General features: G+C 36.7%; 1 long non-coding RNA gene and 1 pseudogene across 1 annotated transcript; one reads left to right on the top strand and one right to left on the bottom strand.

The window, feature by feature from the left end:
- The first annotated feature begins 12,721 nt into the window (after positions 1 to 12,721).
- Positions 12,722 to 14,789, top strand: LOC117073063 (annotated as a pseudogene).
- Positions 14,790 to 29,291: 14,502 nt separating this feature from the next.
- LOC117073062 lies at positions 29,292 to 57,439 on the bottom strand. Its single transcript, XR_004433092.1, has 4 exons — positions 57,428 to 57,439; positions 55,668 to 55,671; positions 54,555 to 54,560; positions 29,292 to 29,420 (listed from the first exon to the last, which is right to left on the bottom strand). It is a non-coding gene; the product is annotated as an uncharacterized LOC117073062 (long non-coding RNA).
- Between the last annotated feature and the right edge of the window lie 14,650 nt (positions 57,440 to 72,089).

Genomic DNA, 72,089 nt, shown 5'->3' with positions numbered 1-72,089 from the left:
ACAGAGTTTAGAGGAAGGGAAAAACTTGAATGATTTAAGTTTTAAAAACTCTTTGTTCTGAAAACTGTGAGTCAGTAGGCTTGTGGTTAATACTAATGAAAGAGTCTGAATTGCATTATGAAAAGGGTGATTTATTCCCACACAGAGAAAGGTACACTGATTAATATGAGTTCATATGTAATTACTCAGAATAAACTTTGCCAAAACCCCCTAGTTTTGTCATTTACAAGGTTTTGGTTGGCATAGCACAGACAGTGTATCATGTGTTTAGCTAATCATTTAGTCTTTCAGTACATACTTAAAGGCAAAATAGAGATATGCAGGCAACACAGTTTTAGAAATGAGCAAATTGTGAGCTTGTTATGCAAATGTAACAAATGGTTCCTACATAGAAGTTGAGCAAATAATTGGCACTTTGTGTTTAAAATATATTAGTAATTTAAGACATAGAGGCGTACTTATAAAACTAATCAACATCCATCTAGTCACACAATCTGAATTAATTAGAATTCAGAAAAGTCTCTGATATGGTTTGATTATATCTCTACCCAAATCTCATCTTGAATCGTAGCTTCCATAATTCCCACGTGTTGTGGGAGGGACCCAAGTAGGAGATAATTGAATCATTGGGGCAGTTTCTTCCCTACTGTTTTCATGGTCGTGAATAAGTCTCACGAAATGTTTTTTTATAAGGGGTTTCCCCTTTTGCTTGACTCTCATTGTCTCTTCCCTGCCACAATGTAAGACGTGCCTTTCACCTTCTGCCATGATTGTGAGGACTCCCCAGCCACGTGGAACTGTGAGTCCTTAAACCCTTTTTTCTTTATAAATTATCCAGTCTTGGGTATGTCTTAATCAACAGTGTGAACATGGACTAATATAGTAAACTGGTACCAGGTAGTGGGGCACTGCTGTCAAGATATCCAAAAACATGGAAGTGACTTTGTAACTGGGTAACAGCAGAGGTTGAAAGAGTTTGGAGGGCTCATAAGAAGACAGAAAAATGTAGGAAACTTTCGAAATTCCTAGAGACTTGTTGAATGGATTGAACAAAATGCTGATAATAATATAGACAATGAAATGCAGGCTGAGGTGGTTTCAGGTGGAAATGAGGAACTTGTTGGGAACTGGAGTAAAGGTGACTCTTGCTATGCTTTAGCAAAGAGATTGGTGGTATTTTGCCCCTGCCCTAGAGATCTGTAGAACTTTGAACTTGAGAGAGATGATTTAGGGTATCTGGCGGAAGAAATTTCTAAGCAGCAAAGCATTCAAAAGATAACTTCGGTGCTGTCAAAAGCATTCAATTTTGAAAAAGAAACAGAGCATAAAAGTTTGGGAAATTTGCAGCCTCTTGATATGATAGAAGATAAAAACCCATTTTCTGAGGAGAAATTCAAGCCCACTGCAGAAATTTGCATAAGTAATGAGAAGTCGCATGTTAATCTTAAGACAATGGGGAAAGTGTCTCCTCAGAGGGCATGTCAGAGACCTTTGCAGCAGCCCCTTCTCTCATAAGCTCAGAGGCCTAGGAGGGAAAAATGGTTTTGTGGGGTGGCCCCAGGGCCCCCTGCTATGTGCAGCTTAGGGACTTGGTGCCCTGTGTCCCAGCCATTCTAGCCACGGCTAAAAGGAGTAAAGGTACAGCTCAGACTGTGGCTAGATTTCGCCTAGATTTCAGAGGCTGTGTGGAAACACCCAGATGTCTAGGAAGAAGTTTGCTGCAGGGGCAGGGCCCTCATGGAAAACATCTTCTTAGAGCAATGCGGAAGGGAAATGTGGGGTTGACACCCCCACAGAGTCCCCACTGGGGCACTACCTAGTGGAGCTGTGAGAAGAGAGCCATGGTCCTCCAGACCCCAGAATGGTAGATCCATTGACAGCTTGTACTGTGCACCTGGAAAAGCTGCAGACACTCAAAGCAGCTGGAAGGGAGGCTGTAAAGCCCCAGGGGCAGAGCTGCCCAGGACCATGGGAACCTACCTCGTATATCAGCATGACCTGGATGTGAAACATGAAATCAAAGGAGATCATTTTGAAGCTTTAAGATTTGACTGCCCCACTAGATTTCAGACTTGCATGGACCCTTTAGCCCCTTCATTTTGGCCAGTTTCTCCCATTTGGAATGGCTATATTTATCCAATGTGTGTACCCTCATTGTATCTAGGAAGTAACTAACATGCTTTCGATTTTACATGCTTATAGGCAGAAGGGACTTGCCTTGTCTCAGATTAGACTTTAGACTGTGGACTTTTGAGTCAATGCTGAAATGAGTTAAGACTTTGGGGGATTGTTGGCAAGGCATGATTTGTATTGAAATGTGAGGACATGAATTTTGGTAGGAACCAGGGTGGAATGATATGGTTTGGTTGTGTCCCCACTCAAATCTCAACTTGAATTTTAGCTCACATAATCTCCATATGTTGTGGGAGGGACCCAGTGTGAGATAATTTAATCATGGGGGCAGTTTTCTCCATACTGTTCTCATGGTAGTTAATAAGTCTCATGAGCTCTGTTGGTTTTTTAAGGGGTTTCTCCTTTTGCTTGGCTGTCATTCTCTCTTGCCTGCTACCATGCAAGAAATGCCTTTCACCTTCAGCCATGATTGTGAGGCCTCTCCAGCCATGTAAAACTGTGAGTCAAATAAGATTATTTTTCTTTATAAATTACCCAGTCTCAGGTATATCTTAACCAGCAGTGTGAAAATGTAGTAATGCAGCCTGTAAAGTGGGAAATACTGGACTGAATTAAATGAGAAAGTCTTTATATGAAACTTCCAGAAAACACAAATCCATACAGATAGAAAGTAGATTGCAGATTCACAAGGGGTGAGAGATGTGGGGAATGGGAACCGACTACCAATTAATGGTTTATTTTTGTAGTGACAAAAATGTCTTGGAAGTAGATAATAGTGATGGTTGCACAACTTTGTCACTATATTAGGTTGGTGCAGGAGCAATTATGGTTTTTGCCATTAAAAGTAATTTGTCTATTCTGGACATTTCACATAAATACTTTATCATTTAATTCAGTCCAGTATTTCCAACTTTAGAGACTGTATTAGTCTGTTTTCACACTGCTGAGTAAGATATACCCAAGACTGGATAATTTATAAAGAAAAAGAGTCTTAATGGAACCAGTTTCACAGTATCACTCTAAATGGCAAAAACTGTAATTACTTTTGCACCAAACTATATTAAAACTATTTATTGTATACTTCAAAAGACAATGATATGGTTTGTGAATCATATGTCAAAAAAATTAAAATGGAATTTATGGTTAATAATCTGTGAATAGAAGAAAAACTTATGAAGAACAGAAGGAAATGAGCACAGTAAGAATTTTTATTTTGCACAGGTGAAATTCTAGTTGCATTCTCATGAACTCATTCATTAGAAAATAAAAGTAGGCATATTATCTTCATTATTATTTAGCATTGCTTTAGATATTCCGACTAAAATATATATTGTAAACATTCTAACATAATGTATAAATTATCTAAATACTGCGAAAGTGAAGACAATGTTATTAATATATGTGGTGTCGATCATTTGATTGCCTATATAGGACACAGAGGATTCAAAATGAAAACAACTAGATTTGAAATAATTCAGTGAGGGGCTGGATAAGAAAGAATTGTTCAAAATAATGATTTCCATATGTATTATCAAGAAACGAATATAACCTACTATGAAACATATAGCTCGTTAACAATAATAATCTAAATTATAAAATACTTAGGAGTTATATCCATGAGATACGTTCAAAGATAAAGATAAAAGTCTCAGAGAGTACATAATTGTAGGAAATTGAATGAAAACAACTTCTAAAGTTACTAGTAGGCATATACAAATATTCAAATATACCAGTACTAAAAGAAATTAAAAAGTAAATAAAAAGTCACTTTGTGACTCCCTCAATGAATAGAGTATAATGAAAGTGACGTTGGGTGATTTTAAAGCTAGGTCAAAAAAGGCAACATGACTTCCACTTGGCTGTGTCTTTTTTGGGATATTTCTCCTTTGAAACCCAGCTACCATGTTGTACAAAGGCCCAGGGATGTGGCAAGGTCACAAGTAAGTGCTGTAACAGACATCCCTAGCTTAGGTTCCTGTCAACAGCTAGCATCTGCTAATAATACGAGAAATTTCAGATGATTTAAGCCTCCATTCTGTAGTTTTTTAATTTTTTAAGGCTACAAGACAAGCACTAGGGTTCCACTAGAGAGAAGGGAAGGTGGGGAGTGTGTTGCCACTGTAGATTTCACAACTAATTCCAGCCTCCACTCTTTAAGCCACTACAGCTAGTTTAAAAGAACAGAGACAAGTTGCTGAGTCTGCAAAATTGCAGAATTATGAGCAAAATAAATGTTGTTAAGTCACTATATTTTGAAGTGGTTTATTACACAGCCATAGTAAATGAAATAACAGCACATGTAAAAAAGAAATTCTTGAGGCAATTTTAAATGAAAATATATAATAATATTTTTATAGCATTTACAGAAAATGACAAGTACATAAGAGTATAAATAATTACATTCCATGTATGCATGCACAAAAATAATCATAAATACCCAGCAGCCATTGTGTGTATGCACAGAAAAACATATTGATAAGTATATATCAAAATGTCAAGAATGGTTATCTTCATATGTTTGGAATATAGGGATGATTTATACTTAATTTTTATGCTTGCTCATCTTGCTTATCTTGCCATATTTTCTAATTTTTCTGCAAGTGGGCATTGACCATTTGTTTACTAGAGACTAAATAAATTTGGACTTAAATTAAAAATCAACCGATGAAGCACAAAATATAGAGGAACCTAGCTCAATAGCTGTTCATGAAAAAGACAGGTGTTTTAGTTGATTGCAAGTTCAAAACCAGCCAACAGCATACTGTAACTGCCAAAATGTTAATACAAACTTAGGTAGCAATTAAAAAATTTAATTGTCGAGAGGACCAGAGGCAGAATTCTACTATATGACACATTGAATAGATCACACTCTGAGGCACCAACTTTCAAGAAGGACAACAACTGAGTTTCTTCCAGGAGGCTGCCCAGGATGGTGGTAAGGTCTGTAATGGAGTTATCAAAAAACAATGAAGACAACAGAGAATTCTGTTGGAAAGGAGAAAATCTAACAGAGAGAGAGAGACATGGAAATGTGGGTTGGTCTTCATCTGCATAATTTCAGAGAGTAAGAGTTAAATGGTAAATGAAAACCTCAAAGAGACAGATTTGGCTTAGCCTAAGACAATACTTTCAATTAAATTGAGCTATTCAACAATTGGTAGAACAGCCACAGAGCATAATTAGTCCTTGTCTCTGGTGTTCTTGAGGTTCCCAAGTGTCAGGATTTTTAGAGAACAATGCGCTTCATGGGCAATTTAGCCAGGTATATTTAAAATCGTGTTCCTGCCAAAATCTACAAAAGTCTTTACGATAGGATCAGAGTCACAACAGTGTACTCTCCGGGTAGTGCTCTGTAAAGTCTCTCTTTAGCATACCTTTCCCTAAGAGCCTGATTTTCAGAATTCCCAGTCTTTGCTAATTAGCACAGATGAGCTAAGATTGGCAGTGGTTTTCTGAAAATTAAAGGCTCACATTTCTGAAGATGATGTGTATCTTAATTAAGTCTCCTCATTAAAACTCCCTAGCTTCGATTGTCAGTGTCTGTCTTTACACAGCACCCAGTAGACTCTTGCCCATTTCTTATGTAGTTTGATTAATGTGGACAGCTTGTCTTAGTTATTTCAGCCCACGAAGTGAATTTTTAGACCTTGTGGTCCAAATGGACTGAATGAAGATCTGCTTCTTATGTATTTCTTTAAAGTGGGCTTCCTGACATACCTGAAACTCTATTTGGATGTTCATGTGGGATTTTATCAAGTTCTTTGAAGGAAAAATATATACTTTTATCTTTTTCTACTAACAGTTATTACAAACTGATTTAAACATAGCATTTGGATGAAAAATGACATCCTCTATGAGTTTTGTTGGGACCCATGTAATCTTCCTATCATGCAAATCCTCACCTCTGGTTATGGCCTCTCTTCAGATGTATCTAGCATGGATGGATTTCAGGTAGGGTTCACATTCACTATGAAATTTCACACTTTACTAAGACTTGGGCACAGAGCTGTAAACCAATGAGAGCTGAGCCAATTGGTCCTGCACCTCTCTTTCCACTTCCTTTTGGTCTTATAAGCAAATAGAATGACTCTAGAGGTGTTATGGAATTAACAACACACTCCCATAAAATATATAGTCCTGTTACTTTGACTTTTGTATATCTTCAAATATCTGGACCAGAAGACAATCTTATGGTATCTAGAAAATGATTAAATTTTATTTTTAAACTGCACCTCAAATAAACTTAGATAATTCTTAACACTATAATTGAATCTAAATCTTATAAAATAATGGGAGAGAAACTGTGTCTAATACTCAGGAGAAAATAAAGATAATAGATATTTAAATGTTTTATTTCTTGGAAACAATGTATATCTAACAAAACAACTTAAAGCATTTGCTGTTGAAATTTAAAACGACAAATTCCCATTTAAAATATATAAGATTCAAAGCAAAGAAAAATAAAAGATATATTATAATATATATATATATATATATATATAATATCTGCCATTTACTGCCAATTGAGGCATAAATCACATTTAAATAAAATTATTTTAAATTAAGGATAATGCATACAGCTAACTTTTGCTACACTAGTTGTGAAAAAAACTCAAATACTTGGCAAATTGGTGAAAGTTTTTTTTTCTTGCAGGAAGATTCACATAATGTTATGTGGGAGAGGAAGACTTGCATTGTTTCCTCTTCGCCCCCTTGAATGAGATCCAGTCAATTGAATTCATCAGTTAATCCCTGCTACAGACTTTTGTTCACATAGTTGGCAACCCCTGAGTGCTATGACTTTTTATTGATTTAGCAGAAAATAAATGTTCATCTTATTGACAGACCTGAATAAGATATGGAAACAAAAATAAGCAACTAAAATCTCCCTAAAAATATAACAAAAATTCACACTTTAGCTTAATAATGTCCAGTATAAAGGATTAGAAAATGAATGCACATTTGGAACATGATGTTCCTTTCACTTTCCACTTTCAAGTAGGAGCATCTATTTAAACACATAGATATTTGAAAATTATATACTCACCTGCATTATGGATTGATCATTAGTTTTGGGAGAATCCAAAGTTAGAGGTCAAATTTGTAGTTATTACTAAGCATAGGTTGAGAAACCATGAACATGTCTTCAGATCCTGTCACCTTTCCACCTTTGCTCTACCCCTAGTCATCATATTCTATGGCAGGTTGTAGCAATGGTTGAACTTTATGGGCTTTGGAGGATGACAACCTGGTTCCAATCTCAGTTCTGTCACTTATCTGCTGTGTGACTTTGGACAAGTTACTCAACACTTTTACATTCCGGATTCTAACACTGCTACCTCATAGTTTGTTGAAGATTTAATAGATGAATGCAAGTAAAGTGCTTAGTGAAAGGCCTGGCACCTAGTGGAGGATTTGATAATCATAGTTATTGTTGCCATTATTACTTTAATAGTGTTGGGTGTACACAAAGGAAAGAAAAAGCAAGAGCAAATCTTGCTCTTTGTGCAGATTTTGCTCTCCATTAGTCTATGTGTGATTGAGCAGGAATTTTCCATGTATTCTGTAGTTGCTATTGTTCATTTTTATACATTTCAGGCTTCTTTTCAAGAGAATAATGTACCAGTTTTGAAGATTCACTACATAAAAGTGGCATCTGTCAGCTATATCCCTAAGAAACTGTTCTAATTTACAGGAAGCAGGTGTTTTACTACAAGAATTTCTTTAGTCAGTGATGCGCAATTTTTTTTCTAGTAAAAATGTTCCAGAGAAACCAATAATTTCTTTCTTCTTAGAAAATAATGTATACATTATATTTTCTTTCTTTTTAAATTTTTTTTGTCTTTATTTTATTTCAATAGTTTTTGCAGTACAGGTGGTTTTTGGTTACATGGATAAGTTCTATAGTAGTGATTTCTGAGATTTCGGTGCACTTGTCACCCAAGCAGTGTACACTGTACCCAATATGTAGTCTTATCCCTGACCCCCTTCCCACTCTCCTCCACTAGTACCCAAAGGCTTTGCATCCTCATGGCCTAACTCCCACTTATAAGTGAGAACACACGATGTTTGGTTTTCCATTCCTGAGTTACTTCACTTAGAATAATCTCCTCCAGCTCCATCCAAGTTGCTGCAAAGGCCATTATTACATTCTGTTTTATGGCTCTGTAGCATTCCATGATGTATACATACCACATTTTCTTTATCCACTTGTTGGTTGATGAGCATTTAGGTTGGTTTCATATGTATGGAATTGCAAATTTTGCTGCTATAAACATGCTTGTTCATGTGGCTTTTTCATGTAATGGCTTCTTTTTCTTTGGGTAGATACCCAGTATTGGTACTGCTGGACTGAATGGCAGTTCTACATTTAGTTCTTTAAGGAATTTCCATACTGTTTTCTATCGTGATTGTACTGATTTACATTCCCACCAGCAGTGTAAATGTATTCCTTTTTCAGCACATCTGTGCCAACATCTATTATCTTTTGATTTTTTAATTATGGTCATTCTTGCAAGAGTAAGGTAGTATCTCATTTTGGTTTTAATTTGCATTTTCTTGATAATTAGTGACACTGAGCAGTTTTTCACATGTTTGTTGACTGTTTGTATATCTTTGCTTGAGAATTGGCTATTCACGTCCTTTGCCCACTTTTTCATGGGGTTATTTGGATTTTTCTTGCTTATCTGTTTAGATTCCTTAATGCCCTTTGGAGAAAGATTTTTTATCTTTTATTTTTTATTATACTTTAAGTTCTAGGGTACATGTGCACAACGTGTGGTTTGTTACATATGTATACATGTGCTATGTTGGTGTGTTGCACCCATTAAGTCATCATTTACATTAGGTATATCTCCTAATGCTATCCCTCCTCACTCCCCCAACCCCACGACAAGCGCCAGTGTGTGATGTTCCCCTTCCTGTGTCCAACTGTTCTCATTGTTCAATTTCCACCTATGAGTGAGAACATGTGGTGTTCGGTTTTCTGTTCTTGTGATAGTTTGCTGAGAATGATGGTTTCCAGCTGCATCCATGTCCCTACAAAGGACATGAACTCATCCTTTTTTATGGCCGCATAGTATTCCATGGTGTATATGTGCCACATTTTCTTAATCCAGTCTGTCATTGATGGACATATGGGTTGGTTCCAAGTCTTTGCTATTGTGAATAGTGCTGCAGTAAACATACGTGTGCATGCATCTCTATAGCAGAATGATTTATAATCCTTTGGGTATATACTCAGTAATGGGATGGCTGGTTTGAAAGGTATTTCTAGTTCTAGATCTGTGAGGAATCACCACACTGTCTTCCACAATGGCTGAACTAGTTTACAGTCCCAGCAACGGTGTAAAAGTGTTCCTATTTCTCCACATCCTCTCCAACACTTGTTGTTTCCTGTTTTTTTAATGATCGCCATTCTAACTGGTGTGAGATAGTATCTCATAGTGGTTTTGATTTGCACTTGGAGAAAGATTAAATAAAGGATTTAGGTTCAATTATAAACTTGTTGATGATATCTATGTGTCCCCAACTTGATAACTCAGCAAGATACTCGAGAGCTTTTAAAAATAAAGATTCTGGCCAGGCGCAGTGGCTCACACCTGTAATCTCGGCACTTTGGGAGGCCGTGGCAGATGGATCACCTGAGGTTAGGAGTTTGAGATCAGCCTGGCCAACTTGGTGAAACCTCATCTCTACTAAAAATACAAAAATTAGCTGGGCGTGGTTGCTGCCACCTGTCATCCCAGCTACTCAGGAGGCTGAGGCGGGAGAATTGCTTGAACCTGGGAGGCAGAGGTTGCAGTGAGAGTGAGAATGCACCATTGCACTCCAGTCTGGGAGACAAGAGTGAAACTCCATCTCAAAACAAACAAACAAACAACATGAGTAATAATAAACAAATAACATAAAAAATGAAGATTCCCCTTAAAACTTGGTCCATTGAGAGTTGACTGGGTGCAGGAGGAGGTGAAGACCTGGTTACCCTGTGGACTAATGGACAGCTTATATTTTGAGCCAAAGGAGGCAGGTGAAAATACCAGAAGAGCACTGAAGCTAAGAACTTGTGAAGTCATAAGATCCCTGGGTTTGGCACTTCCTTCCCATTTAAGTGATGCTCCAAGTTCCGTCTGAACTCCTTTTAATTTCCTTAGGAAAAAATGGACAAAGCTACAGAGAACTAATTAATGGTCTATTTGTGATAAAAAATTTTGCAACTATGATCAAAATGTCCCTTCCAAAGATAAGAATCCATGAGCTGTAAGAGTATTTGCTCCCAGAGGTAGCATGAGAGATCAGGAACAAAAGATCAAAAACAGGCAAATACCCTCTGTTTGACCAGTATTGTGAGTGAATAGGCCTGATTTAAATATCTGGCTTTAAAGGTACCTACTGCATTTTGAGAATGTGGATGACTTAGGGAGGGTTTACAGGATTATTTTATTAACAACACAGAAGGTTCATTTTATATAACCTTTTTAGCATTTTTGAGGTCCTATTCTGGCTTTCAGAGATATTTTCATAATTCTAAGACCTGTATTTGAAGTCACAGGGCAGGAGCATAGCCTTTGTTTTGTGGTATTTGGAAAGAAGCTGTACTTCTTTTAGCTTTCCTAGTTTCAGAAAATGCAGGCTGATCATATATTCTAGTGTGCCTAGAGTTTTGGATTGCACAAATAGTCACAATTCTTGTCAGTAACTCTCATTAAATGGTGGAGTCTAGTTCTCCACTCTTTAAATCTGGGACTGACTTTGTAACTTTCCTTAATACATCAAATATAGTAAAAATGATGAGGTACAAGATGTATGAGTTATGAGCCCAGACTTCAAGCGGTCTTAGATTCAACTTTTGTTGCCTGTAGAATGCCATAGCTATCATGTGGAAGAGCCAACCCCGTGGATAATAAGACAAGCTGCACATTTGCTGACAACTGCCAGAGCTGTGAGCCTAGAATGATTCAGAAGCTATCTTAGATCATTCAGCCACCAACTGGCCTGCATTCTCTCTATGAGTCCAGAGAAAATCAGCCAAGCAGGCCCAAGCCACAAAATCCTCCCAAGCGACCCATAGAATCATGAAATTAAAAAAATATATTGTTGTTTAAATCCAACGGCTAGTATGCTATGTAGCAAAAGCCATCTGATATGCCCGGGACAGTCTTAGTTTATACCTGTTGTCATAGAGTAATTATTGGTATTGCATCTTTTTAACAATTCTTAATTTTTTTTTTTTAAGTTCTGGGGTACATGTGCAGGACGTGCAGGTTTGTTACATAGGTAAATGTGTGCCGTGGTGGTTTGCTGCACATATCAACCCATCACTTAGGTATTAAGCCCAGCATGCATTAGCTACTTTTTCTAATGCTCTCTTTCTCCCTGTCCACCTCCCACAGGCCTCAGTGTGTGATGTTCCCCTCCCTGTGTCCATGTGTTCTCATTGTTCAGCTCCCACTTACAAGGGAGAACATGCGGTGTTTGGTTTTCTGCTTCTGTGTTACTGCTTTAGATTGCTGAGGATAGTGGATAATACATCCTTTTATTCTCAAACTATCCTTGTTTGAGTATGTTGTATAGTCAGCTTCAGTAAATAATACCACCATTTACCCATTTGCCAAACAAGTATTTCTTTTGTGAGTTGGATTGAGCAGAAGGCAAAATAACAGTGGCTCATCCTACTACAAGTCTTGTCCTTTATCATTTTTTTTTTGTTTGTTTTGTTTTTCAGATTTCAGCTTTTTGAAAAAAGTCCCTTTGAAATAGACAAATAGACTAATTCTTTCTACAGGTGTTTTTCTGACAAGTGAAACAATATCTTAGAATGATATAGCATAATACCACCTCAGCGTAGCTTTGAAAATGATGAATTTTCCTCCCTATTTGATGTTGAATGATTACAAGACTTGAATTATGGGGATCAAAAAGTCAGTGCTATTTTCAAAGAAATACTTTTGAGTGCCAGTACATGTGAAAAAAAAGCACAATGTAATTATTCTATTAATAAAGTGACCAACACACAGTCGTATATTACAGTAGAAGCATATTTCACAATGGCTTTCTAAAGTAAATCAACATGTAAAATAATTCAAATAAAGTGATACAAGTTACACTTTGTTTTGTAATATACTTTTCTCCAAAGGCATAGATATAAAATGTATAAAATACACACTTCAATGTTTATAAATTATCCATATACTTTCTTTGCTATACAGGGCTGGTCATGTGCAAGACTATGATATTGACAATTTGGGCCTTGGCTTTCCTCCCTTTATTTGGCATTTCTTGCCAAGTGGAACAAAACCACATTTCAGGGTAGGTAGGATTTGCTCTGTCTCTTCTTTTAACTGACAATATGACATATGCACATAGTAAACCTTTCAAACAGCACAAAGATAAACATTTATAGTAAAATATTAATCCTCCTCTCACTGTAGATCCTAAGTCCTGCAGTCCTCTGGGGAAGTAGCCTCTGCTGAACTTCTTTTACATGTCTTTTCTATGCATATGAATATATATTTTAAGTACGTATAGATGGTATGTATCTTAAACCTCAGAAAGAATCTCTTCTTGTCCCTTTCTTTGTGGAATCACCATGGCAGCTGGGACCCTGTACACATATCCTGAAAACTGGAGGGCCTTCAGGGCCCTCATTGCTGCTTAGTACAGCGGGGCTCAGGTCCATGCGCTGTCGGTACCACCCCACTTCCACTTTGGCCAAACCAATCGCACCCCTGAATTTCTCTGCAAATTTCCTGCTGGCAAGTATCCAGCATTTGAGGGTGATTGTGGGTTCTGTGTGTTTGAGAGCAATGCCATTACCTACTATGGAGCAATGAGTTGCTGCAGGGAAGTACACCCGAAGCAGTAGCCTAGGTGGCGCAGTGGGTGAGCTTTGCCGATAGCGGTAGAGCGCCCCCAGCCAGGACCTGGGTGTTCCCCAACATGAGCATCAGGCACCACAACAAGCAGGCCACTCAGAATGCAAAGGAGGAAGTGAGGCGAATTCTGGGGCTGCTGGACGCTCACTTGAAGATGAAGACGTTTCTGATGGGTGAATGAGTGACTGGCTGACATCACAGTCGTCTGCACCCTGTTGTGGCTGTATAAGCAGGTCCTAGAACCTTCTGTCTACCAAGCCTTTCACAATTTTGTAATATATTTTATTATATTTATAATATACATCATTATTATAATATATAATTATATATAAAATGTGGGTCATTTTATCTATATGTAAATTATATATTGTATACAAAATAGAAAATATTTGTAATATATTTTAAAATATTAAAATAATATATTATATTATTTATTTACATATATTACATGTTATAACCGCTGGTCCCTCACCTGCATTAACCAGTCTCAGTTCCCGGCTGTCTTGGGGGAAGTGAAACTGTGTGAGAAGATGGCCCAGTTTGATGCTAAAAAGTTTACCGAGAGGCAACCTAAAAAGGACACCCCACAGAAAAAGCAGGGTTCACAGGAAGAGAAGCAGAGCCCCAGGCTGAGTGGAAGGAAAAGAAAAAGGTGCTGCCCCTCCTTCTGAGGAGGTGATGGATGAATGTAAGCGGGTGCTGGCCACTGAGCCTAAGGCCAAGGACCCCTCCGCTCACCTGCCCAAGAGTATCTTTGTGTTGGATGAATATTTATTTATTTATTTATTTATTTATCGAGGCGGAGTCTCACTCTGTCGCCCGGGCTGGAGTACAGTGAGTGGCATGATCTCGGCTCACAGCAACCTCCACCTCCCCGGTTCAAGCAATTCTCCTGCCTCAGCCTCCTGAGCAGCTGGGATTACAGGCGCCCACCGCTACGCCCAACTAATTTTTTGTATTTTTAGCAGAGACGGGGTTTCACCATGTTGGTCAGGCTGGTCTCGAATTCCTAACCTCGTGATTCGCCAGCCTCGGCCTCCCAAAGTGTTAGGATTACAGGCGTGAGCTGCCGCACCTGGCCATGTTGGATGAATTTAAGCAGCAAGGACTCCAACAAGGACACACTCCCTGTGGCACTGCCATATTTTTGGGAGCACTTTGATGAGGATGTCTAGTCCCAGTGATACTCAGAGGCTCGCTGCCCTGATGAACTCACTCAGTCAGATCTTCATGAGCTGCAATCTCATCACTGGAATGTTCCAGCGACTGGCAAGCTGAGGAAGAATGCCTTCACCAGTTTCATCCCCTTTGGAACCAACAATAGCAGCTCCATTTCTAGAGTCTGGGTCTTCTGAAGCCAGGAGCTTGCCTTTCCTCTGAGTGCAAATTGGCAGGTGGACTATGAATCATACATACGGAGGAAACTGGATCCTGGCAGTGAGGAGACACTTGGAATCCAAATATATCCATAGTGAAAGTTCGAGAGTACTTTTCCTGGGAGGGGGCCTTCCAGCATGTTGGCCAAGACTTCAATCAAGGCACTGTCTTCAAGTGAACATCTCTTGCCAACGCCTAGCTGCCTGCATCTGCCCCTTCAGGGAGACGGGGGTCATTAAAGGAAACTGAACGTTGAAAAAAAAAGAGTATCTTCTCTCCCACATGGCTTCCTTACTTTGGACAACTTTCTTAACCTCTGCTTGTTTCAGATGACTCATCGATATAAAATTAACATAACATCACAGAATTAATTTGGAATTAACTTGTATGTTTAATAAAGCTCCTGGAAAGGTATCTGACACAAAAGGGAGCACTCTGTGTTAGCTATTATTGTTATTTACACTTTTGCCCAAAATCTTGCATTAATAATGGACATAATTACCCTTGGAATCCAAAGTTCTATAATACAGACTGTAGAGACAGGGTAATTAGCTGGGCATGGTGATGTGCACCTGTGGTCCCAGCTACTTGGGAGGCTAAGGGAGGAGGATTCCTTGAGCCCAGGAGGTCGAGGCTGTAGTGAGCCGTGATTGGGTCACTGCACTCCATGTCACTCCAAGGTGACATGGCAAGACCTTGTCTCAAGAAACAAACAAACAAACAAACAAAAAACAACAACAAAAACCCAACCAAACAAAAACAGACTGTAAAACGCTTCATGAACAGACAGATTTGTACTAAATTCAAAATAGAATTAAAAAACCCTTTAAGCATATGCTTAGACTATATAGCGTATCCACTACAAAGCAAAATGTACCTTTCCTTATATACTTTTGCTTTAATTATAAATAGCAGAGAAAATAAAGAAAAACACATAGACTTTTTATGGATTTCTTTGAATTTGTTCATTTGCTCATTTATTCATTTATTGTACACTTAATCTGTATCTGACACAAACCTACATGAAAAAGATGCAAATAAAATAGGCACATTCTTCATTATTATGGAATTTGCAGGATGGTGGAGAAGCCACTCCATAGTGAAATAATTATATATATGATATTGCAACAGAAGGTGAAATGCAAGGGGTGTGTTTGTGAGTGTGTGTGTGTATGTGTGTATGTGTGTGTGTGTGTAAGTATATGTATGTAACCTGGTCTAGTCTTGGGTGTGGCAGAGGTCTTTTCTTTGGAAGTTTGAAGGAAAAATATTTTGATGTAAGAATTTTATTTCCTCCAAATTTGTCATTTGATTCTGAAGGGAATTCAATTATTTTCTATTATTGAAAGGCTTATAAAATATGCCACATCACTCATATGCTCTCCTAAAACACATTATTGGATGATATATTCCAAGAGAACCTCTTTCTCATTCTCTCCTTTTCTTGACAAAGCCCTTTTTCTTCCTGTTTGTACAGAAATACACAAAGTCAACGTGGAATGCTTCCAAAAGTTTTTGTTTTCTTACTTATAGGGTTTGTGTTAATTTATGTTACTGTTTTAATTTTAGTGTATATTGTTATTAAGCATTTAATTTTATATACAATAATTATATATATATAAATAAAAATGTTAGGCCTGTGGTATATCTATGAAAGTAAAAACAATGATCTGAGTTCACATAACGTAATCATAATTTACTTGATCTGTCTCATACAGGTGCACATTTCAATATTACAAATGTGAATTTTTGCTATTAGACAGTATGCTGCAATAAATAAGCTTGTGCATACACAGGTTGAGTATACCTTATCTGAAATGCTTGGGACCAGAAGTGTTTCGTATTTTGTATTTTGGAAATTTTCATATGCCTAATGAAATATCTTGGGAAACCCAAGTCTTTATATGAATTCATTTATGTTTAATACACACCTTCTATACATAGCCTGAAGGTAATCTTATGCAACATTTTAAATAATTTTGTGCATGAAACAAAGTTAGTGTATCCTGAACCATCAGAAAGCGAAGATGTCACTGTCTCAGCCACGTTTGTGAACAATCTGTGATTGCTATCATTCCTGACTCTGATTTTACATGCTAACAATAAAGTAATCATTGTCTTACTCTTATTCCCACATAAGTACTTAACAGTGAAATGTATGACATACTCTTCATATAGTGAAAAAATGATGTGTTCAGGGTAACAAAGCAGCACAGTAGCATCATCAGAATACTTGCTTTTGAATAACAGCAACAACAGACAACAGCAAACTTTCAGTCTCCACACAGGCATTCAAAAAATTTAGGATTTTAACCATTTCAGATTTTTTAATTCAAGATACTCAACCTGTATATCATTTTTCACCTATGCAAGTATATGTGAGAAATATGTCATATGTTGGATTGTTGTGTGAAATATTTCTGCAATTTTGAAAACCTGTTTTCCCATAGCCTCACTGATGGAGTGTTTTCTTGAACTTTTCAGTTTTTGCCAATGTGTTAAAATAAAACGGCACCTCAGAGTAGGCTTAATTCCTGTTTTTTTCATTAATAGTTAGTTTGAGCATCTGTTTGTGTTTAAAGACTGCTTGCATTTTTTTTGTATTTCTGTAACCCTTGCCCATTTTTCATTGTTTCTCTTTTTTAGAGATTTATAAATTCTAGCAAGAGTCCATGTTTGTCTGCGACAGAATTATAAATATTTTTTTCTGGGTTGCTCTTTGAATTTATGGTATCTCTTGATGTGCAAAAAGGTTTTTCTTAAAGTTTTTTATATGGCAAAAATTATCAGTCCTTTCTGTGAGAGTTCTGAATCGCAAGTCATGGTTAGATCATCTTTTTCCACTCTAAGTTTATATAAAAGTTCTCCGTAGTTTCCTTCAGTACTTCAATAACTTCTTTATTTTTATAATTGAATCTCTGCTGGTAGTTATTAGTTGTGAAGTGCATCAGGAAAGAATCCAACTCTAATTCTATTACAGATCACCAGGGCAGAAATCTGTGTGCAAGGGGAGTTTGGCTCTGATGGATACCTGTAGCTTTGAGGAGGGCTTCCAAGAAGCTGCAACCCAAAAGTAAAGGTCAACTGGACAGATAAACACCCTTGCAAACTCTCAAGTCAGCTTTGGGACATTTCAGTTTCTGAAAGCAGATAAAAGTAATCAATCCCATGTGTATATTGCTCTGGCAGAAACAAAAGATAAATCATCTCTAGAGGAAAGTAACACTATCTTAGGTCAAGTAAAATTATTTATGCAGCCAGTTTTGCAAATACAAGGTCTGTAATGTAAAAGTATCCAAGATATCCAGGTATATAAAGGGGAAAGACTAACTGAACAAAACCCAGCAGAAACAAGCATCAGAAAAGATTCACAGGCCTCCAGGTGCTCATCTATCAAAACCCCTAAAATAACAATTTTACTCTGTTAAAGGACACATAATGTAAACTAGAAAATCTGGCAGAAAACTGAAAAGTATAAAATGTTGAAATTTTAGGACTAAAGTATCATAGTCAAATTTGGAAATAAGTGATAAAGGTTTAGCAGCCCATTAGATACTGTTGAGAGTAGCATCTATGAACTATTAATGATATACTGGTCAGAAGAAGATACCCAGAATGAGCATGGACCCTTCAAAACAGAAAAATAAGAGTCTAAGATATGTAAGTGGAATTATTTTGAGACAGAAGAGAGATAATGAGAATTTAGGAGAAATACAAGCAAATATTAAAAGTAGCTGAATTTAAAGAAGACAGACGAACTTAAAGCAGCAATGATCACTGACAGGTAACTTCTTGCCAGGAAAAAAATGCCAATCAAAATCCTTTATTGAGTGAAAAATTTCATTGAGAATGAAAATGAAATATATAAACTTTGGGATAAGCAATAACTGTGAACATTTGTAATCAGTAACACAGCACTAAAGAAAACACTAAAGGGTCTTCAAGCAGAAAAAAAAAAACTCCAGATGAAAATGCAAAGATGCAGGAGGAAAGAAGAAACAATGGAAATTGAAATTGTGTGGTTCAACCCACTTTCATTTCCATTTTTATTTTAGTCGAAGTTCTGTAATTAGGTTATTTCTGTCTCACTGACTTTTTGTTTCATGATTTCTTTGGCAATTCCCTAAATAGAGCTTTAAGAAAGTTCATAGAGACAATATTTCTAGAATTATTGTACATGACATTTGCAGGGCAGCTTGTCCTACAAAATGTGGCTTCATACTTTATATACCGGCTTTAATAAAGCCTGAGCTTACGCTTTCTCTTTTAATTATCTGTAGATATTGCTCAATACTATTCTGATATTTTTTATAGCTACAGAGAAATTTGAATCCTACCATATTTTTTTCCTCCTATTTGTTTTTGTATTGTTAAAGTCTAATGACTATACTCAGTATTAATCATTCTGGATCACTTCTCTAGCTGACTGTGTGTTCTTCTAGTATGTGTATTTAATAACATTTTTCTAGAATTGTATAAATATTTATTCATTTGTTCAAGACTCCCATTATTATTTTGCCTGTCTTCTATATTTATTACAGTCTCTCTAATTTTTCCTATTTGTGTCTTCATCTCCATTCTTCATGCTTGACACTTAAACTTTTATAATCTGTGCCCCCTACAATATATTTTTATATGTTTCTGCTTTCCTTTGCATTCCTTCAAATTTTATTTTCCTTTTTGCATTTATTTTTCTTTCTTTCTACTTCTTTCCCAAGTTCTAACAGATCACATTTTATTTCTTCTGTTGCCTCACTCACTATCTTTGTTCTGGATTCCTGTATTTCTGTTTTTGACTTCCTTTACAAAATGGATAGCTTCATTTAATATTTTTAAAAAAATCATGACAAAATAACTAGCACAATTTTCATATTGCTTATAAATTTACTTTCTGAATGTTCTTCATCTACTGTTAACATTCATTGCTATTTTCCACATTTTTAAAGTATCTTCTAAATGCTTTGTTTATGTAAGCCATCTTTCTCTGATTTTTGGTGCTTTGGTTGGCTTTTATTTTCATAATGCTGTCCAAAATCTTAATTTTATTCTGAGTCAGAACTTTACTGTGTGAATTTTTATAAATACTCTATTTGAATTTATCTATCATTTCATTCCATGTGTTTATGGAGAGCTTACTGTATATCAGTGTTCTTTGCTTTCTCAGCATTTATAAGATTAGAAAAGGGAAAAATTAAATAAATTCATCCAATACAGTGTGTGCTAAGTACTATGAGAGGAGAAATATATGATATTATGAAAGTATATTAAGAATATTAAACATTTATGTTCTTCTAATATATTATTACACAAATCCTACATTTTTGAAAGCATAAAAATTCTATCCTTAGCAAACTAATGCAGGAACAGAAAACCAAATACTTCATATTCATGATAAGAACTCCTGGACAGACGGGGGCCTATTGGAGGGTAGAGGGTGGGAGGAGGGGAGGACACTGAAAAATAACTGGTGGGTACTAGACTTAATACCTCAGTGATGAAATAATCTGTAGAACAAACCCCCATGACACATGTTTACCCACACATGTACTCCGGAACTTAAAAGTTAAAAAAAGAATTGGGGCAACATTAGCCCCAATTTATTTTATGGACAAATAAAAACAAAATAACAGCCAAAAATTATCTCACAAATTTCTAATGTTTGGAAGAATCAAGAAACTATTTGTAGAGGAAGGAATGTCTAAACTGAGATTCAAATCAAAGAGTGTTCCAGGCTGAAGTCACTCTTCATTATGATGTATAAAAACAAGAGAGAACAAGGGAACTAAGTATTGATAGATGAGTTCCATTGTTTTGTTTCCATTTGATCAATCCATAAATAGAATTCATTGGTTAAACCCCAAATGTTAGAGGAACAAATTGTATTTGAAGTAGGATTTATTATCTCCTTTTAGAGCTATTCTCAGAGTCAGGAAAACGATGAAAATGCATCTTTTTAAAATATTCTTTTGGTGAGAAATTTTAGATTAAATAATTAATATTCAGAGTTAGAAGATTTCATGTAACATATGATATTTTGGCTGACATTCCAAAAATAATTTGGAATATCCTTCCTTTGGAAAAACCCTTGTTGGTTAATGTCATTGCTCTTAATTTTAGTAACTACCTCATTGTGCATCATTTCCCAACAGGATCCTGCCAGTCTTTGTCTGCCTAACGCTTGTAGTAGCCAAACTTTGAAGTTTAAAATATCTGTAGAATGAAGTAAAGGCAGCTGTTGAGTGCCTTCAGTATTATTCCTTTGAAAGTAGTGTTTTAGACCCTCATTCATGGATTCTTGCAATAAATTGTACATTTCACACTACAGGCTGCTATTAATCCTTTTATTTTCTTTAACAATTATCACCTCCATAAGACTGCATTAATTTCCCCAGCATTTCTCTTCTGTACTACAAAATTCTAAAAGGAATGGCAGTGTTTTTGCCTGATGTGTTGAAGAGTTGCCAGCTAATTTCTATTATTATGAAATCCATACGACAAATTTCCAGCGTGACAGCTGCTAGACAGCATTCAGGCTGGCCTGCTGGGTCCTAGTTTCTTTCTTTCTTTAGAGAAGGTACACAAACATTAACTAATCTATCATATTGCCACAAAAGTCAAAGTCTTGTTATAATTAAATCCTTGTAGTATTTCTTTTTATGTGTGAAAATGAAAACGTATTTGGGCAACTGTAAATGCATGTGTTTTATTTTTAGAATTGAAACTCAGATTGTTTATTTAATTGGTCTTGCAAAGAAAAAACTGTGAGGAGGAAAACAGAACCACAAATTCATGGCCTCTTTCTCATTCATCCCGAGTTTCCAACTATAATCATTTTTGTAACGAGGACACACATCCACAGAGTCTAGAAATTTGCAAATTATGATAAACTGCAAGTAGTAATGTGAATCCTTCTTAGAATAAGAGATTAATCTGACAAATATGAGTTAAGCTGTTTTAAAAACTAACACTTTTTTTTTTTTTTTTTTTTTTGCAAAGCATGTGGGTGAATAAAGAAAAGCTAAAGAGGCTAATATTTTATTCCAAGATCTTCTAGGGTCAAACTGGAAATGAGATAAGGGATAAAAATTGGGACCAAAAAACATGACTTCTTTGGCTGCCTTAGCTTTCTGTTTCAGAGCCTGGTAGATGTTTAAAGGTCTTTCTCTCATGTGAACTTTCATAGATTCTCATGATGCAGGTAATGCAATTTTCTCCGCCTGGCCTTCTACCTTCTTGCTACTCACTTCCTGGTTTTCTGGTGGTCTGCTTTACTTAAACTTTCTCTGTGTGTCCAGCATAGTGTGGTGCTTAAGATAACTGAACTGGGGTGCTGGAGTTCAGATCCTCGTTCTACCACTTACTAGTTGTGTGAACTTGTACAAGTTATTTAATACCTCTTGCTTCATTTTCTTTATCTGAAAATGGGGATGATAATAAGTAGAACTAATTTCATGGATATGCTGAGAGGAAACTTTCTATCTATAATGCCTATCAGACCATCTCATCTATCCATCTATCCATCCGGTAGAACCATGGTGTAAGTATTCATTATCATTATCAATATTTTCCCTATAGAGCATCTACAATGGCTTCAGTTGAGTTTTCTTTCACATGTTCCATACAGGTCCATTGGAAACACTCATGCCTTTTTTACCACAAGCAAGCACCAGGTGTAAGTAATGCCTAGCATGGCAGTAACCTCTCTTTTGCTCATTTTGCACCACTGGCACAGCTGTCTGGTGTCTCTGCCCATTAGATTTTCCAGTCAATCATGCCCCACCGAACTTCAGGAGACACATGTTTTCTGAGCAGCCTTACTGAAGACTCTCTAACTATGATTAATATTAAAAGAATGAAACTGGATGCCTGCTTATTACTATATACAAAAATTACCTAGAGGTGGATTAGAGACTTAAATGTCAGATGTCAAACTATACAAATCCTAGAAGAAAACCTAGAAAATACCCTTCTCAATACTGGCCTTGGCAAAGAATTTATGACTAATTCAGAAAAAGAACAAGATCATGTCCTTTGCAGGGGCATGGATGGAGCTGGAGGCCATTATCTTTAGAAAACTAACACAGGAAATGGAAAACCAAATACCACATGTTCTCACTTATAAGTGGCAAGTAAATGATGATAACATATGAACACATAGAGGGGAACAACACATACTGGGGCCTTTTGGAGGGCGGAGGTTGGGAGGAGGGAGAGGATCAGTAAAAATAACTAATGTGTACTAGACTTAATACCTGGGTAATGAAATAATCTGCGCAACAAACCTCCATGACACAAGTTTGCCTATGTAATAAACCTGCACATCTATCCTTGAACTTAAAACAAAAGTTAAAAAAAAATTTATGGTTAAGTCTTCAAAAGCAATTGCAATAAAAACAAAAATTGACAAGTGAGATCCAATTAAACCAAAGATATTCTGCATAGCAGGAGAAACTATCAAGGAAGTTAACAGATGTATTCTCAAACTATGCGTCCAGCAAAGGTTTAATATCTAGAATCTATAAGGAACTTCAACAAATCAATGAACAATAAACAAGCAACCCCATTAAAAAGTGGGCAAAGGACATGAACAGACACTTCTCATAAGGAGACATACAAGTGTCAACAAACATGAAAAAATGCTCATCATCATTAACCATCAGATACATAAAAATCAAAATCACAATGAGGTACCATCTCATACCAGTCAGAATGGATTTGCTTAAAAGGCAAAAAATAGCACAGGCCGGTGAGACTGTGGCGGAAAGAGGACACTGTTCGTGGGAATGTAAGTTAAGTTAGTTCAGCCACTGTTTTTGAAGATTTCTCAAAGAACTAAAGGTTGAACTACCATTCAACCCAATAATTCCATTACTGTGTAAATCCTCAAAGGAAAATAAATTGCCCTGCCAAAAGGACACACGCATCCATATGTTCATCACAAGTCACAATAGCAAAAATATGGAATCAACCCAGGTACCCATCGATGGTGCATTGAATAAAGAAAATGTGGTTCATATACGCCACGGAATATTGTGCAGGCATATGACAAAATCATGTCCTTTGCAGGAATGTGGATGCAGATAGAGGCCATTATTCTAAGTGAACTAATGCAGATACATAAAACCAAATGTAGCATGTTCTCACTAATAAGTGGAGCTAGACTGGATGCGGTGGCTCACGCCTGTAATCCCAGCACTTTGGAACGCCAAGGCGGGCGGATCACGCCTTGGCCTTTGGTCAGGAGATCGAGACCATCCTGGCTAACACGGTGAAACCCTGTCTCTACTAAAAATACAAAAAATTAGCCAGGCGTGGTGGTGGGCGCCTGTAGTCCAGGCTACTTGGGAGGCTGAGGCAGGCAAATGTCGTGAATCTGGGAGGCAGAGCTTGCAGTGAGCCGAGATAGTGCCACTGCTCTCCAGCCTGGGCGACAGAGCGAAATTCCATCTCAAAAAAAAAGAAAAAAAAAGTGGGAGCTAAACAATGGTACAAATGGAAATAATAGACACTGGGGACTACTAGAGGGGGAATAGAGATAGAAGGGAAAGGGCTGAGAAGCTGCCTATTGCGTACAATGCTCATTACCTGGGTGACAAGTTCAGTCATTCCCCAAACCTCAGCATCATGCAATACACCTTTCCAAAAAACCTATGCATGCACCCCCTGAATCTAAGATAAAAGACGAAAAATTTAAAAACTTTTAAAAAGTCTGATAAAAGGATTAATTTTAGAAACAAGCCCCACATGATACCAGAAGCCAGTGGAAAGTGCCAAAAATTACATGTATTAGAAATTGAGAAGAAAAATCTGTCATTATTTCCAGATGACATAATTGCATACAGAAAAATCCAACACAAAAAGACATTAGAATTGAGAAATATATTAAAATTTTGTTGCTTTATTTCACTGGAAAGAGTATCCATTATGATGTTTAATTGATATGGTGATTGTGGAAATCCATATTTTATGTTTCAAGTAGATTTTTTTTTTTTTTTTGAGATGGAGTCTTACTCTTTTACCCAGGCTGGAGTGCAGTGATGTGATCTTGGCTCACTGCAACCTCTGCCTCCCAGCTTCAAGCGATTCTCCTGCCTCAGTCTCCCAAGAAGCCGGGACTACAGGCGTGTGCCCCCACACCTGGCTAAATTTCGTATTTTTAGTGGAGATGGGATTTCATCATGTTGGCTAGGCTGGTCTCAAACTCTTGACCTCCACCCATCTCAGCCTCCCAGAGTGCTGGGATTACAGGTGTGAACCAAATGCCTATTGGTTATTTCTTAAGTTTTAAATTATGAATTTGTTTACTTTATCAGATAAAGGCCCACTGAGATTTTGGATATTGAGTTTTTTAAAGAATTTTTCCAATTTATTTAAATTTTGAAGCTTACTGACATAAAGTTGATATTATCTTTAATGTTTATGTGCTTGTGGGATATGTTATTTGTCTCGTTTTTTCCCTCTTCGGCTTTTTTTTTTTTTTTTTAGTAGTCTTACCAGAAGTTCATCATTTTATTAGTCTTTTTGTGGAACATGATTGTAATGTTCTTGATTTTATTTATTGTATGTTTGTTTTCCATTTCATTGATTTTTGGTTTTAGTTTTATTACTTTCTTTTTTCTGTTGTATGAGTTTTAGTATGTTGTTCTTTCCTTGAGTTAAAAATTATTTTATTTTAATAGACAAATAATAATAGTATATATTTATGGAGTACAGTGTGATATTTTAATACATGCATACATTGTGGAATGATCACCTAAGGCTAATTAACAAATAAATCACCTCATGCACCATTTCTTTGTGGTGAGAAATACTTAAAATTCCCTAAATTTTGCAATTTTAAAATATACAATATATATAATATTAACTATGGTCACCATGCTATACAATAAATCATCAGAATTTGTTTATCCTAATTGGAAATTTGTACTCTTTGATCAGCATCTCTTCCCACCCCCATCTATCTCAACCTCGGCAGCCTCTAGTAATCACCATTCCACTCTTTACTTCCATACGTTTGTCCAGTTTTTCACCTTTTCTTGAAATATAGTTTGTCTTATATTAGTGTCAACTTTTTACTTTTGATAGCCTTTACATGGTGTATTTTCTAAAATCCTTTTTCTTTTAACTGTCCTTTGTCTTTTCATACTTATTATGTATCCCTTGTAAACAGTGCAGTTTGGTTTTGTTTTCCTATCCAGCCTGTCAATCTTTTAAAAACATTTGAAGTATATAGTCAATTTAATCTTCATATGATCAATATAAGTATTGATATATGGGGGATTTAAATCTACTATTATAGTTTCCCCCCTATTTTTCATTCCAGTTTTTCTTTTAGTATATGTGCTGCCACATATACTATATTTTGCCACATATACTGCCATTCCCTATTTTTCTATTTGGTTTTATTCATTTATTTTCTTCTTCTTTTATTTTAGAATAACCACATAATTTCTAAGGATCCCTTTAGTCTTCTATTAGCTTTAAACTATACACATATATTTATTATTCTTTAAGTGATATTCTTAGAAGTTTCCACAGTTTACTTTTTTTTCTTTTCTTTTTCTTTTTTTTTCTTTTCTTTCTTTTTTTTTTTTTTTTTTTTTTTGAGACGGAGTCTCACTCTGTTGCCCAGGTTGGGGTACAGTGGCGTGATCTTGGCTCACTGCAACCTCTGTCTCCTGGGTTCAAGAGCTTCTCCTGCCTCAGCCTCCCGAGTAGCTGGGACTACAAGCATCCACCAGAATGCCCGGCTAATTTTTGTATTGTTAGTAGAGACCAGGTTTTACCATGCTGGCCAGGCTGTTCTCAAATTCCTGACCTCAGGTGACCTGCTCACCTCAGCCTCCCAGTGCTGGGATTGCAGGCATTAACCACTGATCCTGGCCCACAATTCGCTTTTTATTTGTATTTTTACCACTTTCCGGACAATATAATAACCTTATATTTTAATTCTATTTGTCTAAGTCCTGAGCTTCGTGCTATTGTTTTTATTGTTTTTATGTTTTAATTATATACATATACACATACAAATATAAACATATACCTATATGCAAATCTACATTAATATATATAAACATACACATATGTTTATATATATTAATTATATTGTATTATATTTATTATTATATATTTATATATTTATTTATATACACAAACATACTTCAAATTCCACAAGATGTTATTCAGAACAGTGAATATTCATTTAGATTTATCCTCATTTCTATTCCAAACTTTCCAAGCTTATTCCTCCTTTTACATTACTGTACTTCTACTTTCTGAACTACCTTATTATATCTTTTATTACAGTGTTTCTTGAAATGACTTTTCTCAGGCATTTCTCTGAAAATTTCCTCATCAGACCGCAATTTTAAGGGTATTTTTTTACTGGCTGTAGGAGTTAAGATTGGCTTTTCTTCCCCCAGTACTTTAAAGCTGTCATTTTATCATCTTCCAACTTACATTATGTCAGCTCAAGTGAATTCTCAGTCTTATAGTCTGTCATTCCTGTTAAAGTAACGTCCTTTTTGCCCTTCTACCTTCTTTTAAGTTTTTCTTTCTTTTTCAGCAAGTGTACAGCCAATGTGTCTGTGTGTGTTTTTTCTTTATTCTCTTTGATCTTAAAGCTTTTTGATATCTTTTACAGGTTTGATGTTGTTGACTGGTTTTTCTGTCTTGGAGAATTCTATGCACAATATATTTTCAAATATTGTTTCTTTCTGTTTCTTTCTGAACTCCAATTATATGCATTAGATATTTTTAATTATGAAGCTCATTTTCTTTACATATGCTCAAATTATTTTTCTAACTTTGCATTTCAGTCTGTTTATTTTTCTACTTATCTGTTTCCTAGTTAATAATCTTTTTGTAGCGTCTGATCATTAATGAAACATAGCTATTACATTTATAATTTAATTTATTGCATTTTTTATTTTCTAAAATTTCCAGTGGGTTATTTTTAATTAGTTTGTTTCTGAGTAAAATTTTCCATTTTCTTATCTATTTCTTTAAGACGATTAGTTATTTTAAAGCTCCTACCTGGTGAAAAGTTGTAGAGGATAGAGATGATGTTTTCTTCCTCCAGAATTAGATTAGAGGATCTAATTTTCTAGTAGGGAAGGTCACCTTTATCCATATATGAATTGAAATTATTTCAGAATTTTTAAGAGCTATTTTAATTCCAGTTTACCCCTACACTAGAGAATGGCCCTCTTGAGATCATAACTAAAAGCATAATGTTTCCCATAGACCTCTTCCTGCTTAAAGAATCCCAAATTCCAATTTTTATATCCCCAGAATTAAAAGGGTGTCAAAATCTCTGCATAATTTTCGAGTTTGTTTTAAAAAAGGCATTGTTTTTTCTTATTTTCTTGACTTTCCCTCTTATGCCTGTTCAGATTAGTTATCTGAAAATTTCTCCAGAAGAAATTGTATTATTATGTTACACTCACTTCTTTGTGGTTCCCATTACTTCAGATCTTGGTCTCCCAAATAATGACTGCCTTGGTAGCCTTATTGACAAATAGCTTTCCAATTGTCTGTAAAGTTGAGAATACTAATATAAAATTTTAATTTCTGTAACCTCACAGAATACACGACTGACTAGTCTCCAGCTAAGTTCTATTTAAACATTTATTATTCAAAGGGAAAATACTTTGTTAAATTAATTAGCTATTTTACATTTACAGGCAGAACAAATGCATAATGTCTTAAAACTGACATTTAGGATTGCCTTATCATAAACAGTGTTAAAAACTTTAAAAATAATATTAAGTTCTAACATACTTTTTCTTAAAACAAATTTAATATTAGCTAATAATTATCAGATGCCTGCTATATGATTTGTTTTTCTAAGACCACCAGAGCGGGCACAAAAGAACCAGCGAGTAGGCAAGGGTAGGAGCAAAACTGCAAATTTATTTTTGGTCACCTAGCTTCAGAGAAGGAGGTGGGTAGGGAGAGGTCTGTCAGCCTCCAGCAAAGGAGGCCAAGAGAGTCGCCCAGTGAAGCTCTCCAACGAAGTTCCTGCAGTCCTGACAGGAGTGGGGACTAAGGAAGTTCACACGGCACACTGGCCGGGAGCGGCTTTTCTAGGAGTGGGAGGGCAATAGGCGCAGCACGGGCATGTCGGAGGGGGGCGTTCCGCAGGTGCGACCAGGTAAATCTTGGTCTCTTCGGATTGACGTCACCTGGCGCATGCCCGGTTGGTCTGCACCTTCCCGGGCCCCGGCTGCATTTTCGTGCACGCAGGAAAAGTTGGTGATGAAGAATCCGGAAGTGCACCATCTTGCCTCTGTTCGTCCAAACAGTCCAACCTTTTATTGATAATAGTGATAAAGGGGCTCTGTGGTCTGTCTGGCTACTTCCTGCTGTTAAGGGGCATTGTTAAGGTCGGGGCCTATGGTTGGTATTTGGACGTAGGGATGAAGAATAAAATAAGGCAAAGTATTAGCATAGGAATGAGGAATGGAAGCATTTGTTGGAATATGGGCAAAACCCAGAAGGAAGGTTCCGGCAAGGTTGGGGTATTAAGGTTCTGTATTTCAGTTTTTATTTTATTGAGGGTTTGAATGTTAGTGTCTACTAGGCCTGACTTGCTAACATAATAGCAGCACTCTTCTCCAAGGAAGAGACAAGTGCCTCCTTTTTCAGCTGTAAACAAGCCTAGGGCTCGCCTGTTTTGGGCAGCTACTTGGGCTATTGAGGTAGTTCGGCGCTGCAGGAAGGCCAGGCTTTCAGCTGATTCCAATAACTAGAGGGAGGAAAACAGCCCGTTTTTGTAAGCGATTAGCAGGAGGGTGCAGCTGCAGTGTCAGTTCGACTAGTTCAGCCTTGCTATGTAGGTTGAGGCTGGACACTAAGGATACTGGGACACAGAGAGATTGAGATTGAGTTGTGACAGTTTGGTTAAAGGTTTTAGAAAGGGATCCCTTGCACCAGAAATAGCCTCCAATGGGGGCTGTTTGGCCTCCATTGGGCACCTGAGTATGATTACCCCAGGATGAATTTGGGGTTGAATAACAAAAAGGAAGGATTGGGCTATTTGGATTTTGGTATAGTGGCGCCTGGAGTGTGAGTGAATTGTGGGATGTTTGACCAGTTGTGTTGAAGGCCATGGGCAGCAATTAAGGAGTGGAGTTTTTCGTGGAGTGGATGGCTTTCCGTCTACTCCTACTACAGAGATATTGGATGGAAGGCTAGGTCCAGAGAAGGACGGCAAAACAGAATAGGTAGCCCCGCTATCTATTAAAAAATTAATTGTCTTACCCGCTACCAGGAGAGTTACCCGCGGCTTGGCGAGGGTGATGGGGGTCCCCGAGTCTCGGCACCTTCAGTTGTCGTCGTCCAGATGTAGGAGCTGGAAGGAGCTCCCAGGATCCTGGGAAAGGGGGTTACGTGGAGGTGCGGCACCTGTTCTCAGGGTGGGGCAATCAGACTTCCAGTGTCCTCCCTGCTGGCAAGCAGGGCAGGGGGTTGCTGGTGGACGAGGGTTAGGACATTCACTGGCCCAATGTCCTGATGCCTTGCACTTATAGCAAGGCTGCGTTGGGGCTCGGGGACCTTGTGGACACCTGTTGGCATAGTGTCCTGCCTTGCCGCACTTATAGCAGGCTCCTTTTGTAGCCTTGGAGTCTGCGGGGTGTGTGCTCTCTGGCCTGGGGTTACGACTGGGCTGTAAAGCCACTGCTAGGAGCTGTGCTTTCTGTTTAAGGTGAGCTTGTCGCTGTGCTTCAGCCGTCTCCTCTCTGGAGTTATAGACCTTAAAGGCTAACTTAACCAGGTCTTGTATTGGTGCCTGAGGACCATCCTCTACCTTTTGAAGTTTTTTACGAATGTCAGGAACTGGTTGAGAAATGAAATAAGACGCCAAAATGGTGGCCCCTGTGGAGGAGGCTGGATCTAACCGGGTATATTGGGTTAGAACCTCAGTCAGCCTATTTAAGAATGCGGCTGGATTTTCTTCTGGATTTTGAACAATTTCTTTTGATTTGTTAAAATTTACAGTTTTGTTTGAGGCTGCTTGCCATACCAGCCAACAAACACTGGACCATTATGTCTCGCCTACGGTGCCCAGGCTGGCCTGCTTGGTAGTTCCGGTCTGGGTCTGCCGAGGGGACTGCTTGCTCCCCTAGTGGGATGGTGGCATCAGTTAAATGTAGTTGGTTGGCGTGCTGCCTGGCGGCCGCTAGGATGCACTCTTGCTCCTCAGGGTTTAGGGTGGAGGTTAGGATAACCTGGAGGTCATGCCAAGTAAGTCATAGGCTTGACAAAGGTATCTAAATTCCTTTATGTATATAGTAGGATTAGCTGAGAAATCACCTAAACTCTTCTCAATTTTGGAAAGATCGGCCAGTGAAAAAGGGACATGTACTCTGACTACTGCCTCCGCCCCAGCCACCTCTCGCAAAGGTGCTAACACTGTAGGAGGGTGTGGGGCAGGAGTGGAGGCATCAGCAGGGCACTTAGGGCGGGTGTGGGCAGAGACAGGAGACTCAAGACAGCCAGTTGGGGGCCCCGAAGGAGGCATGGGACAGAGTGGATTACTAGTAGATAAGGAAGAGGAAGGAGGAGTCTGGACGGAGGGAGGAGGAGAAATGTAGGGCGGAAGTGAGGGAAACCCTAGGTCCTCCAGCTGGACAGAAAGGAATGAAGACTCCTCTTTTTCGGGTTCCTGTGAGCCGGCGTCCTTGGCTAACATAACTTGGGCCAAAGAGCACCGGCTACACAGGTCGGGACGAGAGCGTAAGACCCAAAAGCCTTGTATGTAAGTAATTTCGGACCACTTGCCTAGCCGCTGGCAGAAATTGCTGAGGTCGGTCAGAACATTGCAGTCTAGGGTGCCCTCTGGTGGCCACTGAGACTGATTGTCTAGTTTGTATTGGGGCCACGCCACAGTGGAAAGGAAAATTAACCGCTTCCTCCTAAGGTCTTGTTCGAGCTGTAAGGTTTTTAAATTGGCTGGGAGGCACCCTAAGGGGGTGCTCTTTGGAAATTTGGACTGGGGGTTTCCCATTTGTTTCCTCTTTACTTACACAATGGACACAATGGAAATGGAAGTGGATCTCTGCCTGGCTTCAAAGCGTCCTTTGGAACCAGCAGAGACAGACTGGAGGCTCTTGGAGCCAAGGTGGAGATTACCTTCAGGCGGACGTCTCCATCCTGAACGGGTCTCCCGAGCCACTTGGGGGCTCAAAAGTGGGCCTCGGACCTGTGCAGGATTTTTGGCCGGGGAGGTAAAGAGGAGACAAGGGCACTTACCCCAGAGAGGCCATGAGAGTGAGGGAAGCGGGTCTCAGGTCCTGGTCCATCTGCGGCTGGGAGCAGGAGGAGGTTCCTCAATCCTTAGAGGCCTGAGGAGGGGTCTCCTCCCGGGTTTTGGCACCAACTGATTTGTTTTTCTAAGACCACCAGAGCGGGCACAAAAGAACCAGCGAGTAGGCAAGGGTAGGAGCAAAACTGCAAATTTATTTTTGGTTCCCTAGCTTCAGAGAAGGAGGTGGGTAGGGAGAGGTCTGTCAGCCTCCAGCAAAGGAGGCCAAGAGAGTCGCCCAGTAAAGCTCTCTGACGAAGTTCCTGCAGTCCCGACAGGAGTGGGGACCAAGGAAGTTCGCGCGGCGCGCTGGCCGGGAACAGCTTTTCTAGGAGTGGGAGGGCAATAGGCGGGGCACGGGCATGTCGGGGGGGGGGCGTTCCGCAGGTGCGACCAGGTAAATCTTGGTCTCTTCGGATTGACGTCACCTGGCACATGCCCGGTTGGTCTGCACCTTCCCGGGCGCCGGCTGCATTTTCGCGCGCGCGGGAAAAGTTGGTGATGAAGAACCCGGAAGTGCACCATCTTGTCTCCGTTCATCCAAACACTATATGCCAGCTATCATCCTATATATTTGCCCTAGAATTCATCTTCCACCAATGTACTATATGTGATGTATTATTATTTTACAGAGAAGGAACAGAAGCACAGAGAACTTAAGGCACTTGTCCAAGGTCACACAGTAAGTGACAGAACTAAGTTTTGGTCCTAATCCCAAGCCAGTTTACCACTTATCTATAGGCATGTGAAATCATTAGTAGTAAACTCACAGCCACTAGTATTCAGTCCATGTAACATATATTCTCTTCTTTCTAGATCTTTGTTGTAAAGATTTTATGTAAGTTGTATGAATGCTTAGTATGTTTGTGATTAAGTATAAAAATCTTGCCATTTTAAATTGATTTTATATATATGACAGTATAGTGAAACTTAGAATCATAATTGTCTGTTATATTTAAGTATAAATGGAAATGTTTAGAAGTGGAAATGTTATGTTTTAGATTACAAAATATACTGCTATGAAATTGCAAAATCGAAAACTTGAAGTTCTGTGTAGGCTGTCTGCATATTGTATGTTCTTATGCAAATCTCTTAAATTTTCAGAATGCCTTTCTACATATATATTTAATATTGGGGTAATAATTAGTGCTTCACAGAATTTTTCTGAAGACTAAATGATTCACATGCATAAAAAATTTACAGAAAACAATGTATTTATTGGTTTCTCAGTTGCTTTTATTTTTATCATAATGATTTTTATTATTGTACATTTAAAAAGGGCATGTGTCTACTAAGGTAAGAGCTTAGGTAAAATAAAAGCTTAACTAAGAAATACTCTATCACACATTCATTGTTTTTAATAGAACACCATTATAAAAACCTGATCAGCTTCCACTTTAGGTTTGATGTGCTGAAAAGTTTAGACTGAAAGTTTTTCACTCTGGGATGGATATAATTCAAAAATATAGAAAGTTTTCATAAGTTTGAGCCATAATATTTACAGACTGACTTAAATTTGTGACCCAAGAAATACTAGTGAAATGTGAACAGTTGGGAATAAAATGTCTAAAAAATGGTCAATACCAAAGATATATTTTAAAAAAGTATAACAACTACTCTTATCTTTAATGTAATGATGGATTTATTAGATAAGGGAATACTAGAATCAATGTGCCTTCTATTATAAATTCAGTAAATTGTTTGATGAAATGCCATATAGCACAGCACAGAAAAATCAATTTCTAAATATTGCTATTTAGATGGTATTTACTTAAAAGGCAAAAAGGGTCAGAGGAAAAAGAGATCAGATATAAAAGTTACTCTAAGTTTGGTTGGTAAATAGTCTTTCCACCTTCTGTGCTTTCTGGCACTTTACGTAAACGTTTATTATAATAAACACCATCAGTATGCACCATCAGTATTGTGTAGGATTGTTATTTGTCATTCTCCTCCCCGACTAGACTACAGATCTTTCAAATCAGAGAACCGTACTTATTCATCTCTGGATTCTCAATGCTTAATAAATGCCTCTGAGAAAAAGAATATTGTACATGGAGATTTGGTTTCGGTTGATTTTTTTTTCTTAGATGAGGAGGAGCTAACAATAGAGATGTCATTATGGGTAAGAGGAAGAGGTCTGCCGTTACTTCGTTTGTACAACAGATGATTGAACTGTAGTCAAGATTTCTAAAGTTTTTGTTTTTTTTTGAAAATAATTCTATGAGATTATCTTTCTTCATTGTAATATCTTGGGTACAGTGTTAAGGAACAAGGGTATAGAGGTGGAGTTCTCCCCAATGGCCTACTCTGCCAGTAAGCACAGGGGATCTGCTAAGGCAAGAACTTAGGTTAGGTAAGAGCTCACCTGTAAGCTGTGCAGTTGTAAATCTGACCACATGAAATATTCTATTACTTGTTTAAAATTAAAAAAATGCATTTGAAACAAATTGTTGTTGACTTTTCAGTATGCACCTATCTTTAAAATAAAAATTCCATAGTAAAACAATTAATTGGTTCAAAGGATTGATGTTGAATAAATATTTCATAAAATCTGTCAGTGTGTTAGTATTAATGCAAAGTTGCCTCAAATATAATAACTTCAGGTATATAACTACTTTGCCAGCTGACAATGGTTTATTACCTATTTTGAGGAACATTAGCAGTTCCCTGCTAAGAGTATAAACATGGAGAAAAATAGGGCAGAAATCTTGGGGCTAAATGTATCTGCAATCAAAATTTATTAGAGAGAATTTTTGAGAATCCTAAAAAGAAGTACTGTAAAGAACACATTCACTATTATGTCTAAAAGTAGATGTTGTATACTGAGAAAATTACTCACTCAAAAAAATTGTAGAAGCTCTAGTAATTATTGCACACCAGAAAAATGAATTTCAGGAGTTTTGATTTATTTGTCTGCTTATTAAAACTTGTTTTCTAAAACACATTATTAATCAAAAACTTGCTTGTTTTGAAATACCAAAAATAAAACAAAGAATTCAGGTGTTGGGCCTTTATTTCTTAATTTTTTTTTTTAGAGACAGGGTCTCACTGTGTTGCCCAGGCTGGACTTGAACTCCTGTGCTCAAGTGATCCTCCTGCCTCACCCTCCAGAGTTGCTGGGATTACAGTTGCACACCACCATGCCCAGCCAGGTGTTGCTTTTAAAAACTTTTCCATAACTATAAATTTTCACGAATTAAGACTAATGTCTTCCATGTTCTTAATATGAAGTTGTAAGGTCCATAAAATAGCAGTTAAGGAATGGTAAAAGAAAATGAGGATAGTACTTACCAATGTACAAGAAGCCATCTAAAACCAAAATAAGAAGCCATAAGAAATATTGAAATTTTAATTTTAAGATGAAATATTTATAGGTACATTTCCAATATGCCATAGGTGGGGGGAAAGGATCCTTAATTAACTACTTGAAGATTGTCACCTGACAGTGATAAACTCCTACCAAAGATCCAGATTACTGTAAAGACTTGAAGTGGTAGCTTTTCAAAAATGTTAATTCAGGAACCAGGAAATAACAAATAAGAATTATTGCTTACCAAAACTAGCTTTTAACAGTTGATAAAACTTGTCTAGTTCTACAAATAATTGAATCAAAGGGTTGAGTAGGAAGAGAAAAACATGTCATTGACGATTTAAGAGAAACATATTCTAGTTTTTCCTAATATGGGAAGAAGAACTAAAAAGTCATTGAGATTTATTTTCTGCATAATTGATGTTCACGTAAAACTCCTAGGCACTAACCAACCAAGTCCCAGAAGTTCAGTAGTATGGACTTTGCAACAGAGTATAGACAGAACATGTAAAGTTAAGAGAAGTGGCAGAGGAAGAAAAATAAAAAGGAAAGGTGAACAGATTTTAAAAAGTAAGCAGCACATAAACACCATGGAATACTATATAGTCATAAAAAAGGATGAGTTCATGTCCTTTGCAGGGACGTGGATGAAGCTGGAAACCATCATTCTCACAAAAGTAACGCAGGAACAGAAAACCGAACATCACATGTTCTCACTCATAAGTGGGAGTTGAACAATGAGAACACAAGGACACAAGGAGGGGAATATCACACACCAGGGCCTGTTGGGGGTCGGAGGGGTAAGGGAGAGATAGCATTAGAAGAAATACTTAATGTAGATGACAGGTTGATGGGTGCAGCAAGCCATCATTGCACGTGTATACCTACGTAACAAACCTGCACATTCTGCACATGTATCCCAGAACTTAAAGTATAATTAAAAAAAGAGCATTAAAAAGGAACTCTTTGAAGTACTTTGTGTACATTAACAAGTGGTTTTCACACCATGAAATACTAACATTTATATTACCTCATTTAATTCTGATATTTTACATCTAAGAAATCAAGTCTTAGAGGTGCTCAAAATTCGACAACAACTGCAAGGCTTAAACTATTTTGAAAACTATCTGCTCAGATGTTTTCTTAGTTGTTAAAAATAATGGAAATCACTTAAAGACAGAAAATGCATTTTTCCACTAAGCAAGTACTGTTGAAATCTTACTCAGATAGTTAATAAAATGAGGCTACAATGATAAGAGAGGGCACACAGAGACCGTTGCAAGTTACACAAGTAGTGATGCGTATAAGGTATGCTCGGAACAACACTGTTAATGATGGTTGTGTCTGAACTGAATACAAAATATTCTCAGAAGCATTTTATACGTGAGATTAGAATACAGATAGGTTTATCTATTTACTTAAACTCAAACACGATTTGCCATCTTGACTTTAGAGTTAAAAGTTTGAGAAACAGAATATCGTTTCTCAACTTTGCCTTTACATTGTGGAGAACAAAGTGATATTAAATAATATATATGATACCTTAGCATTTTCTTAATTATGCTCATAACTACAGCAACTACCGTCCCCTGAATATAATGATGGTGCATAGCCAAAATCTGCAATAACAAAGCTATTTAATTTATAGTCTCCCAAACCAGTGTAAATAAAAGTATCTAGCAATTTCAGTAATCTTCATTTAAATGGTAAAGTAGGTAAAATTAGTCTTTAATGATACTCTAAATTCCATCTTATTTACTTTATCCCGGTTCAAAGGAATAGTATGCTTTTTGTCAATAAGAAGCACGTTTTTCACGTTTTAACATCTCTGAAATTGAGATGCCACTTTAAGTCAATATGATAAAAAATTATCATTGTCATGGATAACTGGCATTTTTTTCTTGGTGGTATGCAAAAGACTGGTATGTTTTATAATAAATGATATCCTAGATTTAGTGAAATTAGGTAAATTAGATATAAGGCATAGAATTCACCAAAAAATGTCTCCCTGGAGATATGTCTGACTATCCAATAATATTTAGATTGGAAACTACAGACATTACTCCTCTCCGGGATGTACATATATAAAGTTTCAAAATTAAAAATGTCAAATAAAAATGTTAGAATCACAAAGAATTATTTACTAAAGGTAGACTTTCAGTCACTGTGATAAGTGGTGTTAAATATATTTTTTGTCATGACTTATTTCTGGCACCATTGAAATCTGTTCCATTTGCTCCAATCTTAACTTTTAGACTCATTGGCTACGTGACTATGGCCAAAGGTTTAGCCTCTTTTAATCACAATTTCTTCATCTAAAAAATTGAGATATTCAATCTAACTCATAGGACCATGAAGAGAACTACATGAGATGGCAGATATAAAGAAGTAGCAAATATACACCATGGAATACTATGCAGCCATAAAAAAAGAATGAGTTCATGTCCTTTGCAGGGACATGGATGAAGCTGGAAACCATCATCCTCAGAAAACTAACACAGGAACAGAAAACCAAACACTGCATGTTCTCACTCATAAATGTGAGTTGAACAATGAGAACACGTGGACACAGGGAGGGGAACATCACACATTGGGGACTATTGCGGGGTGGGGAGAAAAAGAGGAGAGAGTATTATGACAAACACCTAATGCATGCAGGGCTTAAAACCTAGATGACGGGTTGATAGGTGCAGCAAACCACCATGGTATGTGTATACATATGTAACAAACCTGAACATTCAGCACATGTATCCCAGAACTTAAAGTAAAATATTTTTTAAAAAAGAAATAGCACAGTTCCTATCACACAAATGTTACAAGCTTTTCTTAAAATGTAGCCTCGAAATAAATGATTCTGAAAACTGAAATTTGTCAGAGGTAGTAGGAAGTATTCCTGATGACTGGCTTAGCTTGACAACAGATCAGAGTGATAAAGTATGTTTGAACTAAACACTGTTAAAGTAGTCTCAAGGATGAATGTCCTCTGCTCATTTTAGTACATGATTAGCAGGACACAACAGGATGAAGGATGAAAAACAAAACTCCTGTTATGAAGTGACTGCATTCATCAATCAAAGATCTAAGCCAGCGTCTCTCAAACAGAAGGGGGTAGCATCATGTTGGGGGCGCCACACTGAGGTAGGCAATGCAGTTAAATACCAAAATACTCTTCACAGCATTTAACACCAGGTGGCTATAGGCATAATCTTGCATAGGTAGGTAGGTATATAGACAACTACCTCAAACATTTCCTAACACTTTCTTAGACTTTGAAATCTTTAGCACTAGACTCACTTTGGTTTAAATACATGATTTCTAAAAGGTCATTGCACAAATATACAATGATCACACAGAAGAGATATTTTCTTGACAGTTTAGCACAAATTAACATGTCAGATTATATAAGGAAGGAAACAGAAACCACACCAAATAAAGTTGATGGAGATGAGAAAAATTTAGAGTCTCAGGACAAGGAGGGCAAAAACTCTAGCAACAGGAAAACAAAGTGAATGATCTGGACAGATGGAAGCATCTAACGGCTTTGTTTTTGGGGAAAGAATAAATATAAAATTGACGTTCTATAAAACAAGAACTAGACCGATATTTCATTGTTATGTCTCCAGTTCCTAGCAGGGAACATGGCACAAAATAGGCTTTCAATAAATATTTGTTAAATAAAAAAATGGATGTATCAGACATTTAAAAAATATATTTTAACTGCCTCTATAATTGCTAAAATTTCAAACAGTGTAAAGTAAGTTTCATTTTTGCATACTTATGTAAAACAAGAGCATCACACAACATAGGTGAATCATGTTGTATCAGGCATATGCTGATTTTCAAAAACCATAAGGTGACCTGTAAGACATTTAAACCTATGTTGTAAACAAATTACTTAAGATGTCAGGTTCTTTTTTTATTTTTTATTTTTTTACTGATACAGAAAGAGCATTTATTTGGTTTTGAAATGCATTTGTGTGAATTGATATTGGGGATGGGTGCAGAGCAAAAACAGGATACAGCCTCCTATTTTTTCTTAATACTTGCAATTTTTATTTTAGATATGGGGTACATGTGCTGCTTTGTTACATGGGTATATTGCATGATGCTGAGGTTTAGATGGCAGGTTCCTGAATGCATGGACCATGCTGTTTTTAATCTTTGTAAACCCAGTGTTCATCACAGTGCATGACATATGATAGGTATTCAATAAATGTTGGTTAAATTAATGGGATTTTAATATACACAGTTAATCATCCAGGAGCTTTGCACATATTTTGTCTAATAATCCAAAAAACTGACAGTATAGTTACTGTGCAGACGTAGTCAATGGCATGCCTTTCATCTACTGATGTGTTATAATTTGGTTCATTTAATTGTGCTTATGTTTTACTGTGTTGTATTTTCTGAATGAGAATATGTTTGCTCTTTTGCCAATTTTTTTCTCATCCATATTTACATGTATACTGACAAATTAATGTATTTCAGTGGCCTTATGTTTCTGTTGAACAGCCATGAGATGTTTTATTTGCAGCATCTGTGTATTTTAAGATATCATTCTGTCTCAGAGATGCCAATGTTTCGTGTAAATGAAAATGAGAAAATGAGATTAAAACATGGGTGAAATAAAGAAAGTCTGTAGAGTTTTCTCAAAATATATATTTTGGTCTCTTCCTGGAGATTCTGATTTAGTTTTGCAGGGGAGTGAGGGTTGGGGAAATTAGAGTGTATTGTGTGGTTTCAGTCTGAATATACACAAACATACATTATAATCACCTCAATTTTCACACTATGAATTTTATCAGGGTGGGACTAATTGCAATCTGGAAAAGGTGCCCATGCTTCAAAAACCTTCCCACCACCACAGTTTGATTTAATCCATGTGCTTCCATTCTCAAACCAGCAATGAATTCACAATCTATTAATATTTACAAATATTTATTTGTGATTTAAAAATCTTAAACAATGGTAACTAACCCCACAGTAATTGTTATTGCATCTTCTCAAGGAGATTACTTCTACTCTCATTATCTTGTTTTCAAGTTCATTTGAGAAAATACAATCAATTTAAAGGAAGAGATAGTGAGAATTGCATCAAAATGTGGAAGCCAATGTAAACTGGTGAAGATCTAACTCATACATTTTTGTTAACAGACTTCCTTTTAATCTAATTATGCCTTTCAAGTTGAAAAATCTCACAGAAGTTTTAGTTCCATTTTTTTTTCTACAAAAGAAAAAATATTTTATTGTGTGGCTGAGAGATAGTGCTTTTCAAATTATAAGAGAACAAAGATCCTTTTGGTAAACTAGATAAAATTTATTCCTTTACAATACTGTCTATAACCCATACCTCCCCTCTTTTACTTTTTATTCTATAAAAGCAAGGATAAATTAAGTGGCAAGAGGAAAATTGTTACCTATAAATTGCAGATAATATAAGTTTATTTTTAAGGCAGAAAATGACTCCATTATTAATTGCTTCAAGGAACTAAGATGATCATTGTAACAAAGATGTTAACAGCATTGTAACAGATAATCCTTGATCCTCGCAGAAACAAATTTAGAGAACAAGAGGATTAGATATTAACATTATAGAATATTTGGAATATGGCATTACAAAATATTTTATAGAAAAATGTGGTGTTATTACACTTACTGAGAACATAGAATTATCTACAGTTCTGGATTTTAATTAATTTTGATTGATTTAGAGATAGGAATACATGGAAGGAATAACTCCAGTGCCTAGCGTGGTACCAAGTACAAAGTTAGTGAACAATATATATTTATTGAATAAATTTGCAATGGAATATTTTTGACAGGTTATAAAAGTTATAGACAGACATAGATATTAAAACTCCCACATATTTATTTCCCATTTATTGTCATCTGCACTAGTCTTTTCTTTAATTCTTTACTCTTTACTCATTAATTAGAAACGAAGCAGAGATATTGGAAGTTTGATATTTTCACAGTGATTTAATGCTAATATTTTGATATTGGCCAACTTGGGCGCCAATATTCTAATCCTTATAGAGAAGTTGTATTAGTCCTAGTGATGATTAGTTTAAAAGTTTTCTTCAATGTTGAGACAGTGTCTTCAATATAAAAGACACACAGGTGTGGCTGGCAAGATGACCGAATAAAAACAGCTCCGGTCTGCAGCTCCCAGCGAGATGAGCACAGAAGGCTGGTGATTTCTGCATTTCCAATGGAGGTACCTGGCTCATCTCATTGGGACTGGTTAGACAGTGGGTGCAGCCCACAGAGGGCAAACCGAAGCAGGGTGGGTCGTTGCCTCACCCAGGAAGTGCAAGGGGTCAGGGAACTCCCTCCCCTAGCCAAGGGAAGTTGTGAGGGACTGTGCCTTGAGGAATGGTGCACTCCAGCACAGATACTATGCTTTTCCCACATTCTTCACAACCTACAGACCAAGAGATTCCCTCAGGTGCCTATGACACCAGGGCTCTAGGTTTCAAGCACAAAACTGGGAAGCCATTTGGGCAGACACCGAACTAGCTGTAGTTTTTTTTTTTTTTCATACCCCAGTGGTGCCTGAAGTGCCAGTGAGACAGAATAGTTCCCTCCCCTGGAAAGGGGGGCCGAAGCCAGGGAGCCAAGTGGTCTAGCTCAGTGGATCCCACATCCACAGAGCCCAGCAAGCTAAGATCCACTGGCTTGAAATTCTCGCGACCAGCACAGCAGTCTGAAGTCAACCTGCGATGCTCAAGCTTGGTGTGGGGAGGGGCATCCACCATTACTGAAGCTTGAGTAGGCAGTTTTCCCCTCACAGTGTAAACAAAGGTGCCAGGAAGTTGGGACTGGGCAGAGTCCATCCCAGACCAGCAAAGCTGCTGTAGCAAGATTGCCTCTCTAGATTCCTTCTCTCTGGGCAGGACATCTCTGAAAGAAAGGCAGCAGCCCCAGTCAGGGGCTTAGAGGTAAAACTCCCATCTCCCTGGGACAGAGCGCCTGGGGGGAAGGGTCAGCTGTGGGTGCAGCTTCAGCAGATGTAAACATTCCTACCTGCTGGCTCTGAAGAGTGAGTGGATCTCCCAGCGCAGTGCTCCAGCTCTGTAAAAGGACAGACTGCCTCCTCAAGTGGGTTCCTGACCCACAGGCCTCCTAACTGGGAGATGCCTCCCGGCAAGGGTTGACAGACACCCCATACAGGAGAGCTCCAGCTGACATCTTGTGGGTGCCCCTCTGGGACGAAGCTTCCAGAGGAAGGAACAGCAGCAATCTTTGCTCTTCTGAAGACTCCACTGATGATACCCAGACAAACAGGAGTGTACTTCCAGCAAACTCCAGCAGATCTGCAGAAGAGGGGCCTGATTGTTAGAAGGAAAACTAACAAACAGAAAGAAATAGCATCAACATCATCAAAAAGGATGTTGACATAGAAACCCCATCAAAGGTCACCAACATCAAAGACCAAAGGTAGATAAATCCATGAAGATGAGGAAAAACCAGCACAAAAAGGCTGAAAATTCCAAAAACCAGAAAGCCTCTTCTCCTCCAAAGGATCACAACTCCTTGCCATCAAGGGAGCAAAACTGGACAGAGAATGAGTTTGACGAATTGACAGAAGTAGGCTTCAGAAGGTGGGTAATAACAAACTCCTCTGAGCTAAAGGAGCATGTTCTAACCAAATGCAAGGAAGTTAATAACCTTGATAAAAGGTTAGAGGAACTGCTAACTAAAATAACCAGTTAAGAGAAGAACATAAATGACCTGATGGAGCTGAAAAACACAACAGGAGAACTTCATGAAGCATACACAAGTAGCAATAGCCGAATCAATTAAGTGGAATAAAGGATATCAGAGATTGAATATAAACTTAATGAAATAAAGCATGAAAACAAGATTGGAGAAAAAAGAACAAAAAGGAAGGAACAAAGCCTCCAAGAAACATGCGACTATGTGAAAAGACCAAATCTAAGTTTGATTGGTGTACCTGAAAGTGACAGAGAGAATGGAATGGAACCAAGTTGGAAAACACTCTTCAGGATATTATCCAGGAGGAATTCCCCAACCTAGTAAGATAGGCCAACATTCAAATTCAGGAAATACAGAGACACTTCTCAACAACAGCAACCCCAAGACACATAATCATCAGATTCACTAAGCTTGAAATGAAGGAAAAAATGTTAAGGGCAGCCAGAGAGAAAGGTTGGGCTACCCACAAAGGGAGACCCATCAGAAAAACAGTTAATCTCTCTGCAGAAACCTTACAAGCCAGAAGAGAGTGGGGCCAATATTCAACATTCTTAAAGGAAAGAATTTTCAACCCAGAATTTAATATCGAGCGAAACTAAGTTTCATAAGCTAAGGAGAAATAAAATCCTTTACAGACAAGCAAATGCTGAGAGATTTTTTCACCACCAGGCCTGCCTTACCAGAGTTCATGAAAGAAGCACTAAATATGGAAAGGAAAAACTGATACCAGCCCCCGCAAAAACACACCAAATTGTAAAGCCCATTGACACTGTGAAGAAACTACATCAACTAACAGGCAAAATAAACAGCTAGCATCCTCATGACAGGGTCAAATTCACACATAACAATATTAACCTTAAATGTAAATGGATTAAATGTCCCAATTAAAACACACAGACTGGCAAACTGAATAGAGAGACAAGACCCATTGGTGTGCTTTATTCAGGAGATCCATCTCATGTGCAAAGACACTCATGGGCTCAAAATTAAAAAAAAAAAAAATGGAGGAAGATTTACCAAACAAATGGAAAGCAAGAAAAAAAAAAAATCAGGGGTTGCAATACTTATCTCTGATAAAACAGAATTTAAACCAACAAATATTAAAAAAAAATAAAAAGACAAAGAAGGCCATTGCATAATGGTAAAGGGATCAATGCAACAAGAAGAGCTAACTATCCTAAATATATGTGCACCCAATACAGGAGCAGTCAGATTCATTAAGCAAGTTCTTAGAGACCTACAAAGAGAATTGGACTCCCAAACAATAATAATGGGACACTTTGGCACCCCACTGTCAATATTAGATCAATGCAACAGAAAATTAACGTGGATATTTGGAACTTGAGCTTAGCTCTGGACCAATTGGATCTAATAGACATTTACAGAACTTTCCACCTCAAGTCAACAGAATATACATCCTCAGCACCACACTGCACTTATTCTAAAATTGACTACATAATCGGAAGTAAAACACTCCTCAGCAAATGCAAAAGGACGGAAATCATAGCAAACAGTCTCTCAGGCCACAGTACAATCAAATTAGAACTCAGGATTAAGAAACTCACTCAAAACCACACAATTACACAAAAACTGAACAACCTGCTCCTGTATGATTACCAGGTAAATAATGAAATTAAGGCAGAAATAAATAAGTTATTTGAAACCAATGACAGCAAAGACACAACATACCAGAATCTTTCGGTCACAGCTACAGCAGTGTTTAGAGGGAAATTCATGGCACCAAATGCCCACAGGAGAAAGCAGGAAAGATCTAAAATCGACACCCTAACATCACAATTAAAAGAACTAGAGAAGCAAGAGCAAACAAATTCAAAAACTAGCAGAAGACAAGAAATAACTAAGATCACAGCAGAACTGAAAGAGATAGAGACCCAGAAAACCCTTCAAAAAATCAGTGAATCCAGGAGCTGGTTTTTTGAAAAGATTAACAGATAGACTGCTAGCCACACTAATAAAGAAGAAAAGAGAGAAGAGTCAAATAGACACAATAAAATTGATAGAGGAAATATCACCACTGATCCCACGGAAATACAAACCACTATCAGAGAATACTGTAAACATCTCTATGAAAATAAACTAGAAAATCTAGAAGAAATGGATAAATTCCTAGACACATTCATCCTCCCAAGACGAAACCAGGAAGTAGTCAAATTCCTGAATAGACCAATAATAAGCTCTGAAACTGAGGCAGTAATTAATAGCCTACCAACCCAAAAAGGTCAAGGACCAGATGGATTCACAGTCGAATTCTACCAGAATTACAAAGAGGAGCTGGTACCATTCCTTTTGAAAATATTCCAAACAGTAGAAAAAGAAGTACTTCTCCTCATAAATCAATTTATGAGGCCAGCATCATCCTGATATCAAAACCTGGCAGAGACACAACCAAAAAGAAAATTTCAGGCCAATATCCCTGGTGAACCTTGATGTGAAAATCCTCAGTAAAATACTGGCAAACCGAATCCAGCAGCACATCAAAAAGCTTATCCGCTGTGATCAAGTCAAGGCAATGGCAACAAAAGCTAAAATTGACAAATGGGACCTAATTAAACAAAAGAGCTTCCGCAAAGCAAAAGAGACTATCATCAGAGTGAAGAGGCAACCTACAAAATAGGAGAAAATTTTTGCAATCTATCCATCTGACAAAAGGCTGATACTCAGAATCTACAGGGAACTTAAACAAATTTACAAGAAAAAAACAAACAACCCTGTCAAAAAGTGGGCAAAGGATATGAACAGACACTTTTCAAAAGAAGACATTCATACAGCCAACAAACATATGAAAAAAATCTCATCATCACTGGTCATTAGATAAATGCAAATCAAAACCACAATGAAATACCATCTTATGCCAGTTAGAATGGTGATCAGCAAGAAGTCGGGAAACAACAGATGCTGGAGAGGATGTGGAGAAATAGGAATGCTTTTACACTGTTGGTGGGAGTGAAAAAAGTTCAACCATTGTGGAAGACAGTCCTCAAGACTCTAGAACCAGAAATACCATTTGACCTGGCAATCCCATTTCTGGGTGTATACCCAAAGTATTATAAATCATTCTACTATAAAAACACATGCACATGTATGTTTATTGCAGCACTGTTCACAATAGCAAAGACTTGTAACCAACCCAGATGTCCAACAATGATAGACTGGATTAAGAAAATGTAGCATATTTACACCATGGAATACTATGAAGCCATAAGAAAGGATGAGTTCATGTCCTTTGCAGGGACATGGATGAAGTTGGAAACCATCATTCTCAGCAAATTAACACAGGAACAGAAAACTACACATCACATGTTTCCACTCATAAGTGGGAGTTCAACAATGAGAACACATGGACACAGAGAGGGGAACATCACACACTGGGGCCTGTCAGGGGGTGGGGGTGTTGGGGACAGATACCATTAGGAGAAATACTTAATGTAGGTGATGGGGTGTTGGGTGCAGCAAACAACCATTGCATGTGTATACCTATGTAACAAACCTACACATCCTGCACATGTGTTCCAGAACTTAAACTATAATAAAAAAATTTTTTAAGTAAAAAAAAAGACACACACATACACACACACACACAGACACACACATACACACACATACAGAGAGAGAGAGAGAGAGAGGATGTCAAGGTAGCTGAGAGCATGCATTTACCAAACCAGTGATTAGTAAGATTGTTTTGTAGGTTCTAAATTGCTAGCAGAGTTTTACCTCATTATTTCAAGTACATTATTTCAAAGTCTACAAACATCCAAGCTATATATGTAGACATATTTGTCCAATGAGTTCTCTGAAATTGAAGGTGTTTGTGGAAACTGAGGTCATTAATGATTTATAAGTGATTTTGCTATTGATTTTATTTGGAAGCCTTTAAGTGAATAATTTATCAATTAATATAGAGTGAATAGGAGGTAGGGTGTGGCTTGAGTGTGCATCAGAATTATTATGCAATTTGAGAGATTCTGCAAAATTCCTTAGTGGTTCTGATTAATTCTTCCTTTGGTGAGCAGAAGAGGAAGGATTTGAAAATGATGATTTTCAAATTACAACTCCCTTACCCACAGCACTATTCTAATTATAAAGACAACAGTCTGAAGTGAGAAGTTGCTTTACAAAATACAATTGGTTCAGAAATAACACTGCTTATTTCTGCCTCCAGTTGGGAACTACTACTCTAAATGATTCTTTCACATTGACAAGACTTCAGAAAGATTCTTCATAGCTGGTTCTGTGGGCAGTATGTGCTAAGGCAGGTATAGTTTTCCATTATCTAAATGTTAAGAAAGACTCATGGCTCATGATTAGTGTAATAATTTTCTATCTCATATTCAGATAAACAGAAAAATATTCTTGGAAGGCATATGTGACATCATTTCATCTTAAAAAATCTAAAAGTATTTCATATAGCTTGCAGAAATAATGTTGTCTTACCTGTGATGGGATATGACAATAAATCAATAAAACAAATTTTATTGTCTGATTTTTAGAGATTTTTTTCTCTTATGATTGTGTCTCTATAGCTCTGGATATTTAGGGATGTGAAAAGCGTTAAGGACAATTTACCCTGTTCTTAACAGTTTTCAATACACACATATCAGAGAAATCATACGGAAATATCGCCTTTACTTTATAATGAGGAAACTGATGCTCAGAGATCTTTCATGCCCTAATTCCTATTTCATTGTTATTTATGCGAAAGTATGACACTGTATATCATTTTTATTTGACATCCTGTACAAATGTACACACTTAGCTTAATGATGAGGAGACATTCTGGGAAATACATTGTTAGGCAATTTTGCCACTTTGCAAACATCATAGCATGTACTTACACAAACCCAGATCATATAGCCTACTACACACTTAGACTATATGGTATAGCCTATTTCTCCTAGGCTACACAGTTGCACAATATGTTAGTGTACTGAATACTGTAGGCAATTGTAACACAGTATTTATCTAAACATATCTAAATATAGAAAAATTATAGTAAAATATAGTATAAAAGATAAGAAATGTTACCCTTACATAGGGCACTTACCATGAATAGAGCTTGAAGGCCTGGAATTTGCTCTGGGTGTGTTGTGAACGAGTGGTGAATGAATGTGAAGCCTAAGACATTGCTTTGCAGGACTGTAGACTTTATAAACACACTAAATTTTTAAAAAATTTTTTTCTTTAATAGCAAATTAACTTTAGCTTACTGTAACTTTTTTACTTTATAAAATTTTTGAAGTTTTCAAAACTTTGTGACTCTTTTGTAATAACACTTAGCTTAAAACACAAGCCATTGTGTAGATATACACAAATATTTCCTTTCTTTATATCTGTATTCTATAATCTTTTTACTATTTAACGTTTTCAAAAACTTTTTAAAGTTTTTGTTAAAAACTAAGGTGCGGGTGCACACCCACTCGCCTGCGTGTGCATCACACACACACACACACGTGCACACACATTAGCATAGTTCTACCCATGGGTCAGGATTATCAATATCACACACTTCAACCTCTTATCCCACTAGAAGGCCTTCAGGGTCAATAAAACACATAGAATTGTAATCTTCTATGATAACAATAGCTTCTTCTGGCATGCCTTTTGAAAGACCTACCTGAAGTTGTTTCATAATTAACATTTTTAAATAAATAGGAGGAGTATAGTAAATAGAAAATCAATAACAGAGTGGTTTATTATTATTATAAAATATTATATGTTGTATATGATTATATGTGCTAGACTTTTATATGACTGGCAGTGCAGTGGGTTTGTTCACACCAGCATCACCATAAACCTGTGAGTCATGCATTGTGCTATGACCTTATGATGGCTATGATATCACTACACAATAGGAATTTTTGAGCACCATTAAAATCTTATGGGACCACTGTCTTATATGCAGTCCATCATTGACCAAAACATCATTACGTGACTCATGACTGTACCTGGGCATGAATAGCTGTATCTGTGAGAAAATAGAGAGTATTTTAGTTACATTTATCTCTTCTTACCTGATTTAAATTTTATTGTTTGTAATTATGTCTTCCTGGTGCACTAAGAGTTGTACAGTCAGTCCTCTAGATTCATAATCTCTCTCTATATATAGATATGTATATATATGTATACATGTATATATACGTATATATATATACGTGTGTGTGTATATATATATATATATATATATATATATATATATATATATGTATCTAGAGAGAGAGAGAGAGAGGTGGAGTCTCACTCTGTTGCCCAGGCTGGAATGCAGTGACGCAATGTTGGCTCACTGCAACCTCTGCCTCCCGGGTTCCAGCGATTCTCCTGCCTCTGCCTCCCAGCAGCTGGGACTACAGGTGCCCACCATCACGCCCAGCTAAATTTTCATATTTTTAGTAGAGATGGGGTTTCACCATATTGGCCAGGCTGGTCTCGAACTTCTGAAATTGTGATCCACCAGCCTCAGCCTACCCAAGTGCCGGGATTGCAGGCGTGAGCCACCACGCCCAGCAAGAATTTTTGTTTGTTGTTTGTTACATAGATTAGAGGTTTCTGTGTTGCCCAGGCTGGCCTTGAACGCCTAGCCTCGCCTCCTGATGCACCAGGACAACAGTCCTGAGCCACCGTGGCCCCCATGAAATATTTAAATATTATTATATTATTTATCTTGCAAACCTGGACAACTATTGCTATTAGGGGCTACTTTTATTTTTTTATCTTTAATACCTAACATCACAAATTCTCATTCAATTTACCCAATAAATTAGCTGATTATATGCAAACTGATTTTTTCCATCCTGTTAAATTTTGTGATGATGTAAGGAAATAATAAATATATATTTAATATGAATATGGAATTGTGTAGGCATAGGGATAATTCTCTATCACTGAAACCATTTTACTATGCAAAAAATGGTTTCATTTAATAAGTATTTACTATGTGTCCAGTATATTCTTAGCCCCAAACTAGGTGTTGGTGTATTAGTAAGGACAGCAAGTGAAGCATGTTATTTTTCTTCACTGCCTCCAAGTGGAATCTATAATAAAACCAAAGCCAAACTTGAGTTATTTCAGAGAAATACTATTTAGAAAGACAGTTCCATATTTTCAGGCAACTTAGCAGATCAGATGCCTTCGGGTTCTTTGCATGGTTGAGTTAAAGAGCTAGAACGTATATAAAAGCTTAGTGAACTGTGTTTGCAATTTCACTGAACAGCCATAAGTAATACCTCACTTTGTTGGGTTTCACGTGCAACCACTGTAGGGATCTCTTATGATTAAATCACAATTCTGCCCAACTACATGAGTAAAGATGGACGTGTGGTTGGTATGGCATCTATGGGTTACAGCTTGGCTATGATGTTTGTCCACGTGAAGTCTCTCCCTTTATACGTATCACACTCAAGTGCACAGTTAAACTAGAATGTAAGATTGAATTATTTTGAGGAAGGAAACTAACTGCTAATAAAACAAAACTTCTACCTCTGATTAAACCAATCCCAAGCCACTCTTTACTGGTAGAAAATTTCCCTTAAAAAAGCCGAAGCTTTTAAATATATTCTATTGATAAGCTAACCCTATTAATCAATAAGAAACTTTTTCTGTAAAATCAATGAACCACTAAAAGCATTTAAAAATGTCAATGAGGCCGGGCGCGGTGGCTCAAGCCTGTAATCCCAGCACTTTGGGAGGCCGAGACGGGCGGATCACAAGGTCAGGAGATCGAGACCATCCTGGCTAACACGGTGAAACCCCGTCTCTACTAAAAAGTACAAAAAAAAAACTAGCCGGGCGAGGTGGCGGGCGCCTGTGGTCCCAGCTACTTGGGAGGCTGAGGCAGGAGAATGGGGGAACCCGGGGGGCGGAGCTTGCAGTGAGCTGAGATCCGGCCACTGCACTCCAGCTTGGGCGACAGAGCGAGACTCCGTCTCAAAAAAAAAAAAAAAAAAAAGTCAATGAAAGTGAAAAATTTTAAGGCACAAGTTCTCTAATTACTATCGAAACCCTAATTAACATGAAATTATAGAAGTCTAAATAGCACTTGCTGACTCATTATCTGGGACATATTTTCCCCTGGCTATGTTTGCTACCACTGCTGGATGAATAGTCAACAATTATTATTTGGTATCACACATTTCATAGAAACTGTCAGAACATACCATTAGTCAGGAATGATAAAATGGCAACAAAAGTGTTAGGAATAATGAATTGGTGATATAAGTCATCAATGCGTGATACATGTATTTCTAAAATGTTCATAGTCTACTGGTTATTAAACGTAATCATGACCGATAAAAGCAGATGAACTGTGATTTAGGGACTCGAAAATGTTTAACTCTCACTTGAAAGTGAACTCACATTAGTTTGATTATCTTGGTCCTCGCTACACAATAAGTCACTACAGAACAGAATCCTCTGTATGAAAATCTCTAGATCTGGGGCCATTGTCTGAAGGCATTTATTACAGAAAGTTGTACAAATGCCTCAGCTATAGCATGATTTCACAGCATGAATGCCATGAACAATAAGTCTCCAGAGATGCTGTAAAATGCTTGTGGCAGCTGAGTTCTAAGGTTAGAGAGCTCTAAGTTTAGACACAATTGATTGCAAAACATCAGCTTTTCACAGAACATTTAGACCTTAGCACACAACTTAAGTGGTTAAACAATGTTAAAAATAATTTTAGTTAAAATTATTTGTTAGTTCCTGCAAATAAATATATGAGTGACAATCATAAAGTGACTCCAAACATCTCTATTATTATCAGCACACCTTCTTGTATTTTTCTGTTTTGTAAAGTCACACATACACAGCTGTATAGCTGTAATTTAGACTGTGCTGCTCCTAAAAATAGGACACTGCAATTCTCATTTTGAAAAACACTCAAGCTTACCAGCCATACCTATTGAAATCATTAATTAGTAAGAAGTGATGATCCGTTATGCTCCATTTCACCTTTGAAATCACCCCCTAGAGGTAACCACATTATAGCGATGGATGAAGTATTTGGGAAATTTCTGTGATCCACAGTTACTGAGAAGCAAAAGAATATTTTGCAAGTGTGTAACCAAAGAAGAGTGGTTTAACGTAGTATTTCTCATCTTCTAATTCACATTACATTGACTAGAGGAAGATAACTGCTCATTTATGAATTCTTGAAGGTGGTGACATCTGACATATATCTGAAATGGGAGACTGAATTTAATATCCATAATTAAGTGTCAACATTCATACTTCACTCTCATGCTTGGCAACATTACACTGACAATACAGAAGAGTGGTACAGAACTTGCTGTTATGTAGCAGATTTTTAAATGAGCATATTTCAAAGCTCCCTGTGAAGTAATGAATTAAAAATTGGCTTTGAATTCAACTTGATTGGCAGCTATTATTTGGTACATAGATCTCATGAGACAGCATTATGTAGTTACACAATAGCTACCAGGAACTCTGCATGATATTACGTGGTGGTGATATTAAAAATAATTCTCAGGTTTTCTTTTTAAATCAGACATTTTTGAGGGTTTACTTCACATTTGTGATGTAAAGCTGGAGCCTTCCAACGCTACTGTGGAGAATGCAGAATTCAGGATAGAGTGGATGTGCTTTTGACCCTATCCAAGGGGATTTATTACTGGCAATACTATGAGGATCTCATTGTACCAAGGCTTCATTTATAATAAAGTCCCACGGCATGGGTCCTGTGGATAGCGTTACAGTATCGTTTCAGGTTTCTGGGAAAGAGCAGGCAATTAGATATAGAAGAAAGAGTCACTTTTAACATGGTGTTTGGTTATGCACAGTAATTTCTTGTTAGAAAAGTCAATTGAGCTCAGCTATCTTGAGTATATCACAGGTATTTGATAAATAATTGTTCCACATTAACAACTTTGAGGTGTATCAGGCTGTAGCATATTTAGAATTCTGCTTCTGAGAGAGGCAAGAAGGTAGTGTTATAAGATTTCTCAATTTTTTTCCTTGCTGCAATTTCAAAAGATTAACCTTCTCCTCTACAAATATTCACTTACTTTCATTATGAAGGTATCATGCATAAATCTGAGTTCTCCTTGTGTTTTTATTAACTTACATTTTAATTTTAGTTTGGCCTCCAATGCCTCTTGTCTCTGTCCACTGAAGTGCAAAGTGCTACTACTTTTTATATTATGGGACATTACTTCATTTCATCGTTATTAAATGGTCCTGAAATTCTTTGAGCCTGAGTTTCTTCATTTGAAATGCCATAATAATAACTAGCTATATTGTCAAAATAGAATAGATTACAGCATATACAATTTTCTAGCACAGAAGAGGTGCTATTCTCTTCCAGCATCTATTCCCTCTGTGTCACTTTCACTCTTTTGTACAATTTAATTGTATACCCCTTCAAACTTACTTTTTAGATATTAACAAAGCTCATGTCCTCATATGAAAATTTCTGCAACTTCTTGATTTTAGCTACTTCTTGTCCTTTCTACAAACTTTATGTTGTCTTTCTTCAGGCATGCCATCAGAATTGCACTCAAGTCCGGCTTTTTAATCATCTCCTCTAATGTTTTATATCTCCAAGGGAAAGCAAAATCGTATTAAAACTGGAGCAAATAATGACTTGCTCACTATTACTGCTTCTCTTACCATGCAAGAATTGAGGTTTGATGGGAACAGTATCTGTGATGTTCATGGCTATATCTTCTTAATCATCAGTATGATTCTATCCTGTATTGTGGCAGATACGTACAAAGGGGTGACACAAAGATGCATTGGGCCAAATGTCCCAGTGGTCTTAGGCAGTCATTGTTCATGAAGGCATGACATTAGTGTAAGTTTGATTGAACAACATATTAAAATTACTTCCACTAATAAGAAAGTCTGTTCAAATATGTGGTGCATCTATTTATTCCTTTATAATGTATCTTAAATCCTTCCTTTTGCTTTCCATCCTTAGTGACAACAGTCTTGGATATATATTTTTTTTATCTGATGCATGAATTACAAAATTTGTTTTCTAACTAGCTTTCATTTCTCTAGTCCTCCTCCCTTTTACTAATTGTACATATATCACTGTATTAATTTTCATAAAATATATTTTTTCCCTTATGCCACTTTCATGCTCATACATCCTTGTCAGTTTCCTACGGATTTCAGCACAATTCTCAAGAACTTTTACTCAAGTGACAGATGGGAAGGAACTGGAAGATCCTGAGAGCAAATAATTAAACAACTCTCCTCAAACCCCCTCCTGTATCTTTAAAATTCAAATTAATTTTTTATACCCTTCCCTTTTTTCCAAAAATTTGATTTTAGTGTGGCAAAGACTCTATCTTAGAACAGTTTGTTCAGGCTTTTCTGAGCCTGCTTTTCAACTGGGTACTGTCTTTGGCTTGCTTAGCCCAATTTTGGCAGGAATCCTTTTCATGTCTCCTTTTAGTAATTTTGCACCCACTGACGACCTCACTCATCTTGTTGGTTGTAAGTCCCCAACTGTCTTTGCTGTATTTACAATTGAGCCCCAGCTCTCCCTTATTGTGATAGTCATGACCCCTATCAGTCATATTGCATAAAATCTCCCTTACCACTTGAGCAAGTTCAGAATAATTTTTCTTTAACAGCAGGGAGTGCCAATCATGTTAACCCACACTCTGGGAGAGAGGAGTTGAATATAACACAAGTTTGACCAGTCACAATGTTTTTCTCAACTGCAGTTCTCTTAGTGAAGTAATATGGGTGTGAGCCCTAAGCCACTCAGTACCATGTCCTGCTACCACAATATAGAGAAGGTGATATTAGATAATGAAGATATCACGTGGACAGAAACAGGGTGGAAGACCAGCTGCTCTCAAGTCCTTGTTTACGGTTCTCCTTAAGGTCAGTTCTACTTCTGCCCTACCCAGTTGTGTAAGCCAATAATTTGCCCTTTATTTTTCTTAAGTACACCCAACAAGGTTTCAGTTCCTTAAAGTCAAAATGTTTTGACACACATATTCACTGAAGCAATACTTTTCATCTACCCTGCTTTATTATTTATCTATAATCTTAATTCCTTGATTACATTATGTATAGTTATGCCTTGTGTAAACCCACAGAACTTAGGCTCTTAATAAACATTTACTATTTCTCTAATTTTTCTACCTGCTTTGAAATTAAGAAATTACACAATTTGTAATTTTTGGAACTTTAATGTTCTAATCCATCCGTCCATTCATTTTTCATGAGATCATAATGTATGTATTACTCTGTTCATTTTCTTTAATCCTTTATTTTGCTGAACAGTATCTTGTGAGCATCATTGTGTCAACTAATAGCAACATTTTATCACATAAAATACTGCAACTTATATAATCCTCTATTTTAAATTATCTAGACTGTTTCCAAAGATTCCCTATGCAAAACACAACCAAATAAACTCAAATTTTTAGGTTTTCTTATTAGCACATTTCTTATATGCTTGTTTATTTTCTGAGGATATATACATTTTGGATGTAGACATTTTTTAAAAAGTATTTTTCTGAGGGGACATTTTGCTAAATAACTCTTCAGAAACATTGTTCAAATTTATGCTTCTCAAAGGATTAATTAACCAATCTTTAATTTTTTTCTCAAAAATGAAACTTGTTTTTGTTGTTTTTAGTTTATAGTTAATTGCATAAGTGATTTTTGGATTTTTGAATGAAACTTGTTCTTTGTTTAATTTTTATTCCTTCACGTATAAAATTGTGTTTGTCTCATCTGTGTGTCATTCTATTGTAGCTATCTTTTTCATTGTGTTTATTTGTCTATCTATCTATCTATTTATTTATTTATTTATTTATTTATTTTTGAGACGGAGTCTCACTCTGTCGCTCAGGCTGGAGTTCAGTGGCGTGATCTTGGCTCCCTCCAAATCCCAGGTTCACGCCATTTTCCTGCCTCAGCCTCCAGAGTAGCTGGGACTATAGGCCACCACGCTTGGCTAATTTTTTATTATTTAGTGATCCTGATTTTTATTATTTAGTGATCCTGACCTCGTGATCTGCCCACCTTGGCCTCCCAAGGTGCTAGGATTACAGGCGTGAGTCATTGCACCCAACGCTATCTTTTTCTAATTGATTTATTAGAACTACTGACATTAAGGAGGTTAGCATTTGTCATTGATGATGATTATAATGATGATATTTTGGAGTTATTAGCCTTTTTACTTTTTCTTTCACATATACTGAAAACTTTTGTTAAATTTTGTATGCATTTAACTTTTAATGAGATGTATTTAGAAAATTCGTCCACTTTGATCATCATTTTTCTATTACTGTTAATGTTGGCCAGTTCCTATATTTTGGGTCTTATTCATAGAATTTCTACTTGAAACACAGTGGAAGAAATAGTTCTACTTTTTAAAATGATTAACCAAATATATTTTGTTTTTTATATATGCATGTATTGCATATATTTATATTTAAAGTTCTAGATTATCTATAAAGACATATACAAACCTTTGTCTTACAATTCAGTTTAATTGAATATATGCCATGTTGTAACAATTTGACAGTAAGTTTAAACTTCCGGAAAAGGTTAGAAGTCAAGGTTAATGAATAGCAAATTAATGTAATATTAAAATGTTAGGAAAGCCCTGTAGAAAGTTATTCTAGACATTTGTAATGAACGATCAATTTTTCATTTCATTCTTTAAGTGATTTCAGTACGTTTTTGGTACAAAACCAACTGCTTTTCTTAATATTTGCCAGAAGATGGTGCTATATTAATAAAGTATAATCTTTTCAATGTTCTAGGAAATACAGATAAATATTGTCAAAGTATTAAAATAAAAGCAGCTCCTAAGGTTTGACAAATAACTCTCTAATGATATGCTCATTTTATATGCCTGTATCTTAAAAAGAAAAGTTGGTTATGCATTTGAAGGTGAAAGGAATAAAAAGTATCATTTTTTGCTCATACTTTTATTATTTTTTTCTTTTCAAGTCATAAGACAATTTGGGTATAGGAAAAGCTGCTCATTAGTGGTTTATAAAACTAGAGCTATATAACAAATTTGAAATAATTTTGAAGTCGTATGCTCATACAATACATACACATACACACACAATAACTTCTGTGCTGGGTCTGAAAAAATGGAACAAAATAAAACAAAACTTAAAATTGTGATGATTCCATGTAACTAACCACAAAAGTAGTTTGTATATTTATAATTTTTATATTTAAAAATAGTCAATTAACATTCATCCCAGAGGCATATTTACATTGCATTTTATTTACAGAAAGATGTAGTCATTCATCAGAAGTCCTGCAAGCATCCCTTCAACCACTGATTTAATGTCATTAAATGTAGATGTCTTTTAAAAGGCAGTACATTTAGTATAAAGGGAAATGCCTTAATGCGTGCTAATAATGGGACTTTGTTCAGCATAAAAAATGAACCTTAATAAACCCCTTTCCTTCTCTATTGTCCTGGCTCCAGAATTTTTTAATGAGTAGCAACAGGAGCTCAGCAACCACGAAGGCCTCTTAACCTGACTGTAATTGTATCTAATAAGTAGACAGACCAGAATATTCATCAAAAGTTCAATTGAGGTATTCAATATTACCTTACCAATTCTTACTAAAGACTGGGAAACAAATTGTGTGTTTTGAACTTGTCCATGAGGCAATGGTTTAGGTTGTGTGGGGAAGAAAGAACCATGGACATAATATAAAATTTTACTAATGAACAGAAATAGCATTGGTACATAGGTTACTTTGTTTTATATTTAATGTGATCCTTTCAGTGCCTTCCAAGTCTATACAAATACATAGCTGAGCAACAGTTCACCTTTTTTTTTCTTTTACTTTAAGTTCTGAGATACATGTGCAGAATGTGCTGGTTTGTTGCATAGGGATACATGTGCCACGGTAGTTTGCTGCACCCATTAACCCATCATCTAGGTTTTAAGCCCCACATGCATTAGATATTTGTCCTAATGCTCTCCCTCCCCTTGCCCTCCACTTCCCCAGCAGGCTCTGGTGTGTGATGTTCGCCTCCCTTTGTCCATATGTTCTCATTGTTTAACTCCCACTTATGAGTGAGAACATGCAGTGTTTGGTTTTCTGTTCCTGTGTTAGTTTGCTGAGAATGATGGTTTCCAGCTTCATCCATGTCCCTGTAAAGGATATGAACTCATTCTTTTTTAGGCTGCACCCTCTTTTCTTTGTAGTACATAGCTGGATAGTTATTGATTATGTTTATTGAGTTCCTTCTATGGACAGAATATCTTTAAAGTATTCAGAACTAAAGGAGGCATTTACAAGTAAATAGAAAGCAATGCTTTTGAGAAATAGCCATTTAATTAGCGAGACTGAATAAACATATTCAGGCAAGCAGAAACAAAAAAAAAACCTACATTTTATAGGACTAAGTAATATAATGTAAAATAATTGTGGGATTGATTTCTGATCAATGCTTTTGTTAGAATTTTTTTAAAGAAAAGCCTAAATATGCTGTTTAAGACAGATAAAAATCTTACTATGTAGATACTATTATCTTTACTTTTTGATAAATGAAGAAACTAAATCCTACAGAGGTTGACAGCACTACCCGCTCACACAGCTAATAGGCCACGGGGCAGGAATTGGATTCAGATCCATTCTGTCTCCAGAGCCTGAGCACACTCCACTATGCCAAACAGAACTCTAAAACCCTTTCAAGACACACCTGGCTCCAAGCTGAGCTCACACTCACTTTGTCTGTCTCCTAAGGTGAAATTTTAGGTTGCCTGTCTTGACTCTCTTCAGATAAAAATCCCTCAGAAAATTTTTCAGAGTCAGAGTTGAGATTGATTTCTGTGATTCATTTGTCACTGTGAAAAGAGATTAGGGCTGAAAGAAAAGTGACTCATATGATGGCTCATGTTCACTGCAGCATGACTGGCAGCTTCTAGAACAGAAAAACAGACTTCTCCTTTTCTTTGGAGAGTAAGCAGCACAAGGAAATTTTATTCAGCAAAGCTGATGACAATTTTCCTTTCAATTGGACACTAATTCTCCCAGGAACACTACATAGTAATATTCCTATGCCCACAAAATTTCAAGATAATCTTTTTGGAAAAAAAGTGCATTCTTTTTTTTTTTTTTGCAACTGTTTACATTTTTTATCTCATCTAATAATGTCTACAAAATTATATTACACTAGGCTTTTAGAAACGAGAATTTGCTCTCTGAAGACTCTGAAAACAGAACAATGAAATATCCCTTCCCTTGATTCGACCCACTCCTTCTAGTATTACTGATTAAACAAGTTAGTTCTCAGTTTGTATATGTGATTTGAAATGGTATATGTGATTTGAAATTTCTTTAGAATTTACTAGTTTGTTGATTATTTATAAATGGATATATTATTATTAGAAAGTGTCTTATTTATTTTATCTAGATTACTAGTTTTGATTCCTAGTTTCTAATCGATGAAGCCAAAACCAGGTTGGGGTAATAATTCATGATTACTCTAGAAACCATATCTAAGTCATTGACCAAACTATCTGTTAATCAAGTTATAGTTAAGAAATGCAGAGGCTTTTCAAGTTATGAATAAATCTGTATTGAAGACAGTAACTCTGACGAGTTGAAACAAAACTTTGGAGTCAGATAAAACTGAGCACAAATCACAGTGATAAGTTAGATGCTACTTAAATTCCCTCAGCTTTGTTTTCTTCTGATCAGTTTCTCTAAAGACTTTTCATAAAAATTAAATGGGATTACATATGTGTGTGGGGGGATTGTGTCTATATTATTTAGCTTACTATCTGGTACTTAGTAAGTGCTCAGATGGTAACTTGTTGTTTTATTTTTTTTCTTTTGATGTTTTTCAAGTCTTCATCCTAAGTCCTTTCATTAAAGATATGCTCAGTTTCTTATATTACATAGAGCATGGCCAATTATCTATTGTCATGATAATGCTGTGTAACAAACAACTAAAACATTCAGTGACATACAGCAATAGATGTTTTTGCTTACAAGGCCTTGATTTGGTGACCTAGTCTGGGCAGAATGCATTTCTATTGCTGGGAACAGAATTGTTTAAGACTATTTAATTTGGGTCATCTTGTCTCTGATTCACATGTTCTCTCAACCTTCAGCTAATCCATCTTTGGCTGGTTCTTTTTCAAGAAAGAGTATGAGTAAGTGTGCAAGGTTATTAAGACTGAGGTTTGGATGGCCAAATTCTCTACCTCATGAAGGAAGAAGCTGAAAAGTCACAGGACAAGAGATGTGGACAGAGAAAATGGTAGAGAATTGGGGCTATTTTTACAATTAATCCTCCATAAAGATAAGAAGATGAGGTGGGACTTCTTCAAGAAGATGTTTTAGAAGGGTTCTTCAGAGAAACAGAACCAATAATATATATTGTGACCATATATATTGTTTATATCTTATATATTATTGGTTCTGTCTCTCTGGAGAACCCTGTTTAATAAAACATTTCTTTGAAGAAGTCCCTTTTTCCTCGCCACCTCATTTTACAGACAGACAGATAGAGATAGAGATATAGGAGAGGGGATTTATTAGGGGAATTTGCTTAGGTGATTATGGAGGCTGAGAAGTACCATAATAGGCTGCCCGCAAGCTGGAGATCCAGGGAAGATGGTGGCTTGGGCAAGTCCAAGTTCCGAAGCCTCAGAACCAGGAAAGCCAATGGTATAACTCACAGGCTGAAGCTGAAGGCCTGAGAAACTGGGAGGCCATTAGTGCCAGTTCCAGAGTTCAATGGATGGAGGACATGGAGTTCTGATGTTCAAAGGCAGGAAAAAAGGGTGTCCTGGCTCCAGGAGAGAGAACAAGAGAGGGAGGGAGGGAGGGAGAGAGAGAGAGAGAGAGAGAGAGAGAGAGAGAGAGAAAGAAAAAATTTGCCTTTTCTCCACCCTTTTCGTTCTCTTCCAGCCCTCAGCCAAGTAGAATGGATGGTACTTGCTCATATTGGGTGAGGATGGATCTTCCTTACTCAGTCCACTGATTTAAAAACGAATCTCTTCTGGTAACATCTTGACAGACATTCCCAGAAATAATGATTTTACAGCTATCTGAGTATGCCTTTGTCTAGTCAAGCTGACACTTGAAATTAACCATTATAGATGCTAATCAGTTTTTTGACATTTTAAAATATCTATTACTTTGGAGTTCTCATGACTTTTAGCTCCAGAATTATTAGAGGGAATTACTATTTTATATAAATAATAATAATAATAGCTCATCATTATTGACTATATACTATGTGTTAGACATATTGGTGTTTCACATGCTTTTTCTTATTTAAATTTCACAGTGGCTCTTCAAAGTAGTTATTGTTGTCATCTCTATTTTAGAGGATAGTGAGTCTTAGAGACATCAATTGTGTATGCATGGTCAGATGGCTAGTAAGTAACAGAATCAAGATTTGAAGCCAGGTTGGTTAGACTATAGAAATTGCTCTGCAAAGGAACTTGCAGTGAGCCGAGATTGCCCCACTGCACTCCAGCCTGGGCAACAGAGTGAGACTCCGTCTCAAAAAAAGAAAGAAAAAAAAGTAAAAAAAATAAAGAAATTGCTCTCAAATACCCCTCCTTATTAATTTTATTTATTGGCTCTTGCATGTGTCAGCTAAAAGAAAGAAAGAAGCAAACACTGACTAGTTAGGTAATTTTTACTTTGTATTAAATACAAATAAATTAGCTCATGTCAGAAGCAATAATTTTGAGACATAATTATTTTATGTCTAATTACCACACAGGGTAAGCTGGAAAATACCTTGGAGGGCTCTTTCCTACCTCCTACCTTCAGAGCCTGTATTCTAATTGGTAGCCTTGCTCCCATGGCAAAATGAACCAATTAGCTAAGTTTCCATCCAGCTTCTTGCTAAAATGTCAGAACAAAAACAGGATTCATTTAAAGGCATACAATAGTAAATGTGGTCTATTTAAAATAAGGCACCATAGCATATATTTTTATTTAGATGACATAAATGATTGTTATCCTTGAAATTTTAATAGGTTCTCAGTATTTTCCTCATTTTATTAAGTGTTGTGATGTGTAAAATCACCTGAGTCATGGAGGCATTTTTGGAGAGTTTCTGAGCACATGAAATCACCTTCACACAGAATAAAAATAATTGGCTTGGATGCATATGCACAATATGTAAATGGACAGGATGGATAATTGTTAATCTAAATACCCTTCAAATCATCCTTGGTTTCTCTCTGTTTGATTTCCATTGCCTCTCCCCCTCCTTCTGGTGCCATTTTCTTAGTATTTATTTGTAAATCTATATATACACTCTCTTTAATTTTTCCTCTTTTTTTTCCATTGCCTGTGCCCCTGTCTTGGTTTTGATTTTCATGATCTTTCCTTTAGGGTGATGCAATGATGTTCTATAAGATTTTCTTGTCTTTAGTGCCTCTTGTCTCTTCTTGTCTTTCCTGCCTCACCAACAGTGACTCTAATTAAAATGTCAATAAAAATATCCCCAATTTTCTTATTTTAACATGGCTTTAAGTACTCTTATTACTGATTAGACTCATTTTTCTAAAATTGTCCCTCAGATATTAGGTATCCTGCAGAGGTATGTCTGATGGAAAAATCCCTTTTCCAGCACAATCAACTTTTGGCAACAATAGGACAGGGTCAGGGAAGTAGAACTAGGAAAGGAAACAATGACCTGACATATAATTCTAATTAGGTATACAAGATATTGACTGTCACTTGCCATACCATGATGGAGGGAACAGATGCATGCTGTAGGTCAGGTGAGCTGGAGACTAAATCAGGGAAAATGTAGTACTTCTGCATAGGAATTATGCAGTGGTCTAGGAGGAGTCAGCAGGAGAAGCAACAGGCAAATGGTATCAAAGTTGCTTTCCCCAAAACCTTAATGAAAAGTTATGAACTTTCTTTGAAGATCACACACACACGCACACACACACACACATACACACACACACATGAAGACCGGTACATCATACTGGATGGTTCTGTGCTATGTTTATGTGATCAGGTCTCCATTCACTACTGGCTTCTTAGAGTGGTTCACTCATCAATTCTGTTCTTCTGATTTCAGTAGGGGAGTCGTGTATGTGGAATTTCTTTCCCATTCTTGTTGAACGTGGCACCAGTGGGTTTCACGTCATAGAAGATGACAAACAGCAAAGGGAAAAGGCATAATAGCAAGGAAGCTATTCAAATGTTCAGTGAAAAATGTCCAAGCTCAGTAATAAATAAAACATTATAATTAGAAATGAGAAATTTTTTATTGGTAAAATTGACTAATATAAATAGTCAATGTTAAGAACCGATGGATGTGTGCATCATCTGTAATTTTCAAAGAGAATTCCTAATTGTTCATTGAGGTTTTGTGAAGCTCACCTTTAGTACTGTCTTTTATACTGCTGATGATTTTAGTACAAAGTATCAAAATTTGGTTTGGTGATATTTATTTATTATTTATTTATTTTTGAGGCGGAGTCTTGCTCTGTCACCCAGTCTGGAGTGCAGTGGCATGATCTCGGGTCATGGCAACCTCTCCCTCCTGGGTTCAAGCAATTCTCCTGCCTCAGCATCCTGAGTTGCTGGGACTACAGGCACCCACTACAATGCCCGGCTAATTTTTGTATTTTTAGTAGAGACAGGGTTTCACCATGCTGGCCAGACTGGTCTTGAACTCCTGACCTCATGATCCACCTGCCTTGGCCTCCCAAAGGCCTGGGATTACAGGAGTGAGTAACTGTGCTTGGCAAGGTGATTTATATTTAAAGCTTAAAAACATCCATGTACTTTGACCCCAAACTCTACTTCTAATAATTTATCCTATGAAAGTAATTGAAGATGTTTATAAATATGTACAAATAAGACATTTATCACAGCATTATGAACTAAATAAATTTGGGGGAAATTTAATTTAATTAAGATTTTGGGAAATAGCTTGGAATTAGTATGGAATTGCTTAAATGAATGTTGGTTCACCTAGCACTGGACAACCATTAAAATTTATATTATAGGATATTTAACTTTAGAGTGGGGAATAATCATAAAGCTTTGTTATGAACATAAAAGAGCAGATTAAATAACTGTATTTTTGTGAGAATTTAAATATGTATGTATATACACGAAGAATCCTGAAAGTCTATATACAAAAATGTTCTTAATGATTATCATTGTGGGTGAGATTATCCAAAATATTAATTTTCTTCTTGATGTTTTTCTATATTTGAAAATATTCCTCAAGGTTTACATTTGCAACCAAAATAAAACCTATATGTTTTATGTTTTAAATTATTGATTAACATTTTGTGTTGTCTTCATAATGAATATATTTTTTTCTTTGCTTGGGCTTATCTATTGATTTTGATGAAGAATTGTTTTCTTTTAAAACATATCTCTGTGTTGCTACTAATTGTTTGAATGACAGTACCACGTTTTAATTATTAACACAATACATTTAAGTGGTAATATTAACATATGGCATTTAAGTAATACCATTAAGATGGAAATTATTCCCAGAAAACACAAAGATGTCAGGAGTAAAAAACAGCTACAGAAGAAGTCATAATAATGCTGCAGAGGGCTTCTTAGCTAGCCTCCCAAGTCTCCCATCAATATCTGAAAAATCAATTTTCTTACTCTCAGATTTCTTCTAAGTCTTAACACTAAGACTGGTTTGAAACTGGATGAGTTCAGAGGTTTTGGAGGATTACCTTATCAGAGTAAGTTTATCCAGTTGGTAATATGTGAATGTTTACAAAAGTGTATTCATAAACTTAAAATCATAAAACTGAACAGAAAAGTTTGATATTTATGAATGTATAGACAAGTTATTAATTAACTCTGTTTATTCAGTTAGAATATTCACATGGGGAAACTTTCCAGGATAATTCTAGTCATTCTCAGTGCCACTCCATTCAGTGGTGTCTTCCATACTTCCAGAAAAGCTGTACAAACAAAGGAACAACAGCAAGGTAATTTTATCAGGTTATGATTGTGAGACAGGAAAATTCCCTTGACCCCCTCGTGGGACTTGTGACTGAGGTGGCTTGTTTACTTGGCAGCCTCACTCAAACCCCTTCCAGGAGGAGGAGCACACAGATGAGCGGGTGCAGGAGCTGGGACAAGTGCCTTTGGGTGCTGGCAGGAAAAAACCCAGTACCAAACCATGGCATAGTGACTTGGGGTAGCCCACGACCTCTAGAGTCCCAGAGGGCATGTGTTACAAACAATGCTGTTTTAGCTTTGCTGTCTGTTGATTGCTTAAGTGTTAAACTGCTCAATGACCAGTCAGTGTGATAGCCTTTTTGGGTTCTTGCACCCAGTGCATCCCGACTTCTTGTCCAGCATCTAGGAAGAATCAGGTCACATGAACAGATTGAAGGGTGCCATATGTGTAGGACTCTATGGAGTGATGGAAGTGGTTCTTAGTGGGGTGGGGAGCAGGAAAGGGCATGGAGTGGGAAGATAATCTTCCCCTGGAGTTTGGCCATCCCTAGTCTCCAATGTCCAGCTGCCTCTTCCCCTCTTGACATTCAGACACTTCTCTTCTCTTCTCTGCTGCACCACTCTGTTCCTCTGCCAGTAGAGTTTGAGATTTTTAACGGGTACCCGTTGGGGGGCATTGTGAACCAGGATGGTTTTGGAAAAGGCAACATTCAGTCAGGAAAACAGGAATGCATATTCTCATTTATGGCCAGGGGTCCAGGCTTGACAGCCGAGCCCTTGCCAGGGACCCCACACTTTTCTGTCTAGTATTTCCCTGCCTCCTTTCTGTATCAATTGTAGTTACATCTACAGATGTATTAAGCTTTGAAACAAGGTTAGTGGTTTATAAGAGGAATCTGGAACTAAGATTGTGAGAATTGCAGGCAGCAAGAAAAAGCATGGCTGCGAAGGATGCTGTTCAACTTTACTAACTTTTCAGGAGACAGTTAAGAAAATAGCAAGGGCCGGGCGCGGTGGCTCAAGCCTGTAATCCCAGCACTTTGGGAGGCCGAGCTGGGCGGATCACGAGGTCAGGAGATTGAGACCATCCTGGCTAACACGGTGAAACCCCGTCTCTACTAAAAAATATGAAAAACGAGCCGGACCAGGTGGCGGGCGCCTGTAGTCCCAGCTACTCGGGAGGCTGAGGCCGGAGAATGGCATAAACCCAGGGGGCGGAGCTTGTAGTGAGCTGAGATCCGGCCACTGCACTCCAGCCCAGGCCACAGAGCTAGACTCCATCTCAAAAAAAAAAAAAAAAGAAAATAGCAAGATAACTATTAGATACGCAAAGTCACTGAAGCCACAGCTTCTGATAAATCCTTGATATTAAAGTATTTTTAAATAGATTTGAGAGGCAAGTCTTTATTTCTTTATAAATTTGGCTTAAATTACTCATTCAAACAATATTTTTTAGAAATAGAAGAGTCAAATTAACATAACTGAATTCTTAACTAGGTTAAACCAAGGTGTAATTGTACATTACTATCAACACTTAAGTCAAAATCCTAATTTGTTACATGAGGAAGCTTTATTAATTCTGGTAACATGTCATCATCCATGATTAACTTACCATATGAAAGTGATCAGACATACAATTATGCTAAACACATAAAATGCTGGATAAGTTTTCTTATTTTTATTATTATCAGATATCAAAATGCAAAAGAAAATAAAATATTTTAAATTTTATTATATCAAAGCATACAGTCTAATGTTTTTATAACGTTTTTGAACACTCATAATTGAAACTCATATTAAATAGGGAAATAACCATGGGTATCTAAACAAATTTTCATAGTACAAAGTTTAAAATACAAACGTCTTTATATTGTACTCTAAATGACCATAGTTCTCTAGATATACGACCCATTAATGGTATCATACCATGATATTTAAGTATTCAAGTGTTTATATGTACAGTGTTAGAAAACTAATCAAAATAATACAATGTTCACTCTTATGCAGACACAAGGTAAGATCTAGAAACCCTTCCAAAACTTCTGAAGACCAAGCTATTCAATTATTCATTGAAGAGGAAAATTGTGAACTTCCAGTTTGGACTCCATATGGGTGAGTAGAGGCTATTAAATGGAATTAAAACTTTCATCAAACTGTAATCAAATAATATAAATTGCTAAAATTTATATAATGAAGGTCAGAAGTCCCATTACACTCATTTTCCTTTTAAAGCTATAATATTAATCTTTAATATTCAATATCCTGCTAACAACAAGAAAAAATTCATGAGGCTAGTATGTATCTAGTATACTTGGGCTTAAACAACATTCGATGGCAAGCAACTCTCTGTTATTTCAGCATTTTGTCTACCACAACCAGATGGGCAGCTTTGCCCTCCATGGTCCCTGCTGCCCTCCAGCTAGCTCATGCCACTTTTTAATATCCTCCCATGGGCACTGACATGTTCTGTTACCCTTCATTCAATTAAAATTTAATCTAATGAGCTACCTTTATCTATAAGACTTAGTTGCCTATATAAAAAGGAAAAGCTTGTAGATTATATTTCACATTTTTACAGGGAATAAATGGACAATTATGATACCATTTATGTAATCATTAATGATTCTTTTTTTAAAAGTCCAAATAGTGTCAGACCAAGAGGAAAGATGTTTTCATATATTTAATTTAATACACACACACACACACACACACACACACACACACACTTAGGAATTAAGTACCTAGTGCATATCGGGCCTAATGCTGCTATTGAGAATGCATTGAGGAGCAAAGCCACACGATTCCTGCCCTTCGGTAGCTCACTTTCTGGAGTGATAGAGACATTAATCAAATAATATAAGAATAAACATGTTATTTATAACTAGGTTAAGTGCAATAACAAAGAACTCAGTTGTGCTATGACAGGATACAATTGGATATTTGACCTCATTAGGGGCATGATGGTTGAACTGAGAGAAGAATATGTAGATGTTCACTAGGCAAGGGAAGGGGACGGGGGAATGAAAATGCTCTAGGCAGAGGCACCAGAAAGGGCAAAATCCCTTTGAGGAGTGCATGTGTATGAATCGCCTCTGCTTCAAGCTTTCTGAGTTGGCGCCAGAGGTCATGGTGGCATTCTTTCCCTTTACATCTCACTGTTTTCCCAAACATGGCACCAACTCACCAGCTTGGTCAATGAATCCATGCCATAAGACTGAAGGGGAAGATGAAAAAAGCAAAGCAAAACAAAACAAACAACAAACAGAATAAGCCAAGTTATTTGTGAAGTAACTATGATAAATAAAATATGCAATTTCCTAGTTTCTTTAGTTAAGTATCTTTAACAATTTAAGCACTTATAATGTGATACTGATTATTTCTAATGATTTGGCAATAAATCAATTAGATGGTGTACTCTAAAAGATTTTTAAATTTCTGAAGCAAAGATCTATTTAACCTATATGGAATTTAGATATGATTGATAATATGATGATTAGCATACATCTTTTTGAATACTTAGTATTGCTTTGACATTTTCACACATCAATTTCTTTACATAAACAAGTTTTTACATAGAGAGCATAAAGAATAAAGAAAAAAGGTTAAAAAAGTCTTATGGCCACAGTAGTTGATTTTCTGACAAATTAGTTTTCTTTATCTGTTAAAAACTTTTTTTCTCTTTTGGAGCATTATGCTCCAAACAAATAGTAGAACTTGATAGTGATTATTCCCTCATGCCAGACCTGGAATGCTCTCTATCAAGTCCAAGTGTCCACAGGGTCCAAGTCAGAAACCAAGGCATTTTAATCTTGAAAAGCAGGTAGTTTCTGGAAAAAGATAATCAGTAGTGATTATTTATGCAAGATAAGAAAGATAAGAAAAAGAAAGAAATAAAAAAACCACAAATGCTTCCACTCTGGAAATACTCTAGTGGACAGGCAGATGTTTCCATCTGGGATGTATGTGTGTGTGTATCTATCTACATATCACTACATTTTCTGGTAGTGATATTATATGGAGTATCAGTAACCTGCCATGTTATTTCTCACTATTATTATATATTCCTTCTCCCTAGGAAATAACATGGTAGATTATTGATACTACATAAATATCACTACCAGATACTATATTTACACTACATACAATATAACTTTTATCTTCTGGGTCTGAAGATAAAAGTGATAAACATAATTATTTTTACCCTAATCAATGTTTTATGTCTTACCAAGAGGTAAAATCACTTTACAGATAATAGCACGAAGTTCATGGCTGCCTCAGTTCTAATCCTAGGACATTGGTAAAATTACGTAATTCTTTTAAATATTTTAAATCTTTATCTGTAAAATGGAGATATTGCCTTATAGGGGAGTTGAGAGAATAAAATGATATAGGCTACATATACATACATATACATAAATATATTTTTACATCTACAAAGTATTATACTGTCATGTATAATATTAAATACTTTATAAAATATATACAGTTACATATACACAAATTTATGTTTCTGTACTTACCAAGGGCAATATAATGATGCTTAGAAAAAAGACAAAATCTGACATCATAATCAGATTAATAAGAATATTTTTTATTTCCCATTTCATAAGCCTTATGTAACCTAAAACATAGTGACACAAATTATCATCTACTACACCAAAAATATTCCCCGTTGTTTCTTGTACCGTTACTGTTTTTGGCTTGAAAACAGGTCCCTCATAGCCTTCCTTTCTGGGTTGCTCATGTATTCATGCTTTCTCGGCCCTGCTGTTTATTTCCTATTACACAGCTGTCTCCCTGAACCCATCAGTCTTTCACACGGACTCCCACTGGCTTTTATCCCAATATTGGATCCAAACTCTACCATTTTTCCCTGGATTCTAACTGAAATCAGGCTGTCATTCCTAAGGAATCAGTGATAACGGTTGGGATATAATGGAAAGGAAGAACAATGTATAGAATGTTTTTCTCAGGTTCCCTTGTAAGTTCTGCTCCCTCCTTGTGGCTAGGGTTAGGAGGTTTTCTCTTTATTACATTCAAAATGTTGGTTACCTCCTTGCCCAAGAATCCCAGCCAAACTCCTACTATTGAATAGAAAAAGACTTTCTACTTAGTCCTGCCTAAAGCTTGCTTCTCGAATACATCAATCTGATTTTTTCCAAGGTATTTGACTCTGGGAATATCTGTTCCCTTCAGGGGAAACTTCATACTGGACTCTGGGTGCATGGTCTGGTCATGTGGTTCTAACATGACAATCACATAAAATCTGTTCAGCTAATCTTAAAAACACCATGTGTGTTAATCATAGCCAGGCCGGGTGTGGATTGCCAAGCTCATTTCAGTTCATTTTCATTGTCTTCTCATTACAGGTTAACCATGTTTTAGGATTATAGTAAATTATTTTGGCATACACCCCACAATGGATCATACATTTAGATATGTTTAGGGGTTTGACAAATAATGTAAATGCAGAAGTTGTGTAGGACAATGGTTCTCAAAATGTAGTCCTGGGACCAGCAGCATCAACATCAATCACCAGGGAACTTATAAAAATGCACATTTTCAGGCCCCACTGAACACCAAGCAGATCAAACACCTGGGGAGGGGCCCAGTAATATGTTTTAACAATCCCCACTGGTGATTCTGACTCATGCTTAAGTTTGAGAACCACTGGTATCAAATAATGGGGAGTACTGGGTGACAGTAAACTAGAAAGTGCTAATGCATTTCTATGTTGAATCTAAGGTCAACAAACTGTGTTGCCCCAAACAAAATAAAAACACCACATCTGAGAGGAGAATATATCCCATGGAACATGAGTTTATGCACGCAGATTAAAAGGATTTGACATCTTTAATTTCTAGAATGCCTCAGATTTTATTTAGTTGGTTAAGTTTGAACTGTCTAGAAAACACTTTCCCTGTGGTTATCCATCTTGCTGTGTTCAATTATTTGCTCTCTAAATAGCATAGTCTTAACCATTCAGATCCTTTGGAGTCAATGGGACATTCTCATAAAATAAGAATAGTAGACCATATTTGCACATTCTGTGGAATAGAATGACCTGTCTCAATCAATTTTCTTATTGAATTGAAAATCTATAAAGCTCATAAAAAGTCTTGCTGAACATGTAGTCCAACATGTTTGCTTTATAGACAAAGAAAATGAGATTGGGAGAGGCCGAGCAACATGCTGAAGATCAAACAGTGAGTTGATGTAAAAGAGTTTATGTTGTGGTTATCAGAAGAAATCAAATGCATATATATATTACACATTGGAAGAGCCATATTCTCTTTTAAATTAATATTCAAATTTATAAATTATGAGTATACAACATATATGAAACAAAAGTTCTCAATATAAATGCGTATGTGAAATTATAATCAAGGCCAGGGTGAAAATTATTCAATCTTTATGAAAAAGTGGTATGTATGAGGAATTCTTTAAGTATTCCTATTATAATTAATACTTTTGAATATGTGCAGCATGCAGCATGACAAAATAACTCAGTTTTATTTTCTCTGTCTTGATTCTTTTATCTATGGATCATAGATTAGAGTGCCATATATACTTGAAGCTCCTTTCACTAAATGATAGATTTATAAGAGAAGGGTTCTTGTTTGCCAGGTTCCTGTAGTATCCCACTTTCCAGAGTTCTTGGCACACTGTCAGTTTTCAATAAATAGTTGTTGAACAAATGGAAGCGAAGACAAGCTATTTATTTTCTTGCCTACTCACATCCCTTTTCTGAAATTATGCTCCTTTAGCCTCAGCTGAGTACACAGCAGAACCTGTATTTCAACCCTTTCCACCATGACTGATGGAATGCATACCTGAGAGAGCCTGGGATAAATATGGCCAATTACTTCCCTGTCTGGAAAATATGTAATTGGGACACAGAGGCTTCATGAGGCTGTGTTCAGCACTTGAACTGGGTGACTATTAGATTGACTCTTTTCTGTGAATTTGTTATGGTCAACTGATGATTAATCACTTATAATCTCTCAGGTGATAAGAATACTGCAGTCAATAAAACGTACCTTTATGCTTGTATCTATAAGAATGTATAGATTATAAGAAACAATTCCATAAATCATGTTAAGAAGAAACTAGTGTTATGAAGAAAAATAAAGCAGGGTAAGATGATAGATTTTTCAGTAGGGCAGTTGGGGACCGACTCTGAGCTAGTAACATTTGATCAGAGACTTGAATGAAGTGAGGAGTAAATCATATGGAGATTTGGAAGGATAATGATGTAGGCCGAAAAACATCAAGCACAAACACTTGAAAGAACAAAGACTTGGTGGAATGAAGTGAGTGAGATAGATTATGATAGGAGATGAGACTAGAGACATATTTAGGAGCGGGATTGGAGTGCTAAAGTAAGGACTTCAGAAATTATTCTAAGAGCACTATTAAACATTTCAAAGTTTTAAAAAGACGTGTG

The sequence above is a fragment of the Trachypithecus francoisi genome, unplaced genomic scaffold, assembly GCF_009764315.1.
Source record: "Trachypithecus francoisi isolate TF-2019V2 unplaced genomic scaffold, Tfra_2.0 Lachesis_group4, whole genome shotgun sequence".
NCBI classification, from domain to species: domain Eukaryota; kingdom Metazoa; phylum Chordata; class Mammalia; order Primates; family Cercopithecidae; genus Trachypithecus; species Trachypithecus francoisi.
Note: the sequence above shows the minus strand (reverse complement) of the source record. Positions and strands in the feature narration are given on the sequence as shown.